This window comes from Humulus lupulus, chromosome 8, assembly GCF_963169125.1.
Source record: "Humulus lupulus chromosome 8, drHumLupu1.1, whole genome shotgun sequence".
Classification (NCBI taxonomy): domain Eukaryota; kingdom Viridiplantae; phylum Streptophyta; class Magnoliopsida; order Rosales; family Cannabaceae; genus Humulus; species Humulus lupulus.
The window spans coordinates 11,478,503-11,540,997 of record NC_084800.1 but is presented as its reverse complement, the minus strand read 5'-3'; the positions used below and the strand labels follow the sequence as shown (position 1 = coordinate 11,540,997).

Here is a 62,495-nt window from a genome sequence, read left to right as displayed (position 1 = left end):
TGGAAGATCTTTGTAGATGGTTCATCCAACGAAAACAGCTCCGGGGCCGGAATCATTCTGATATCCCCCAAGGGACATAGGTTCCACTCGGCGCTAAGGTTCAGGTTCAAGGCCTCCAACAATGAGGCGGAATACGAAGCTTTGCTGGCCGGCCTAAGGATAGCCAGGGAGTTAAAGGCGAGCTCCGTCCAGTTCTTCAGTGACTCCCAGCTCGTGGTTAACCAGGTCTTGGGCGAATATCAGGCACGAGGACCCAAGATGGCCGCCTATCTGGTGGAGGTAAAAGCCGAGCTGTCCGCATTTGAGCGAGGATCGATCGAACAGATACCTCGAGAGCAGAACGCCAATGCAGATGCTCTTGCCAAGCTCGCTACCTCGAGAGAGACAAAGACCCTGGGGTTGGTGCCAATATAATTCTTGGAAAAACCAAGTATAGAAGGAGATCGGGCAGAGGTCGAGATGATTAACGCTAGGCCGACCTGGATCACCCCCATTCTTGAATATCTCGCCGAGGGCAAGCTGCCTGAGGGACGTAACGACGCGCGGCGAGTCCTATATTAAGCTCCGAGATATACGATAGTCGATGGTGTGTTGTACCAACGTGGGCACTCTTTACTTCTCCTCCGGTGCGTTCTCCCAAGTGAAGCAAAGGCCGTCCTGCAGGAAATTCACGAAGGATTCTGCGGAGACCACACTAGGGGGCAGAGCCTGGCCTTAAAAGTTCTCAGGCAAGGGTATTACTTGCCGACTCTATCCAAAGACTCGATTTCATACGTAAAAAGCTACGACAAGTGCCAGCAATTCGCTGCAGTTGCCCGAGCTCCTTCAGTCGAGCTGAAAATGATCTCGGCCCCTTGGCCGTTAGCCGTTTGGGGGATAGACTTAGTAGGCGCCCTGCCTACCGGAAAGGGCGGGGTCCGTTACGCCGTGGTAGCCATCGACTACTTCACTAAGTGGGCCGAGGCAGAGCCGTTGGCAACAATCACGTCTAAAAGGGTGCTTGACTTCGTGATTAAAAACATCATCTGTCGCTTCGGCCTGCCCAAGAAGATCGTCTCCGATAACGGCACTCAATTCGACAGCGACCTGTTCACGAAGTTCTGTGACAGGCATGGGATTGTGAAAAGTTTCTCCTCTGTAGCCTATCCTCAGGCTAACGGCCAGGTCGAGGCTGTCAACAAGACTCTAAAGGTGAGCCTCAAGAAAAGATTAGACGAAGCAAAGGGGGTCTGGCCAGAACAGCTCCCCCAGGTCCTATGGGCGTACCGGACCTCGCATCGGACTCCTACGGGTCATACTCCCTTTTCTTTAACTTTTGGGAGTGAGGCAGTCCTCCCCGTGGAGATAAAGGTTCTTTCGCATAGAGTCCAATCTTACGACCAAGATCGAAACCTTGAGCTCTTATGCCATTCCCTAGACCTAGTTGATGAAAGGCGGGAGGATTCGCAACTCCAGCTCGCCCACTATCAGCAGAAAATTTCCCGTTACTTCAACTCTAAAGTCAAAAAATGCGCCTTTAGCGTAGGCGACATGGTCCTGAGAAGAGTTTTCCTTGCCGGAAAAGATCCCAAAGACGGAGTTTTGGGACCGAACTGGGAAGGACCATACCAGGTCATCGAAGTCATCAAGGAGGGAACTTATAAGCTGGCTCAACTTGATGGAGGGGCGGTCTCGCGAACTTGGAACGCCATCCACTTAAAGAGATATTACCAGTGATTTACTTGTAAGGCCTGGAAGGCCACTTCTTACGCATTAATGAAAATCAACTTTTTATGCATATTTGCAAGTGTAATCTTAAAGTAACCACGAAAGACCCTTTCCCAGTTACTTGGGGGGCATATGGTACCTGGATATAACCAGGTCTCCTTAACGACTTAGATGTTGATTCTTATCGATTGACCGTGGTTTTCTTAAAAACGCGAGATATTGATAAGGGTTAACACTAACTAAGTCCTATCCTGGTTTTAACCGGGTCATAAAAACTTAGAAGTTGATTTAAATTCGTTGATCATTGTTCTTCTTAAAGAGCTCGAGATATGGATAAAAAATTAACACGAACTAAGTTTTTCAAAGAGCTCTTGGTTTTAACCGGGTCATAAAAACTTAGAAGTTGATTTAAATCCGTTGATCGTTGTTCTTCTTAAAGAGCTCGAGATATGGATAAAAAATTAACACGAACTAAGTTTTTCAAAGAGTTCCTGGTTTTAACCGGGTCATAAAAACTTAGAAGTTGATTTAAATCCGTTGATCGTTGTTCTTCTTAAAGAGCTCGAGATATGGATAAAAAATTAACACGAACTAAGTTTTTCAAAGAGTTCCTGGTTTTAACCGGGTCATAAAAACTTAGAAGTTGATTCAAATCCGTTGATCATTGTTCTTCTTAAAGAGCTCGAGATATGGATAAAAAATTAACACGAACTAAGTTTTCTAAATAAGTTCCTGGTTTTAACTGGGTCATAAAACTTAGAAGTTGATTATCTATTTATCGCTGTTCTTTCCAAAGAGCTCGAGATATAAATAACGGTTAACACGAACTAAGTTTATCAAAAAGATATATATATATTGTAGCCAAAAGCATGAAAAAATATAAGTTAAAGGTGTAAGGCAAATTGTCTCGAGGTGAAAACACCTCATGCAAAGGTTACATAAAATACTTCAAAATATTCAAAGGCAAAAAAAAGAGAAGAGAAAAAGTGCCCTAAGCTCCGTCAGTTGGCCCTTTGGAGGTCGCCGTTTCACCCTGCTCCGCCGCACCAGAGGCTTCCCCAGTCTCCGAAGGCGGCGCCTCTTTGTCGAAGCGAGCTTGGAACTTCACCAGCAAGCACGCCCAGAGACTCGGTGGCATGAAAGAGAAGTCAGCCTCCGGATTGTGGACCCAACAGTGATAGAACAGATCCTGCATGGACTGCTTCGAGGTGGTCCGTTCGTCCTCCAGGGCGGCCTGGATCTCAGTCTTCGCTGCCTCGAGGTCTGCCTGCGAGGTAGCAAGGGAGGTCTCGAGCTCCTGGACCTTCAAGGGGGTCTTCTCCAAGTCGACCTGGGTCTTCTCGAACTCGACCTTCGAGGTCGCCAAGGCATCCTTAGTCGCCTTAACCTCCTGAAGGGTGGCCTGGTGCTCGGTCCTCATGTCATCAAGCTGAGTTCTGGCCCTGATGATGCTCCAGTGAAGGGCGACGACATCCTGCAAGGAATGAAAGATAAATGGGCTCAGAGGAAAAATAAGGCAGAGTATAATGGTAAAATCTTTAAAAGAATAGGGCAGCTTACCGTTAGGGTCATGCTCATTGAAGAGTCCATAACGTCAACCGGGCTCATTGTCTCAATAGTCCGGAGTTCGTTCTCGGTGAACTTATAGATATGGCTAACGGCGTAGCTCACCGATTCGTACACTGTCCCCCGGAAGGCCTCTGGGATCTTCTCCAGGTCCTGAGGGTTTACTGGGATGCGCACATCGGAGGCCGCCACGGCCGGGGTCCCGAGCTCCAATCCTCCGACCTGAGTAGCGGCCGGAGCTCGCTGAGGCGGTGGAGGCATTTGTCCTGCTCCGGCGGCAGGAAGGATCGCCCCCACGACCTAGGCTGCCGGGGTTTTCTCCTTCTCCTTTGCCGGAGATTTGGTGGAGACCCCAGCAGTGCTCTTGGAACCCCGGAGCCTTTTCTGTCTTGGCCAGGCTGAGGGGTTCCCCCCGAAGACCACGCCCCGCAAGCTATCCTCGGGCTGAGACATCTTTTCTGTAAAACAAAAAAACATGGTTATTACAAGTTAGCAATCATACAGAGATAAAGACAGAATGTTAATGCTAAAAAAGTGTACGAATACTAAGGGAACCCTACCCCCCGAGCTGGAAGAGCCTAAGACGATTATTTCCCAAACTGGCGCAAGCTCTGGCTCCGGGTCCGATTCAGGGCTAGATTCTCCTACATATTGCCTAAGCCTCGGAGCATAGCTACCCCTCTGGAGTGAGGGCCATGTGCGTAGGTTTGTCCCATACTCCTGGAAAAAGATCGACCTAAAGGCTAGGGTATTATCTACTACTATGGTACCCCTAGGCCGACTCTCTTAGTGATCCAACATGAGCCGATCGACACAATGGAGCAGAAGTGTGTTCAGGTCCGGATTGCTCCTGTGACGATGGACGAGCTGCCTAGGATTGAACCTAGCCAGCCGGGGATCCGCAGCGGCCCTATCTAGACTCCTAAACAAGTAAGAGTTACCTTGGCCAGAAGGACCCGCGGCTGTTCCGGATTGGATCCTCTCCTCGCTCGTCCTCTGGGCGACCTCCAAAGTCCTTTTCCTGCTCCTCACGAGCGGAACTTCGTCGCCCTCGTCCTCCTCGTCTTCATCTTCCGCGACCTCCTCCACGTTGATAGGTCTGGTTTCCCGAGCTGAAGGCGGCCCCCGGGGCCTCTTTAGGTTCAGTGTTTGGTTCGGAAAGATCAATTTGCAGGCCACCATCGTCTCGTCCGTCACGAGCACGCGATAATCCTTCTCACTTGGGGGCAAGCCCGCCAGTGTTTCATACTGTGCCCCGAGGGTCACAGATTTCTCTGTCCTCGCGAAGATGGCTGCGTAATGAGGTTAAGTCAGAAAGGGGTGCAGGAGGAGCTAAAGTGATAATTAAACACACAGGCTAGGGTCAGGAAGCACTTACGAGGACGATTGAAGTAGTGGTGCTCGCAGTTCCGGAACCCAGTTGACATAAAGAACTGGTCCTTGAAATCATTGGGGTGGCTGGGCAGCTCGATGACCGCCGCCGTGTTGGGAAAACGGGTTAAATAGTAAAACCCGTCGCCTCGCCCCTGCTGGTCCGGGCTGGCTTTGAGACAAAAGAAATATAAAATATCCGCAGGAGTGGGGACCTCCCACTCATGCTTCTGGAATAAGTACCTCAACCCTGCCAGCAGACGGTAGGAGTTGGGAGGGAAGCTGAAATGGGGCCAACCCCACGAAGTTCAAGAAATTAGCAAAGTACTGATCCAGGGGAAGGAAGGCCCCTGCTTTAAAGTGTTCTCCGCTCCAGGCCGCGAACGATTCGTCGAGCGGCGCGCAGCTCCGCTCGCCATCCGAGGCAGGTCGGGCAATAATGGAGGCCTTCCCCAGCGGGATGTTGTGAGTGAGGAAGAGTTTGTTAATCTTCGTCTGATTGGTTATCTTTGAGACGATTCTCTCTGCCTCAAAGAATGCGTCGTGGGCCACCTCAACCTCCTTCTCCACTGCCGGCCCGAAACGGGGGATCGGGGAGCTGGTAATCGCCGCCTTCCCTTTCTCCTGGTGGGAGGCCGAGCTTCCAACGTTCTTCTGAGGGAGATTCCTTTTTGGAGCCATCTGGTCGCCTAACGAACAAAAGAAAACACTTTAGAAAAGGCGACCCAAGCAGGAGGAAGAAGCAATTATTATTCGCACGAGCTGAGGTAAGCCCAGCTCGTGGAGAGTGGAACCACGCGGTTCAGTGAACACTCGCGTATACTCCCAACAGATCCCAGATTACTCGGAATTCGTGTGTCAGGGGATTCAGAATAGAATTTTCCTTGGGGGGGAAAGTTTCAATAGGCAAAAAATTACAAAACTGCTTATGAGGCGTGTTCCCTAAGCTACCCGGTTTTGCACCCAAAATTCCCAAAACTCCTACCCAGAGATTTTCCCCAGAAAAAGTATCCTGAAACCCATACTCTAAAGCGATTTCCTACAGCAAATGTACCCTAACCTAAAAAAGGGTTGTCACCCTCCATATCCACAAAACCCAGAAAACCCTTGCATGCGGCTACAGTAAATTTTTTTACCTAAGCTACAGTAGCATGTTATCAAAGTACACAGGGTCAGGAAACTTACTGTGTATGACTAGGAGGTAGACGAGAGTGTTACGTTGGTAGGGGCTTCGTCGGTGTAGTAGCTTCCAAAGCTTCGGAGAAATCCGTGCGCCTAAGCTTCTTGAACGATGAAAATGGCAGCAACAGTTTCGAATGAGGAAAAGGGTTTCGTTCTTCTGGAATATGGAGAGGAAAGAAAAAAAGAGGTTTGAAAAATTTCGAATGAAAGGGTGGCCCGTGCGTAGGGTGGCCACTCCCTTTTTATATGCGTGAAGGATCACGTGAAGAAGGCCCTTGGATGGCCCTGATGAGGGATCCGAGGCCTTCCACTCGAAATACGAAACGAAGGCTGGGCATAGGCTAGGCCATTAAATGCGGTTCTTGTAAGACGTACCGTCACCACCCACGATGTGCCACGTATCAGGCGCCTGCGTAAAGAGTGGAATGCGAAGAGTTTGTGGGGAAGTCTAAAAGCCCCTGCTATGGTCTTATATACGACGTCATATACCACGAGCAGGAGCTTGGGGGGTAGATGTACGCCCTGATTTTCCCACGGGTTGATTAGCAGGCCGAGCTTCGGACTAATCATGGTTAGTCCATAAGCATTCCCCAGGTCGGAGCTCCTGTCTTGAGGTCGTACCCCCCTTAGCTCGAGGAATCCTCAAGGACTCGCCAAGACTCCCAAGACTGGAGCAAGGAATCGGAAGGCCAAAGGTCGAGTCAGATGCACAGCTCGTGGTACGAACTAGATATGGAGGCTATGACCCCTTGTAAAGTCAACACACGCAAGATAAACATGCATATATCTGACATCACGTGTCCGATATCTCCCTGACTTCTTGGACACGCTGCAGGAACGTGCGTGTTCAGACACCCACGGCTGGGTTGGGCCGTGCGGCCCATTATCTCCTTACCTATCGATTTGACCATACTTATGTGTCAAGTTTAGAAATTAATCATGAATGTCACAGAGTTGATATGACAAATAAGAAGGTCATGGGATGATATCCTTACCAACTTCCAGGTGCCTTCTCCTATAAATATGGAGACCTTGGAAGTTGATAAGGGTTGGAAAAAATAGTCTCTAGAGAGATATACTTTGAAACCAAATACCCAGAATATATCAATAATATTGACTAGTAGAGTAGAAGGATTTTAACCTTTGAACCACTTAAAAACGTGTCTTGAGTCACCTATTTCATCCTCTAAGATCTTATATTTGTTACGGTTCTACATTCAGCACTAATCCCTTCCTCTCTTTCTCTTAATTACCTGTTGGCGAAGAACCGCGTCAACAGATAGTATATATCTTAGGGGTGAAAAGACTATTTTGCCCCTAGGTCAATTAAAGTCTTTTATGGCTCCTAAGGGTAAAACCGTCATTTCCAGCCTATTTTGTTAATCATAATTAACACATTCCAATTGCCATTATTCTCGATATTCTCAAATACCAATAATTCATATCCCATTACCATTTAATTCCCGGCAACGCTCTAATCACCAAATTACCCCGAAACTCACCCCGAGTCCCGAACTTAATCCCGTTATGACTAAACTGCTAATCTATACTCAAAGATCGTCTCTGCCAAATAGCTCGAACAAATCCACATTATAATGTGGCCTCAACAATAGATTACCGACATGCATTCAAATATACAATTACGCCCTTAACGGGCCAAATTACCGAAATACCCCTGTGATGAAATGTGGACCCACATGCATGTATTTAACATCATATTATAATATAATTCACATAAACATGCATATAATAGTTTAATGACATAATAAAACAATTATGGCCCTCCCAGCCTACTAATCCAACCATTAAACCACATTAAGGATTTTGGGGCATTACACGAACTATGCACGTTACTGAAATATGGGACTTCTGTTAGATTTTTTCTTAGGTGGCTAACAAATTGATGATGTGGCATTTTGACTGTTGATGTGGCATTGCCATGTGTAGATAATTAGCAATTTTGCCCCCCAAACTTTGACCACTATCAAATTGTGTCATTTTTACTAAAACTATTTTTTTTTTAAGAAAACCTCATTTTTTCTTCTTAAAAATAATAATTATATCCTGAAAAATAAAATAAAAAATTATTTTACAAGATTAAGAAAATAAACAATACTAAAAGTTTCAAACTAATTAAATAAATTTTTAAATACTCAAAAATTAAAATTCTAATTAATAACAAATAGCCTTTTTTCACTTTTTCTTTTATTTTACAATACAACATAAATATATCTTAAAATAAAAAATAAAAATAAATCTTAAAACAAAGTTTGTTCCCCTTCGTCCTCCTCCTCGTAAATTAATTTTTTTTTTGTTTATTTTAACTATTCGTCATTCGTCATCCTCTTTAATTAAAGATTTTTTCTTTGTTCTAGTATTTATTTTAAATTTTTATTCTATAATATATTTATTTTATATTGTAAAAAAAAAAAAAAAAGTAAAACTAAAAAAGAGTTATTTGTTATTAATTAAAATTTTAATTTTTTAAGGATTTAACTATTAATTTTAGAAAAAAATTAATTTTTTTTAATAAAAGAAGTATTATTTGGTAGCGGTCAAAGTTCGGGGGACAAAATTATTAATTATTCTACACATGGTAGTATCACATCAACAAACAAAATGTCAAATCATCAATTTGTTAGCCACCTAGAAAGAAATTTTACAGAAGTCTCATATTTAAGTAACGTGCATAGTTTGAGGAGAATTTTTAACAATGCGAATTATTCGGGGACACGATATCATAGTTCGAAGGGCAAAAATACAATTTATTCTTATAATTAACCAAAAATAAAAACTATAAAATGAATATTTGAATTAAGTCTTTACACATAAATTGTATTGAAAAAAAATGTATACACATAAATGTCTTTTTCCTATACAATCGAATCCGTGTTTCACATGCACCATCCATGTCAACTTCTCATATGCATGTTTTCCATACTTCATTCCATATGAACAAAAAGATGGCAGCAATATATATAATATATATATATATATATATATATTCTCTCTCGTGCTAAGTAAATGATAATAACAATTCATAAATGGGTTTTGTCTTTATTTATTTGTGAACTTGGCTTGGTATATATGGCAATGTGGCAGTCACTTTCATAAAATCGATACGTGCAATAATTTGACTTAAGAGAAATAAAAATAAATAAAAAAATATCATCTTTTAGGTTTAGCTAGAGGTTTGGCAACGTTTGTTGGTCCATTATTTGGTGTTTTATTTGTTAAATATAATTATATATTATTAGAATAGAAGAAGTTCATAATTTTGACTACGACTGATTTTTGTTTGGTTTTAATATATTTTTTTGGTTGGCAAATATATTTGGATCCTTAAGGAATCGCCAGCAGGGTATATAGTTATATGCTCGTGCTATAGAAAATAATGGGGCTTGTGGGGTCTACGACGAGCATAGACGAGGTTGCGTAATATGCAATATTAGGTAACACATCAAAAACCCAATTATTAAAGGTGTTATAAATTGCCTTGTCGTTTTTGTTTTCAGTCATGTCAATGCTAAATTTTAGTATTTATTAATGGGATCGCAACTCGACATTTTCCTCTTTCTTCCTTTTTCGTTAACAAAATTAACTATTTAGTATACCTTTCACACGCTCTTTTCCTTATCAACACGTATCCACTTATAATAATTATTTATATATGTAAGATTAAAACTTAATTATTAATTAAGCTACATATATATATCGATATTTCTCGACACAAATAAGATTAAAAATTGCATCCAGTCTTAGGGTAAATGTACAATCCTATATAAAACAAAGTCAAATAAATATTACAACAAGTCTGTTAATGATAATTTCATAAATCAAATAATTCGTAAAATTTGATTTAATTATTTTTGGTTAATATGAACACGCATAGATTTTATATAAAAATGTACATGTTGATATAGCATGTATTTATATCTTTTTAAAAACAGAATAATCTTATCTTTTAAGATATAATTTATAGGTAGTTTGTTATCTGTCTGTACAATCATTGTGAAAAGGTTTTATTAAATGTACTATTATTGTCATTAAAAATAGGATGTGATTATTGTCACACATTTTTTTCTCCTTACACACCTTTTCTAATTAAACTACTCTTAAAATTTAAAAATTAAATAATTTTATTTTCACACACATCTTATATTTTTAATAAGTACAATGTTATCCATAAAACTTTCTTCCGGCACCCTTTTATATTATTATTACTAAATAATACAAATATTATTAAAACTATTGTCTCCTAAACAAAATTAAAATTTAAGTCATTGTCACTAAGGTAAAATACTCATAATAATCAATAACTTCATATCATAATCAATGTTATATCTTTTACATCTTATTTTCATGGCTTAATAACCTTTTTTTTTCCTTTTTTTTTTTATTTAGTCTTTTAAATGATATCAATATTGAGTGAGTTGTTGTTATCGTACACAATTTTAAGAATAAAATACAATAAAAAAAATTCATTCATATGATAAAAAAAAAACTCATTTAGAATTAAATTATTTAGCATCTTCACATTCATATTCATATCTATATTTTGTTCATTCATTACTTTTTATTTAGAGTATTGATTTTTTTAAATTGTTAATCTAACATTTTTTTTTTATGCTTATACCTAATATGTTGAGAGGGTGTGTATTAAGAATTATGGTTTATAATTATAATTGTTTGATTGAGGATATTTATGTCAATTTACACGTAATTATATTTGTAAATAACTAATTAATTAGCCATTAATTATAAAAGCGTGAGGGGAGAAAAAAAAATGCCTGTCAATAGTCACACACCCTTAAAAATATTACACTTATTAACTTGACTAGAACAAATTCTACCAGCAATTGTGACCAATGTAACTACTCTATATTTTCTTTTATGAAATTAATCTTTTTACTCAAAAATAAAAATATAAATAAGAATTGTGTCCTAACTATGCGGCGAAGAAAAATGAATGATAAATACGAAAAACCTTTATATAATCTATATATATATATATATAAGAATGAGAGTTTATATATATATTTAAAGGAGTGCTCCAAGGAGATTATATGACACTTTAAAATCTCTTCAAATCACTTTTTCTATTTTCTCATTTAATCTAAATTTTTTATTTATTTTTTATTTTCTAAAATATCTTAACAATTGAAATGTGACACTCTAAAATCTCTTCAAATCACTTTCTATTTTCTCATTTAATCTAATTTTTTTATTCATTTTCTATTTTCTAAAATATCTTAACAATTGAAAATATCAATATATATATCTTAACTACTTATTTATTGAAAAATACTAAAAAAATTAATTAAAAATTACGTAATAATTTTTTATTATCTATATATCTATTTTTCGTATTATATTATAATTATGTTTTTTTATTCCAAAAGTGAATAGTTTTACAAAATATTTATATCTATATCTATATATAAATAAGAGTTTAAGAGTGATGATGTGATATCCTATATTTTTTACAATCTATTTTTACTATTTTGTGAGAATTTTATAATTATGTTTTTTTATTCCTAAAGTGAATAGTTTTACAAAACATTTATATCTATATATCTATATATATATAAAGGAGAGCTTCAAGCAGATGATGTGGCACTCTAAAATTACTCCAAACTATTTTTTCTATTTTCTCCTTTAATCTAATTTTTTTATTCATTTTTATTAATAAGGAGGTGATGTGTCATTCTAAAATTACTTCAAACTATTTTTTCTATTTTCTCCTTTAATCTAATTTTTTTATTCATTTTTATTAATAATTATTTAAACTTTATCTTTTTAGATATTTAAATAAGATATTTTTTGAATTAAATACCTAATAAACTAACAAAAAATAAAATAAAACAAAAACTACATTAAACGTTATTTTTTTAGATATTTTTTGAATTAAATACCTAATGAACTAACAAAAAATAAAATAATAAAAAAAACTACAAATATATACTACATAATATACTAATAAAATAACATCTTTGAAGCGGTATATAAAAGATTATCCAAACGAGTAATCAACATTTTGATAAAATATAAGGTCCATGAGTTATATATATATATATATATATAAAGGAGAGCTTCAAGGAGATGATGTGGTACTCTAAAATTACTCCAAATTATTTTTTCTATTTTCTCCTTTAATCTAATTTTTTATTCATTTTTATTAATAAGGAGATAATGTGTCATTCTAAAATTACTCCAAACTATTTTTTCTATTTTCTCCTTTAATCTAATTTTTTTATTCATTTTTATTAATAAATATTTAAACTTTTATTTTTTAGATATTTAAATAAGATATTTTTTGAATTAAATACTTAATAAACTAACAAAAAATAAAATAAAACAAAAACTACATTAAACGTTATTTTTTTAGATATTTAAATAAGATATTTTTTGAATTAAATACCTAATGAACTAACAAAACATAAAATAATAAAAAAAACTACAAATATATACTACATAATATACTAATAAAATAACATCTTTGAAGCAGTATATAAAAGATTATTCAAACGAGTAATCAACATTTTGATAAAACATAAGGTCCATGAGTAAATTTTAAAAAATAAAAGGTTCAAACGGGTAATCGGCTAAAATATAAAGTTCAAAATAGTGTGTATATTGTTGTGTAAAATCGATACGCAAGTGCACGTAATCGTAACAAGTAATAAAGAGTAAGTGAGATCGTTCCCACGAGGACTGTATACTAAGTACCAAAACTTAATTCCTATTTCTATTTGGCTAACAATAATTGAGTCACAAGAATTAACTAAAATTGTAAAACAAAAATCTAAAATTAACTTCAATAACTGAAAACAAATAACGTTACGAAAATTCAATGGATTAAAAACTAGGGCAATTAATTTCATCAACCATCCTCTTTAATTCTCCTTAACACAAATCTTACTATTTAATTCTTCTCTTGTGATAGCAGGTCAACAATAATAACTTATATTCGTACTAGGATATATAAGTCTCAATCTTATGCAAATTTTCTACATCTCTGTGATAAATAAACATAAGATAGGCATTAAGATTAACAACCCTAAAACTACACAGACCACACAGGTACTCTCGTCCTAATATGAAATCTATGTTTATTCAATTATAGTATATTCAATTCTCACTTCTCAGATTTCGAATCAAAATCATATATTTCATGTTAATGGTGATCAATCATTCACAAGCATTAGGTTCGAATTGAATAAATCACAAGATAAAATTGAAATCATAAAACTTGCATTAATTTAAAATAAAGGTTCAGGAGAATCCATTAACACCCTAGAAAATTAGTTTAGTTCATGATCAAATCCATAATAACCATAGAAGAAATAAAAAGCATCCAAAATACAAAAATTCAAAGTAGAAAAGAAGAAAACTGTGATGAATTCTTCAATTCCGCTTGCAATCCTCTACAATGTGCCTTCAGCCGTCTCCTTAGGTTAATCTCCCCTCTAAAAACGTCATTAAGAAAGCTTTTATAATCCCTAATTAATTATGTGCGAAAGGACAAAATTGCCCTTGAAAAATGCCCTAACTTCGGCTTCCGTACGGACTGGCGCCGCGGCTCCACTTGATAGAGCCGCAGCTCTAGTGCATTTCTCAACCCGGATTTCCTCTCTGACTTCATGTAGTGCCGCAGCTCTACTTGATAGAGCCGCAGCTCTAATTCAGATTTTAATAGAGCCTCAGCTCTATCTGATAGAGCCTCAGCTCTATCTGATAGAGCCTCAGCTCTATCTGATAGAGCCTCAGCTCTAATGCTGACAGATTTGTTTTTCCTTCTCTGTAACTCATAGGGCCGCGGCTCTACACCATAGAGCCGCGGCTCTAATTCCAACTTTTCACCAAATCATCAATTTAACCCCCGGTTTCGCCTAGTTTCCATTCCTTAGCCTGTTTAACACCGTTTCTTCAAAAATTAAGCGCTTTTCTTTCAATTTCAAACTATTTCCTTCATAACCACACTTAATCCTGAAAACACAATAAACACCGGCATAATATCGCACAAAACCAAATAAAAGATTAAAATTGCCTCTTAAAACACGCCATATAAATATACCAAAACTAGTCCTAACAAATTCCCCCAAACTTATCTTTTACTCGCCCTCGAGTAAAGAACACAACTAAGACTCTATAAACCTAAACAAACCAAATTGACAACCATTAAAATAGCCTCAAAAATCATGAATACCATATGCATATAATTCTAAAGAAAAGTAACGTGCCACTTCAAAAATTAATCCAGAATTTCAATCAAAATACTTCACCAATTCACTGTAATTCATCGATATTCATGCTCATTCACCCATAACCAATAAATGTAAAGAATTGAACCAATCTATGCATGCCGAATTCTCTCCATCAATCCACTCAACACGATTATTCCATATGCTTGCTATACTTACTATTCTCCACTAATGTAAACAAATACACACTTAAAAATCAATAGGACTTTACAAAGCTTGTAATAGATGGCTTAGGTAAAGGTGGATGAGAAGACATTTTAGGCTCAAGTATACCATAAGCATTCAAACCAAGCAATCTATCCCTTTAACTCAACTTCACATCCCATTGTTACTCTTTTTTTTTTTTTTTTCAAGATTAAGAAGAGTTGACTATTTATTCATCACACATTTTTTTTTTCTTTCAAACTACATTCCCCCAAACTTAGATTTTTCAGTAAATAACTTAAGGAATGTAGTTTATGCTAAATTTATAATTTCTTTTCTCCTTTTGTTTCTTTTTTTTTTTTCTTCTTCAATCTCTTTTTTTTTTTATATATGCACTGAGTAACCACATATTTCTCCATATGTCCCTTAAACATTCACTCCCTCTTCCAATCAAAAGATATGTTTTATGCTCATGGTATAGGACAAAGGGAATAATGAATATACGAATACAAGTATGGGCTCAAAACATGTGTTAAGCAATGAAAAAGATCAATTGTAAGGCTCAAATAGGGTAACTAGGGATAAAAATATATCAGGGTTAGCTTGAAAGGCTCAAACGTTCCAAATATGGCCTATATCCTCTTCTTAAGTGTGTATTGTTTAGGATTTCGTCTCAAATAACAAGCAAGCAAGTTCTAGAAAAATTTCAACTTGTACAATCCACAATCCAAAATTCAACATGCATAACCAGAGTTCAATTCGCACATTTACAAATATGAGCAATAGTTCAAACAAATATCCAATTAACCACAGTGAAATGACAAAGTATTTCAATCAAGCACACAGATTTTTTTATATGCACAACTCTTCCTTCGGATTATACAACACAGCAATCATTCAATCTCATTGGCAAACAATTATCAAATTGGTTTACACTCTAACAACCCCGTGAAAACTAGACTCAAACACAATAACAACTAATACTAAACTTGAAAAACAACAAATAGCAGCAAAGCTAAAAAAAAATAAATCCCTTCCCCCAAACTTAAGACTAACATTGTCCCCAATGTTAAACTCAAATAAAAAGAGAGACTTACCTGGAATGGGAGTCGTGCTAAAAAAAATTCTGATGGAAACACTTAAATTGCGTTTCTAGGCCCAATTGACGTCGCGGCGCTAGTGTGTAGAGCTGCGGCTCCAATTCAAATTTTCTGGCACTTCCCTTTCTGATCACATTAGAGTTGCAGCTCTAATTCAACTTTTGTGCTATTTTGCTGCTTTTTTTTCACGTTTTTCACGGTTCTAATTACATAAAACATTTTAAAAAAAACTAAACAAAAATAAAATAAAATAGAATTGTTCAACTAAAAAAAAAGAATAAAAATAAAAATAAAAACGAAAACGAAAACATAAACTTGAGATGCCTCTCAAGGGCGCTGTCGTTAACGTCATTTAGCCGGACGCTGACCACTTTCTTAAATTCAACTCGGATCCAAACCACCCCTCATGTCCTTAAGAGCCATAATATCATGAGAAGACGCTCGTTTCTTGATATTGCACATTTTTGGAACTTTCCATCGCTCATGAAACAATCGAGCTTTCTCACTAAAGATCTTTTTCATTTTATGACGAATTGTTCGCTTGCCACCTTCAACCATAGATTTCTTCTTAGTAAATTTCAGCTTATCACCCTTACTTTCCACCACATCAACTCTACAACAAGTTGGAACCTCCATTGCTGCAAAAACATTAAATGTTACCTCTTCTTTTTGCACTCGCAACTTCAACTCGCCTTTTTGCACATCTATTAAGGCCCTACCAGTTGCTAAAAATGGCCTTCCAAGAATAATTGGAATATTTTCATCTTCGTCCATATCAAGAATAATAAAATCTGCAGGAAAGATGAATCTATCGACCTTTACTAACACATCTTCTATGATCCCCCTCGGATGAGCCAGTGATCGATCCGCCATTTGCAAAGACACAGTAGTAGGTCGAGCTTCTCCCAATTTTAACTTTCGAAAAATAGATAGAGGCATTAGATTTATACTAGCCCCTAAATCACATAAAGCCTTTGTCACCATTGAACCCCCTATAGAGCATGGAATGTTGAAACTACCCGGATCTTTAAGCTTGGGAGGTAGCTTCTTTTGAAGTATCGCACTGCACTCCTCAGTAAGTGCCACTGTCTCATAATCCTCTAGCTTCCTTTTCTTAGTCAAAATTTCTTTCATAAACTTCACATAACTCGGCATCTGTTCAAGTGCTTCGGCAAAAGGAATGTTGATGTGTAGCTTTCGAAAGATATCCAAAAATTTAGAAAATTGCTTGTCAAGCTTATTCTTTTGAAGCCTCTGAGGATATGGGATCTTTATATGGTGATCTATGCTTATTTCTGGCTGCTTTGTCTCAAGGTTCTCATTAACTTCTTCAACTTTACCCCTTTTCTGCTTGTTCTCTGTGATAGGTGCCTGTTGATCCTGCTTCTGCTCAACTTTCTTCTCTATACTTGGTCCCTCATACACTGTTCCGCTCCTCAAGGTAATAGCTTGACACTGTTCATTAAGATTTCCCTTCGGATTCACTTCAGTAGTGCTTGGCAAGTTCCCTTGAGCTCGGTTTGCCATAAGCGTGGCCAACTGTCCAATCTGAGTTTCCAAGCTTCGAATAGATGCCCTCGTTTCTGTCATAAATTGAGTTAACACATCAGCCTGACCGTCTTGCTTTGCTTGCATCTGTTGCTGTGCAGGTCTTACTGGTTGCTGCTGATAAAACCCAGGAGGAGGTCGAGGATACTGTAGTTGATTTTGTTGAAACTGTTGCTGACTGCCCTGCCCAGTTGTCCACGAAAAGTTTGGGTGATTCCGCCACCCTGGATTGTAATTCATGGAATATGGGTTGTTGGAAGGTCTTGTGTAAAATCGATACGCAAGTGCACGTAATCGTAACAAGTAATAAAGAGTAAGTGAGATCGTTCCCACGAGGACTGTATACTAAGTACCAAAACTTAATTCCTATTTCTATTTGGCTAACAATAATTGAGTCGCAAGAATTTACTAAAATTGTAAAACAAAAATCTAAAATTAACTTCAATAACTGAAAATAAATAACGTTACGAAAATTCAATGGATTAAAAACTAGGGCAATTAATTTCATCAACCATCCTCTTTAATTTTCCTTAACACAAAGCTTACTATTCAATTCTTCTCTTGTGATAGCAGGTCAACAATAATAACTTATATTCGTACTAGGATATATAAGTCTCAATCTTATGCAAATTTTCTACATCTCTGTGATAAATAAACATAAGATAGGCATTAAGATTAACAACCCTAAAACTACACAGACCACACAGGTACTCTCGTCCTAATATGAAATCTATGTTTATTCAATTATAGTATATTCAATTCTCACTTCTCAGATTTCGAATCAAAATCATATATTTCATGTTAATGGTGATCAATCATTCACAAGCATTAGGTTCGAATTGAATAAATCACAAGATAAAATTGAAATCATAAAACTTGCATTAATTTAAAATAAAGGTTCAGGAGAATCCATTAACACCCTAGAAAATTAGTTTAGTTCATGATCAAATCCATAATAACCATAGAAGAAATAAAAAGCATCCAAAATACAGAAATTCAAAGTAGAAAAGAAGAAAACTGTGATGAATTCTTCAATTCCGCTTGCAATCCTCTACAATGTGCCTTCAGCCGTCTCCTTAGGTTAATCTCCCCTCTAAAAACGTCATTAAGAAAGCTTTTATAATCCCTAATTAATTATGTGCGAAAGGACAAAATTGCCCTTGAAAAATGCCCTAACTTCGGCTTCCGTACGGACTGGCGCCGCGGCTCCACTTGATAGAGCCGCAGCTCTAGTGCATTTCTCAACCCGGATTTCCTCTCTGACTTCATGTAGCGCCGCAGCTCTACTTGATAGAGCCGCAGCTCTAATTCAGATTTTAATAGAGCCTCAGCTCTATCTGATAGAGCCTCAGCTCTAATGCTGACAGATTTGTTTTTCCTTCTCTGTAACTCATAGGGCCGCGGCTCTACACCATAGAGCCGCGGCTCTAATTCCAACTTTTCACCAAATCATCAATTTAACCCCCGGTTTCGCCTAGTTTCCATTCCTTAGCCTGTTTAACACCGTTTCTTCAAAAATTAAGCGCTTTTCTTTCAATTTCAAACTATTTCCTTCATAACCACACTTAATCCTGAAAACACAATAAACACCGGCATAATATCGCACAAAACCAAATAAAAGATTAAAATTGCCTCTTAAAACACGCCATATAAATATACCAAAACTAGTCCTAACAAAAAGAGATGATGAATGCCATGTTATTAAGTTCTGGATTACCGCAGAACATGTGGGGTGAAGCTATTTTGTCAGCTAATTATCTTTTAAATAAGATTCCCCGAAAGAAAGATCAAAAGACACCATATGAATTATGGAAAGGTAGACAACCTTCATACAAATACTTAAAAGTGTGGGGGTGTCTGGCTAAGGTGATTGCACCATTGCCAAAAAGAATGAAAATAGGTCCAAAAACAGTAGATTGTATTTTCATTGGTTATGCACAAAATAGCAATGCATATCGATTTCTTGTACATGAGTCTAAAAACCCGGACATTCACAAGAATACGATAATGGAATCAAAGAATGCATCATTCTTTGAACATGTATTTCCTTACAAAGATAATGGGGTTGGACCAAGCTCTTCTAAGCGAACATCTGAAACGATGGATGATCGAGAACAAGAAGAGGAAACTGATGAAGTCCAAGTAGAGCCAAGGCGAAGCAAAAGGGCAAGGATAGGAAATTCTTTTGGACCAGATTTTCTAATTTATATGATAGAGGCAGAACCTCGAACATATAAAGAAGCTGTGAGCTCTATTGAAGGTCCCTTTTGGAAGGAAGCCATAAGGAGTGAAATTGATTCCATCTTGCAAAATCATACTTGGGAACTAGTTGACCTTCCTCCTGGATGTAAACCTTTAGGTTCCAAGTGGATTTTCAAAAGGAAAATGAAAACAGATGGAACAATTGATAAGTACAAGGCCCGATTAGTAATAAAAGGTTACAAACAACAAGAAGGCTATGACTACTTTGATACTTATTCTCCGGTGACGAGAATAAATTCTATCAGGATGATTTTGGCAATTGCTGCATTGCGAAATCTAGAAGTCCATCAAATGGATGTAAAAACTGCCTTTCTAAATGGAGATCTTGATGAAGAAATATACATGGAACAACTCGAGGGTTTTGTAGTTCCAGGGAAAGAAAGGAAAGTTTACAAACTTGTTAAGTCACTGTATGGACTTAAGCAAGCACCAAAGCTGTGGCACGAAAAATTTGATAGTGTCATGATGACAAATGGATTTAAAATCAATGAGTGTGACAAATGTGTGTATATCAAAACCACAAACGAGGGATACATCATTCTATTTTTGTATGTAGATGACATACTCATTGTTGGAAGCAACCAACGAATGTTTAAATCCACCAAAACAATGTTAAACTCAAGGTTTGACCTGAAGGATATGGGACTGGCTGATGTAATTTTAGGGATAAAAATTATAAGGACGCCAGATGGACTCAGTTTGAGTCAGTCACACTATGTGGACAAGATACTTGACAAATTCGGTAAAGATGATTCTGGAATTTCCAGAACACCAATTGATACAAGTCAGCATCTATCCAAGAATAATGGTGAAAGTGTGTCCCAAGTAGAATATGCTAGAGTAATAGGAAGTCTAATGTACTTGATGAGTTGTACTAGACCAGACATTGCCTATACTATAAGTACTTTGAGTCGATTCACGAGTAATCCAGGTGTTGAACACTGGAAAGCAATTGCAAGGGTACTTAGGTACTTAAGGTATACTCGTGACTATGGGCTAAACTACACCAGAGATCCAGCTGTGCTTGAAGGATACACTGATGCAAGTTGGATATCTGATATTCATAACTCAAAAGGTATTAGTGGATATGTCTTCACTCTAGGTGGTGCAGCGATTTCATGGAAATCTTCGAAACAAACTGTAATCACTAGATCTACAATTGAATCTGAGTTTGTTGCTCTGGATAAATGTAGTGAAGAGGCAGAATGGCTACGTAATTTCCTAGAGGATATTCCAGATTGGCCTAAACCTGTGCCTACAATATGTATATATTGTGATAATCAAGCAACAATTGGCAGAGAAAAGAATGTTCTATATAACGGTAAGTCAAGACATATACGTCGACGACATAATACCATTAGACAATTGATCTCAACTGGAGTTATCTCAATTGACTATGTGAAGTCAAAAGATAATATTGCGGATCCGCTAACCAAAGGGTTAAATAGAGATCAAGTTGAAAAGACATCAGAAGGAATGGGACTTAAGCCCAGAAGAAATAAGGTAGATATAAAGGAAAACCCAACCTAGTTGACCAGAGATCCCATGATCTAGGTTCAATGGGACAACCTAATTATATAAACCTTGTAAGATCACTGTGGGGACTAACCCTACCCATTCTGTTGATGAAACAGTTATTCTCGTTGAAAAAAGGATAAGCATTAAGCTTTTAATGACCCTTATGCGTCGGAAGTCCGAACGGGGCAATGCGAGATTGTTCTTAATTAAGAGGTCACCTATGTGAGAGAGAAGTGGGGCCGCTTCAAAGGAGAATTGTGGGGGCTAAATTCTCTAAAACCTCTCGCAGAACCAGGTGGATGTTCATGGCCAAAATGAACATAATCATGAGAACCGATATGATGCCAGGAAGATATCTGTGTGAGATATATCATCATTTACATCAACAACAGACAGTTCAAAGACATCGCGTCCACTGATCAGCTAGTAAGGTAAATATATTTTCACAAGGGAAGGTTCAAAGGTTAACACCCACCTATCCTATACAGGTATCTACCGTAGAATTCTATCACCGTGTTGAGTCGAGTCGAGTCTTGTCAATTCATTGTGAGTCTTTTCTCTGTGTATTCCTTATCGTTGATCAATTTCATTCATGTGGGGGATTGTTGGAAAAACTATATTTTATATATAATAAATAGCCAATTTAGGCTAATGTGTGAATGGAAAATTGATGCCTTAAATGTAGTCCATTGATAGCTGCTAATAAATGCAGATTTGGTCAAGGATGTAATCACCGTAAAAATGGTGAATATTCTGATCGATATCAGAAATTATGGTAAAGATTGTGATTGATCAATATCACTAATTTTGTGGGATTTTTGGCATTAATTCTCTTGTGTCCACACTTGGTATTCCACCCCATATGAAGCCTATAAAAGGAGGCTTCACCTTTCATTCTAGACACCAACAAAAAGAGTCACTCACTAAAAAGCTCTCTTGTCTTCTTCTTCTCTGTTTTTCGTAAGTCTTAAGGTGATAGAGTGAATGTATTAATTCGAGTTCGCTGGAGTAGTGAAAGTGGTGTATTCCTCTACTCGTTAGTCGTTGTATCCTGGGAAGTGGTTGTTCACGTATCCTCTAACACCAATCAGGTAGAGGGGGCAAATCTGCTTTAAGGAAAGCGTGTTTTACGTGCCTCGGCTTTCTTTTCACTTATCAGTTTTATAATTTATTATTTTGTATTTATTTTTTCTGTTCTTCAATTAAATATATTACTATATATTTTGTTCTTCTTCACTATATGATTTCTAACAAAAATCTCTTCAAATCACTCTTTCTATTTTCTCCTTTAATCTAATTTTTTTATTAATTTTCTATTTTCTAAAATATCTTAACAATTAAAAATATTAATATATATATATACATATTAATTTAAGTAAAAATTTAATTTGCTTATATATCTTAACTACTTAATCATTGAAAAATACTAAAAAATTTTAATTAAAAATTACATAATAGTTTTCGGTTCTCTATATATCTATTTTTCTCATTTTTATTTTAATAAAAATATCTACATATAATAATAATAATAATAATAATAATAATAATAATAATAAAATCTATCTATTTATATTTTAACTTTTTGACAAAATAAGGATCCAAATATTAACTTTTAACAATAAAATATTCAAACGGGTAATTAACGAAATTATACGTAGTTCAAATAATCTATCTTTACATTCCTATTTTTGAATTTTTGACAAAACACAAGGTCCACAAGTTAATTTAAAAAAAATTAATGGTCAAAATAGGTAAACAACTAAAATACAAGGTGAAAATTATAGTCAAGATGTTTTCACGTGTCTATATAAAAAACATGTTATACGAGTATGGTGAAAATGAATCACCATCCCACAATCTCCCAAAAAATATTTTAAAATATATATGTTTTAATAATTACAAAAAACTACGCGGAGCGCGGTTATATTTTCTAGTTAGTCATAAATAATATACTTATAATCAATTTACCATTTATATTTCACCACATAATAACATTTCACGACATTTTATTCCGCCGAAGGCAGTGTAAATACGTATATTTATATTTAAAATACGAGATACGAAACAATGGAAGTGGTCCTTACACGTTTATGCTATACACGTGGAGTTGGTGGATTGGTTGGAAATTACCAATAAAAACTGAAAAGAAAAAAAAAACTCCAAAACAGCAAATACACGATAATGCTTAGTTGGCAATCCACTAATCAACGGCCAGAATTCACTGACAGCAAGGGTTGCTGACGTGGAATATACTTGCTCCACCCTTAAAGCCTCAATCATTGGGACTCTTTGTCCAGAAATTCTCTCTCTAAAAACTCTATTTTCTCTCTCTAAATATTGATTCATATAGTCTTGAGTTGGCAGATTTTGTGTAGAGGAGAAACAAAAAAGAAATCTCTTGTTTTCGATTTGGGTTTCTTGGAAAATCATCAAACAAGAGAAAGCCAAGGATTTTCTTTACAGTAATAAAGTAATTAAAGAGATCGTTCTCTCTCAGACCCGATAAAGAACAAAAAGGGCTTGTTTGGAAAATAAGTTTATTTGAAATGGTTTTGATGTGCGAGATTTCGATTGTCACAGAAGACAAGGTTGAAGAAGGCGAGTGGGAGAAGGAGAGATAACACAGACCCATACAAAGCCAAGTTCGCAGAAAGAAGTAGACACAAAAAATAAAAAACCAAAAATAAAAGAAAAAGAAGGATTGGGGTTCATTTTTTGTTCTTCTTATTATCTGCTTCTGCTGGTAACAACTCCTCTCACATATAGCTTTTATTTTTTTTCCTATAACAAATCTTTTGAGGTTCTTCATTTTTTCTGATTTGGGTCGTTTTCAAAAATTCGATTCTTGTTTTCAGAAACGAAGAAAAGTTTCATTTTTAGATGCTTTTTCTCTTAATATCTACATAGCATAAAGAAAAAGCTAAAGCTTTGGTATTGTTCTTTGCAGGGTTATTGGCAATGTCAACAACAATAGTAAGCGATCCAATGGTGATATCAGCCCCAGAAAGCCAAGCATCGGCGGCCGCAAAACTGGTTGTTCAAACCGAAATCGAGTTCGCCAAATGCGACTGCTGTGGATTAATAGAAGAGTGTACACCAGCCTACATAGAGCGCATCCGTGAGCGATTTCATGGCCACTGGATTTGTGGACTATGCTCCGAGGCTATCAAATATGAGATTGTTAGGTCCAAGAGGCTACTTAGCACTGAAGAGGCAATGGCTAAGCACATGAACTTCTTCAAGAAATTTAAGGCCTCTGGCTCTACTCCTCCGCCTGATCCTACGGTCCACCTAATTTCGGCCATGAGACAACTTCTACGTCGGAGTTTGGATTCTCCGAGGGGTTTGAGATCAACCCCAAGCAGCCCCATGTCCAAAATCGACTCGGAAATTTGTGGTCCGGGCCTAACTAGATCGGAGAGTTGCTTTTCTACTTTGACTGGTTGATGTGGAGTTAGGGTGGTGTAGGAATAAGAATAAAAGTGATAAAAAGTTCTTTGTGGACTTGGAAATTCCATTGGAAAAAGCCCAGAAAACTTTATTGAAAAAAAACACTAGATTTCTGATCATATGTAGTTTGTACTAGTAGTGATCAATACCAAAAATCTTTTTTTTTTTATCTTGAAATATTGCTATTTTTTTGTTTCTTTCATATATTTCTCTGCTTTTGTTTAGCGTCGAGCTAAAGTTAGATTTGAAAAAAAAGGAAGGAAAGTGAAGAATTGGGTTGAAGCGATGGATCTGATCTGATCTTATCTTATCTTTGATTAGTATTATTAGCTTATACATTTATGCAAGGAGCAGCTATCTTTGGCTAATTGTAATGAGATTTTCTAAATTAGGAATAGGAGACATGTAACGGGAGCATATATTTAGCTAGAGATTTTTTAATTTTTTGTCAAATATATCTGACTAACAATGGAGCTGTCTTGTAGTTTTTTATGATAAGTTTTCAATATATCAAAAGCCTGCACTGTATTGTTTTTATATATATGGTATAATTACCAATAAGTTTAATGTTTTATATGGAATTTTAGTCAAGAGTTTTTATATTTCTTCATATAGCCCATGATAGATCGATCAAATGAGTCACTAATTGAGTGTCACACTTAATAGATTTATAGCCACGTTTGAAGGAATATGTATGGCCAAATGTGTAGCTAAAATTTCCTCCACCAATTATGCTGATCGTAGTGAAATCTGGAAATGGGAGTATTTGTCTTGACATAAAAAGAAAAAAAGGAAAAAGGATACGCTGGAGTAGACTGGAAATGATTGCTAGGATAGTAGTGCGAAACAGTGAAAAAATAATAAATAAATAAATGAAGAAGAGAGAGCGAAGAGAACAAAATGGAGTGTTTTGACTTTTGTACAAGTGAAAAAGGAAATGTATGATAATAATTATGGCTTATGCTGGAAACAACGAAGAAGTAATAAAGGAAAAAAATGACAACTAAGATAATAAGAGCATCAAAATCTGGGCTACAGTCAGAAGAGTACATAGCACTGTTACTGTGATTTAGGTGAGGATGCAGTAATAATATAATAATGACACTTAATAATCCTACATTGAATTCTGACAACATACTTGTACAAAGCACCTCTTTTTTCTGATCTGATACTAAAAAAACGAACACCAAATTAAATTTCCTTAATTTATTTATTTATCTGGCAGTGATAGAGACATATTCTCCAAGAAATCGTTGACGAGCAAAAATGAATAATAACAAGACGCGAGTCACGTACCAAACAAAAGAGCAGCTTCAGTTAGAATCTGGGGTAGATTTTGGTTTTGGTTTTAATAAACAAATACTTAAAGAGTTGTAAAGTTTTCATTGGATGGAGAGTGAAATTTTCTTGAGTCATTATTACTATAATTCACTGTTCTGTGTCCCCACCACCACTCTTTCCTCGATTCTTAGTCTTACATACATAGAAGGCTCATTCAATCTTTCGAGAAAAAAAACCTCAGCTAAGCACAGTATTACAGTACTAAAACGTCCAATGGAATAATTAATTCTAAAGAAGCGGTTTCAAAGATTGTGACCTCAATTAAATTTTTATTTGTTAGTATTTTTTATTGGTTTTGTAGGCCTATGGTCCACAAAGAGTTATAAATAAATTATAGAGAAATAAAAATAGTCAGGTCAGCAGTAACAGGAGAGAGTTCCTTTAAAGCTTAACCAATAATGTTACATTATTATATTCTATGGAGTACCGATCGAGTACTATCTATTCGGATTTAGGTTCCTAACTTAGTTTCACGTGTATGTAGTTTCACGTGAAAACTTATCATAAGGGCTAATAAGTTGTAGTATAGTAGTAGAAGTAATGGTTTTGTCTAGTAAATCTCTCTAAATTAAGCTTATCCTTCAAAATTGCCCACAAGTGGATATTGTCAACAATTAGATGAATCATGAAAATGAGACGTTAATTAACATTTGAGGTCATTTTCCTTGACGTTGGTGATATATTTTCTTGGCTGTTTAACAAGAACCACTAACACCATCTACACATTTCCACTAATTATATTATAAACGCTTTTGTTTTCATTTTCCACTTCATTATTAATTGTTAACCTAACCCCTGACTGAATCCATTTATTTCGAATTTGTCTTCTTCCAATCATGAAATCTATTATTTTATTTATAGATCAGAAGAATCACACCACAATATGTAATTGATAATTCTCATGCTTCATTTTTTTTCTTCTTTGAGAGATTCTTCAATATATTTACATTGAAATTGAACTTTTTGTGGAGGTGGATAAGTTCACATTTTATGCTTTTTCTTTCAATAATAATAGAGTTATTTCACACCATGATGTGAAACTTATTTTTATTTATATTACAGACTAATAAAGACCTTGTCTGATCAATTATGATCCATCTCTGTAGGTTATTAATGAAGTAGTCCCTACCATCCTTTGTGGGTCTTTATGGTTAGTTACACTTATTTGATGTGAAACTGTTCTTTGTTGAATTAGGCGTAATTATTGGAGTATTAGCTCGGCAAGTAGGCGTCTTGATTAATTAAGTAGCTTTACAATTTTCTTCTTCATTGTTTTATTTTATGTAACGTTTAATTAAGATTGATTAGATTAAAAAATATAAGAAAAATGGGTTGATTATTTGCAAGTACTAATTAAAAAAAAAAAAAAAACAAGTTGGATATAAAGTTATAATTTGTTTTTTCTTACCATAAATATTACATGAAGATGTGAATTGGATAAAATATATTTATTCCAAATTTTTTAACGGGATTAAGTTGTTCTTAGTAAGATTATTTAGATTGTTGAATTAACTTTTTTTTTTAATATTCTCTCCAATTGTATAATAACAACCTTAGAGTATTTGTTAGGAATAATAGTATGAATCCCTAAAGACAGGTCCTACAATATTAAATTATCACATCAGATCCACAAATGAATTAGTTGTTAAAGAAATGTTCGAGATCTTCAACGGAAATCTTTTGTTTTACTTCATCTCAATTTTCAATCAACTCGTTTAATGATAAGTACAATTTCATTGCCTTAAAATGATATTTTATTTTTTAATAAAAAAAATGATATTTTGTTTCACTGTTGTCGTGTTTGAGTAAATTGTATAGATCACGTTTAATTTGGTTTGTTATGTATTTTAACTTTACTACATTTACTTTAAATGAGTTTGTGATATTCTTTGGTACTAGTTCACTATGCTCTACATGTGAATTTCTTAGTTACTATTTGGTTTGAATATAATGGAAGATTTAACACAACACGTATCTTATTAGTAAAAAATAAAATAATAGTGTAAATTACTAATCAATTATTTTTAAAAAGTAATATTTATCAATAATTTTAAATTTCATGGTAAGATTCATTATTTAAGAAAATAAAGTAGCATTTATAAAAACTTACCCTTTTTACTGATGTTTACATTTGGGCTGGGAGTGCTGCGAGATTTGGATCGTGGGTTTCGCAAATATGATTCATGGTTTGTTAGCCAGAATATAAAAGGGAAAATTACATTAATTTAAAAAAAAAATGGTTTTATACAGAAAATGATAAAAATTACAAAATTACTGCCTTTTTCCATGTACGAAATATTTTGTTCTCCTTAGTTGATAGTCTTCTGTGCACTATACCTATAACTTTAAGTCAACATTTTGCTTTAATCAAATTAACATTTTATACATATATATATAAATATATTTATTGTCAAATTGCCTAATATTCTACATTTATTCATTTAATATTTTTTGTCAAATCATTCTTTTTATTGAAAAAAGTGAAATCAATATAAAAGTTTCAAAATTATTTCCAACTTTATTTAATATATATATTTTCGTTATACATTTACAACATTAATTAGACACATCATCTTATATTAATAAAGACAAAATTTTAAGATATGCCTTCAATTGTAAAAAATAAAATGGTTTTGTGCTTATTTGATTTGATGATGCCATGAACTTTTGTAACATATACTAACAGTAGCAAAAGAAATAGTAATAAATATTATATATTTATTAAAATCATAGCTAGTCAAATCTCAACACACAATGTTAAACAAAAATCAGAATCTAGTCCAAGTTTTAAGCTTTGTTAGAAAAATATTTTTAAAGTTAAGAAATTAGTTTTGTAAATCTTTGTAACAATCATGTTAAATAAATTTATATATTTTTTTGTAAATGTTAGTTACAAAAATAAACTTTTTGGTTATGAAATTAATATTGTAAACTGTTGTTACAAAAATGTAAAACTTATTTTAAAAAAATATTGTATTTCACCATCTGTAACCGCATTTTTCATATAAATATATATTTAATAAAGTGTTTTATAAATAATGAATATCTTAAATTTGTATTTTTAAGTTGTATAGCATAAATATGATGGTTCATGTAATTTTTTGATACAATATTATAACAATATTGAAAAGTATAATATTTTTATGTATATTTTGTTTATGATTTCTTAACTATAAAATATTTTCGTAAATGTTAGTGACAGAAATATCTTTCCTAGTTGTAAAACTAGATTTGTAAACTATTGTTACAAAAATAAAAAATTTAGTTATGTATTTGTTTGTAAGTTTTATTTAAAAAAAACAAAAAAATCTATAATTCTATAACTGATTTTGTAAATATTATTTACAAACACGTAACAGATATTTACTAGTTTGTAAACATTGATCACAAAAAATTGTATTTTACAGCTTTTATTTATGATTTTGCCATTCTATATTTATAATTTTGCCATTCCGTGTTTTTATCAAAAAATTCTGTATTTTTGTAATGCACCGTATTTTTCAGATTTTTTTTAACTTTTAGTGTATTTTTGTAGATTTTTTGGATCGTGGGTTTGGCAAACATGATTCATGGTTTGTTAGCCAGAATATAAAACGATGGTCTCAGTGTTTACTATATTCATTCTTATCACTCCTACAAATATAAGCTTTCTCTGCGCTTTTTTTTCTAGCATTAAATTAAAAACGCAGAGAAAAAGTTCAAATGATTCTGAAACACGAAGAGGGAAAAAAATAGACTTTTCTCCGCGGTTCCATAATGAAAACCGCAGAGAAAAGAGTACCTTTCTCTGTGGTTTTCTTTATGGAACCACGGACAAAAGTGGTACACTTTTATCACTTTTCTCTGCGGTTTTCTTTATGGAACCGCGGAGAAAGCCTTTACCCTACATAAAACCTTCGACTCACAACATTTACTCATTCTTCTAATTTCTTCCACTTTGGCAAACCCGAGAGGAACGGCGCAAACCCTTCTTCCCCAGCCACGGTTAGTGCTCTTTTCACATTTTTTTTAGTTTTTTTTTTTTTTTCATTTTCTTCCATATTTAGGCTACAACTCATGTAAATATACATATATATTGATTTGTTTTGAAGTTTTAGGGAAAAAATGAAGATATATTGATTGAGTATAATGTGTTTTGAATGTATGTTTATAGGGTGATTTTCAAGCTTTTTTCCAACGTTTGTGAATGATTAAAAGACATTTTTATTGTTTAAATCAGGTATTGATCACTAAAACTTAACTTTTTTTGTTTTTTTTTTAATTATTTCACTTTTTTATTATTTTTATATTATTTATCTAGTTTATATATATTTTGATTATGTTAATATTAATTATGTTTACTCCTTAAAATGTATTGTATTTGACATAATTTTTTATATTTTTTATGAAATGTATATATATAATATTGAAAAATATTTATTAAATTAGGTTATAATATTGAAAATATATATAATCAGAATTTGAAATAATTATATATAATCGAAATTGAAAAATATTTTTTTTTTATTAAAATGGCTTTCTTTGTGGTTGTATGAACAAAACCGCAGAGAAATGTACCATTTTCTCTGCGATTGTGTTGAATAAACCGCGGAGAAAAGGGTACCTTACTCCGCGTTTTTTTCAACACAACCGCAGAGAAAAGTGTGGTTTTTCTCCGCGGTTTTCATGCCACTTTTCTCTGCGGCCGAATACACTGCGCTTTTCAATACTCTCGAAAACCGCAGTGTATTAAGTAAAAATACCGCAGAGAAAGACATTTTTTGTAGTAGTGTATGTTTATATATACTCTTAGAGTAAATTACAGATTTTATAGCTTTTCATTAAATTTTGGCAAAAATATAGTTTTTTTTTTTAAAAAAGTTATCCAGTTATAAGTTTAATTTTCTCATGTTTTTGTACAAAAATTAGTTTAAGTCATAGTTTTACTATTAATAAAGTTTTGTTAGTTGCAAGAGTTTTCCCATAAATTTTTAAGTTTTTTTTTATTTTAATTTTGCCATAAAATTTAGGAAAAGTATAATCCCATATTTTTGCAAACTTTGGGAGTAATAGTTATAAAACTGAAAAATCCCCATATGTCTAAAATTGAAAACCTTGATTGAAATTAAAATTTGAGGAAATTACACAATATATGAGATTTTTTTTTTAAACTTCGAAAAATGTGAGTTTTTTTTTTCTTAAGTTTCTTATGACATATTTTTTTTGTTTACATTTTTATGGGATTTTTTTCCCCTTATATTTGTAATATTTTATTTATATACTATAATTTATTTTTATATAGTTTTAATACGTTTTGAGATTATTTTTATAATTTTAATATATTTGTAATATTTTTTACCATTCATATTTTATAAAATGATTTTTTACATTATTTTTTGAAAAAAAAAATGAGACCTTCTTCACCACGCTTTTTATTCCCATTAATTCTTCTTATTATTTTCTTCTATTCTTTAAGTTTTACAACATTTTCTCCGTAGTAACCGGTTACCACTATCAAAACAATTTAGAATTTTTTTATATGGTAGTATATGCCAATGTCAATTTTTTTAGTGAAGTGTGGTAATTGGTTATCACTATCAAAATCAATTTTATTTTTTAAGTGTCGTGGTGTTAACTAGGTACAATTATAAAAAAAAATGAATTTTTTTTTGTAATGTACGATTATCAAAATACCAACTGAATTTAATTGGTTTCTTAGTGAGATTTGGAAAAAAAAAAACTGATGTGAAAAAAATAAACTAAATTAATTGTGAAGGTAACTGGTTACAACTAGGTCTGAAAAAAATTGATTTGAAAAAAAAACCAGTTGTGATGATAACCAGTTACTTAGCCAGACCTAGAAAAAAAAGTAGGATCCAAACAAAAAATGTAAACTGATCATAATCGTAACTAGTTACAACTAGGTTTGAAAAAAAATAATTCAGATCTTAAAAAGAAAAGAACTAGTCACTATGGTACCTAGTTACTTAGTCAGGTCTGAAAACAAAATCAAATCTAAACAAAAAAAATCTAAACTGATCGTTATTGTAACTGGTTACAGCTAGGTCTAAAAAAATCATATATGAATAAAAAGAATTAATCACCATAGTACCTGGTTACTTAAATAGCTCGAAAAAAAATCAGATTTGAGCAAAAATCCTGAACAAATCATGATGGTAACTGGTTACAGTTAATGCGGGAATAAGAAAAAAATCATATCTAAAGTGCAAAATCAGATTTGAAAAAGAACAAGACGGACAAAAAGAATAACATTAAAACGAGCCGAAGAAGAAGAAGAAGATGAGATCATTTGGTGGTGGTGTATCCGACGATTGGACCTTCTAGGTTGAATATTCTTGAACGTGAACTTCTGTGTTATGTGATTGTTGGTACTATGCAATTCGTTTTTGAGATACAGCTTTTTTGGCATGATTTTTTGAAGTTTTTTATGGTTTCCTTAATTTGTGGACATTCCATATTTCAGTTTTTTTTAGGTCAATGACTATATTTTGAGCAATTACTTTTTTTACACATAAATATAGAGAGTATCTTTGCATTTCCCATCTTTATGTAAAATTCTCTTAAATTTTTCATATTTATAATTTTTGAATTATAAAGCATGCCAATTCATCGAACCCACTATTTTCCTTGTGCATTTTGGGTAGCAAGAAGCATTTTCAATTTTCATTAACCATTATTTTACTCATTAGTAACCAATTTTCATTCTTTGTGTGATGTTATCGATAATTATTTATTAAATTTCTGAAACAAAACTTTTGAATATTAAAGTGATGAATTTGTAAATTAGTTACTTATTGTTTATGTGAGATTTGGTCAACTAGAAATTTAGAGGACTAGATTGTGATTAAAACAAATATTTTTACATAATTCAGGAGCTAATGAAGTTTAGTTTATGAGTCAATGTATCATCAAGGGCTTGCAAAACTCAAGCTCTCTTTGAGTTTATAATTTGACAGCATTTTGACTTACTCAAATATTTATGTGTTTACAAATGACTCCCACAACCTTATTTATAGGCCGCAATGGGCAATTAGCAAGGCTAAACAAGTGTTATCCTTGATTACAAGTAAACAAAATGATTACATTAGTTGGTACGTTGCGCCACCTTAAAACTCCTAAAAATAGATAAAGTATTCTACACTCAAGATTAGTCATTGTCGTGAAGCATTCCAAAGAAGGATAATGGGGATATAACGATGCATGTGGAAGTGAAAGGGATGTCATATGTCTTCATACACTTCCTATGTATAAACTTGGGTTTGACCGTACGAGTTATTGTTGGTGCAAAATTGACACCCACTACCTATTGGTAGCTGCCATTGGGTGTCAAGGGTAAGTGGGCACGCACACTATTTTAGCTTGCGAGCCCCACCCATTCTTGTAACATTTATAGCATGCTTCTCAATCTTGAGTAGCTATGTGGCGAGTGGTTGGTCATAAGTGCGACTAGCTCTTGTTGTTGGTGATGGATTGAAAAGACGACTAGGCCCCTCGGGGATCTTGAATTGAGTGTCCTCGATCAAGACACTTGTCATCAGGCAAGTACATGTTTGACCAACATCTCACTTGACGCTTTTTGTCAAACGCACGTGCAAATACTATTGTATATGATTTTTGTTGAGTAATATTATACAAAATTTAAATAAATAGTATTTTGCCCTTTAAACTATGACCAACATATGATTGTGTCTTTTGAATGATTCGCGATGTTAAAAATTCCTCTTGAACAATACACGTTATTGAAATATAAGATTTCTATTAGGTTTCATCCTAGGTGGCTAACAAATTGATGATATGACATTTTGTCGGTTGATTGGGTAGTGCCACATGTAGAATAATTAATAATTTTGCCTCCGAAACTTTGACCACTACCAAATTGTGTCATTTTTATTAAAATTAATTGAAATTTTTTCTTAAAAATAATAATTAAATAAATTTTCAAATATTCAAAAATTAAAAACCTAATTAATACGAAATAACTTTTTTTTATACCTTTTCTTTTCTTTTACAATAGAAAATAATATATCTTAAAATAAAAATTAAAAATAAATCCTAAAACAAAGTTTTTCCCTTTTCGTCCTCCTCTTTTTAAATTAAAAGTTTTTTATTTGTTTAAGTTAATCGTCATTCTTTTTAATTAATTTTTTTCTTTATTTTAGTATTTATTTTAAATTTTCATTCTAAAAAAGATTTATTTTATATGGTAAAAAAGAAAAAAAGTAAAATGTGTAATTTCTAACTAATTATATTTTTAATTTTTTTATAGATTTAAGTAATATTTTTAAGAACAAAATTAGAGTTTTTTTTTTTAATAAAAATGACATAATTTGATAGTGGTCAAAATTCAACACTGCTACAAAATATTATTTACAGGTCACATTTTAGTATAATGTAAGACCTAAAAAATATCCGTGGAGTTTTTAGAACTCTCAATCCTTAAAAAAAAATATTTTTAGACTAGCAATAGATGCTCTAATATTCTAAAAAAACGTGAAGAGTAAATTTAAGTTGGTATTCTAATGATTCACTTTGGGTGCCCTAAAGATTATTAAGAACACTCAAAATGTGCTCTTAAAAATGTTAAGTAAGAAAGGGATAAAACTCATTGGAGGTTTCGAATTAGGATTTAGGGTTCGCTCTCACTCCCCCTCTCATCTCAAACACAGTTTCCCTCTCATCTCCTATTTCTCAAATCACTTTGGTCTCACTCATACAGCCCTCCCTCTCTCCTCCATTACGGTATGTCTATATATATTGTTAAATTTTATCCTGTTTTTTTGTTTTATTCATTTTTTTGGTGAAAAGGTTCTCTCTCACTGTGCTCTATGCTATTCGGATCTCTCTCTCGTGCTCTCTATTTTTAATTATTCTATTTTTTGTTTTAATTATTATACATCATTGCAAACCATAGTTTAAGTTAGACATTCTATGTATTATTCTTCCATTTTTGTATATGAATTTTTGGTTGTGGCGCCCACTCAAGGCTTAGACTGTTGAGTTTTTGTACTACTTTTAACGTGATATTTAAAATGTTTTTCAAGTTTTTTAATTGGAAAAAGGCCCGGTGAGATACAAATTTTGATCATATTGGTAAGTATCACAATTTTACCATGATTATGTTTCTTTATTATAGTGATTTGAAATTGGCGGTCCATTGTAAATAGTCATTGCTCAGCATCCTTAAGTTTTTTTTTTTTGGAAATTTTTAAAAAATATGGCTTTTATACTATCAATGTGCAAAAATATGAGAATTATACTTTTCTTAATTTTTATGGGAAAATTTATTAAAGAAAAAATTAAAGTATGGAAAACACAATTAGTAGCTAACTAAAATATGAAAATACCACATTTTTTATTATAATTATGTTTTTTTTATTATGAAGGTAATTTTATTTAATTTTTTTATTTTTTCCTTCATTTTTTTATTATTTTTTCTTTTTTTTTTCTTTTTTTTTCCTTACTTATTTTTTCTTTCATTTTTTCCTTTTTCTTTTTTTTTTCTACCAATTTTTTCTTTCATCCTTTTTTTTCTTTCAATTTTTCCATTCTTCTTCTTATTTTCATTTTTATGCATTTAATAATTTTTTTCCTTTCATTTATATTATTTTGTTTTTTTTCATATTTTTTTCAGTTTTTTTTTCATTCTATTTTTTCTTCATTTTTGTATTTATTATTTTCCCCTTCTATTTTTTTTTTCTTTTTTATTTTTTTCTTTCTTTTTTTCTTCTTCCATTTTTTTTCAAATTTTATACCAATTTTTTCATTCATTTTTTTCTTCACATTTTTCTATTATTTTTCTTCTTCTTTTCATTCTTATTTATTCATCTATTTTTTTATTCATCATTTCTTTTGTTTTTTTTTCTTTCATTTTTGTACTTATTCTTTTCTCATTCCATTTTTTTCACACATATATTTTAACATTAAATAATTATTTTACTATTTTTTTATTATTATCTTTTATTATTGTAATTTTTTTATTGTTTTTTCCACTATATGTAAAAAAAATTCAAATCAATTTTTTCAGCATTTTCTTTTTACTGTAACACTTATAAGAATACCAAAATTTGGAAAGAAAACTAATAAAAATATGAAAACGTGAATGGGTAACTGGTTACCTTCATGTTCTTTGTGTGTATATTTCTGGGGGTAACTGGTTACCTTCACATTCTGATGTGTGTATATTTATGGTTTCTTTATGGTAACTGGTTACATATGTTACTAAAATCATAGTTACTTCTTCTTCCTTTTTTAATGAAGTGTTTTTCCACTTTTTCTTTCAAATTTGATGTTTATTTTCATATTTAATATGAGTAACTCGTCACCCTTCTTAGGTAACTGGTTACCCATCTTATGGTAGAAAGTTACTCATCTCAGGATAACTGGTAACCACTGGTTACCCCTCCTGATGCATGCTATTTAACCTAGCTCTAAGATTTTTTTTACATAACTGTCAAAGATTAATAAAGTAACTGGTTACCTTACCCAGAATTTGAAAAAAAAAAACATACAATCTAAAAAAACGTGTTTATAATAAATAGAAAATAATTTTAAAAACAATTCATATTACAAAAAAAAAATTGCAAAACAACCAAAGAAAAATTTAATATAAAAACAATATAAAAAACAAATAAGTTAAAAAAATAATAATCAAATTTCAAACATACACTTCTAAATTAATAAAACTTGATTAAGAGTAAAACTATGGCATAAACCAACTTTTATACAAAAATATGGGAAAATAAACCCATAAAAGTGAAAATTATTAAAAAAAAAGTCATAGATTAACTTTTTTTGAAAAAAAGTCATAATTTTGCACTCTAATAAAAATCTCATATAAAATGTAATTTCCTCTTCTTTTTTTTGTTCTGTCTTGTTTTTTTACTTTCTATTTTTGTTTTTTTATTCAAGAACTTTATTGTTGCTAAGACACTCATTATTGATGACTTTTCTCAAATATTTTTCTATTATTTCATACTAGAATAGTACAGTATCAGTCTACATTTCTTTGGTTATCTATCTGCACACTAGGGAGAGAGGTGCACTATCCTTCTTTTGGTTGTTGATCCCTTTTACCATTTATTTTCCGTACAGGAACCTCATGTTGGAAATAAATTTGTGTACAAGTATAAACAACTATAGTATTGTAAAACAATCTCATTTGGTAATGGTATTATTGGAGACCATAATAGAATATTTTTATTTTTCTAATATAAATAAATGGTCTTATTGGACAAACTCTATTAAATTATGTGAGGTCACATACACTCTATTTGATTCAAAGTCAAGCCCAATGACCCAAAATGTATATTAGAGAAAATGAATAATATTAATTTTTCTAACCCTTATTATCTGACACAGAAACTAACATTGAATGGTCATTGAGGAAAAATGATACTTTTGCATAGTGAGAGAAATTGCTCCAAAAGAGACTATCTCTCAATTCATATTCTAATTCCTATATCTGATTTTACAGGTGGAAGAAGATTACAAAGCAGCAACAATGGTGGAGGTGAGTTGTTCTAACTCATCTTTTTTATTTGGTATACTTTAGAATTCAAATGTATATTGTTTGATGCTCATCTGGAATTCAACACCTCATTCTTCAGACGGGGTTATATAAGATGGTACAAGAATTATTGTTTTTTATGCAATTCTAGTTACCTCAAGTGAAGAGTAAACCTCCGTCAGAAACCCAGCTTTCGATTTTCTCACGCAATTTATCTAAGTTTAGCTTGATCCCTTTCCTACAAAATCAGTTGGAGAAAACATAAAACACCTACCACAATGCAGAAAAGGGTTAATTTGAACATAACTTCAGTTTCATAAGCATAGAAGATTAGGAAGTTTTGAACAAATCTAGAAAACAGAAATAAGGCTGCTCGCTAACGAACACAATGAAACACGTTCACATACAATTAAATCTCTTTTACTAACTAAATGATCGAGTAATAGTGAAACAAAATACTCACCTTATTTCAGTGGATCTAGATTTAATTGCACTTGTTAGAATTTCTAATGTACTCAACTAACATGAACAAACAATAATCTCCAATACATAATCTAAAATCATGTCACTATAAATGCATTTATAAGAAATCCTAAATCATAATTCTATAAATCATTTGCTAAATTAAAGAAGAAGATTAACACAAGAGCGGAAACACTAATCTAAGGTCATTGTTGGAGATTGTATAGAGGATTTAGATCTTCCTATATATTATGTATCTCTATTAGAGAAGACTCTCGCTTTTCTTGTTTGTTAATGAGATGATAGACAGAATAGAATGACATAGGGACCACAATCCTAATTTATAATTGGTGATTTCCAATTTTGCCCATTATAAAACTTTCATGTTTCTACACATTAAATCCATGACATTTTAATACCCTATGATATTTATAACATAATTGGTCACTTAATTTTATATCACACTTTATAATAGCATTATACATTATACAAATGTGCCCATAAAATAGGATTTTAATCCAACAATCTCCCACTTAGGCAACATATGTGTTGACCGCGTTTTTGGCCAACGACGTGTAGACGTCAAAACAACAAAAATCTTCAAGAGAAATATACGACACAAACAATTCTTATAGTGGTTCAGCTCCAATGTGTTGGTCATAGCCTAATCCACTTAGAGTTATGATTATAGATCTACACTCAAGATCAAATGAATCTGAGTCAACTGAGTTTCTTCAGTGCAGATTATAAGAATACAAGAGTTCTCTCAAGATACAATTACTCTCTCTCTGGAAAATTGAAATCAGAACCCCTTTTATGGTGTCATGAGCCTTGTATTTATAGGCTCAGGATCGTACAAATAATGTCCCCCATAATCGGGATATTTTATTATTCTCACTATATTTAATTAACAATAATATTCAAAATACAACGATACACTATATTTATGGGATAATCTGAGAGATTCCCGCGCAGGTAAGACCGATTCTTGTTGAAGCCATTTTTAGGGTCTTTTGCGTAGCCCTGCTCTGTCTAGTCGATCCATATCACACTCAGGAGGAAAACTGAAGGGCCAAAATTCCTCACTGGTCGGCCAAACCTTCACTTGTCGGACAAACACCTTGCTGGGCAGACCTGTACCTGACTGGGCGGACATGCACTAGGATTGGGCGGACATGCACCTGTCCGGTCGGCCAAGGTCATGCCTAGGCAGACAAGCATGTGACCGGTCGGCCAAGTTCATAATTGGTCGGCCAAGGTCATGCCTGGGCGGACAAGCATGTGACTGGTCGGTCATGACAGTTGACTGGCCAGTCAAAAATCTTCACTCGTCTACCGGGTCACTCCTAAGCGATTACCCAACCATTCCTTGCCCTTTGTTACTTCTATTGCCACGTCATCGTTTTCAAATTTTGGGGATAACATTTGCCCCCCAAGTTTATTATATGATGTTCCCACATAATAAACTTTTTTCTCCACTGCTGACGGCATAATAAAAAAAATCCAACTGTTAATTTTCCCGCCCATGCAACAGACCACGACTCCATAGCAGACCACGATCACTAGAATTAACTGCTCACAATCGTGGGGAGAAAAAATACTCAAGGAATTCCAAGGGTCTAAAAATAAGTGGCAATTTCCACTTTTTTTTCTTTAAATAGACCCATATGTGCTCATATTCTCATAAGCAAAAAAGAGCAAAAAAAATTCCTCTCTTCTTTCACCTTTTTCCCTCTTTGGCCGAATACCCCATAGCTCTCTTTCTTGGCCGAAAGTTCAAGGACTTCAAGGAAAAGCTCTCATTTCTTCAAGCAAATCCAAGGGTTCTTCAAGATTGGGTAAGTCCTTCTTCTCCATCTCCACTTATGTTGTTGTTTTTTTTTTTCTTTTCAAAGCTTTAGGAAAAAAAAATAGGTGTTGGCCGAAACTTCATAGGAAACTTTCCCCTTGAATTTGTGTATGAATCTTTGAAATACAATGTGTCTTGTGGCTGTTTTGATGTTGTTTAGGTTATGGGTAACTCAATCTTGTCTTCAATTTCATGGAAATTTGAAGAAAAATGAATTTTTCAACATAAATTGCATGTATGTGTTTATGGGTATTTGATGATATATAGGGTCTCTTAGAACATTTGAAACCTTTCAAATCATCCCTTTTGATCTTGTTATTGTGTATTTTGGGTGAGGAAATGTGTTTGTGCTAGATGGGATTTAGGGCTTTTTTTTTTCGAAATGGGTTTAGGGAGATTCGGTCATATTCTTTGAACTGTTTGGACACTTTGTCACGCCTCAAACCGCTCGGATGCAAGGGCACCATTACTCGGCCATGCCCTTGGTTGCTCGGGCATGGACGCCACCCGAGCGATTGCTCCTACACCCACTCGGACGCCGTGCTAATCGACCGGACCTTATGCCATTCGCTCGGACATGGCGCGCATCAGCTCCTCGGACTGGCACGGCACACCCCTCGGACCCCCAGCATCCGCTCGGATGCCTATGCACTGGCCCCTCGGACGCTTGATGATTTCCCTCGGACACGCACACGGCTGCTCGGATGCCTCGGCGATGGCCCTCGAACGCGTGCTGGCAGGTCGGATGTCTTGGCAAATCCCCTCGGATACCTCAACATCCGCTCGGACATACGCATGCCCGCTCGGACACCACTCCGATCCGCTCGGACTCCCCACACTTTAGGCACCAAATTTTTGCCTATCATTTTTTTTCCTCATACATGCTCATTCTAGGGAATAGAAAATATTTTTACTACCCAATAAAATATTTCCTGAGTAGTAAATAAATATTTTTCCTGAATCAATTGACTTATACTCGTTTGGTTACTCACCTCCCCTTATTTATTTTTTGTAGATGAATCGCTTCGACTACAGGGAAGGTGACAACCATACAAACTCTGACACTTCCATCCCGCAATCGAGCGATACTCCTCAAAGCAGCGACTCTTCGTCGAAGTCTCCTAGCAGTGGCACTCCTGAGGATCGCCTTCGCCATTTTAAAAAGATCATCCCCCGATCAGCTTTATATTTCCTTCATGAAGAGCAGTTCCTCCATCAACAGGCTGAACAGTCAGAAATGAGGGTAAAGAAATCTAACAGACTTCCACAGGACCAGGATCCTCAGGTAGCTCGCAGAGCGGTACAAAAAGTGGTGGAACGCAGTGAGGTCCGAACTATAGCTTCTTCAAGACCACCCTGCCAGACGCAAAAACCCAATAAGCCTCAGAGAAAAATTACTCAGAAATTTACTACTGCGATCTAGCTTTTGGCTGTTCAAAAACCAAGAAAAGAAGGAGAAGAAACACCTTCTTGGTTTACAGCCAAACCTTCGAAACTTAACCTTAGGATGTTCGACAAACACATCCAAGCCTTGGGCCTGAGAGGGGTTAACGTGATATGTCCGCGCCCTCATCAGAGAGCTAATAGGCCTGGCGGACCTTACTGTGCCTGGTCTAGGCACCATGTATACGCAGGAGCTACCATCCCACTACACTCCTTCTTCCGGTCAGTAGCAGACTATTTCAACGTCTCTCCCTTCCAGATTGCTCCTAATGGGATTCAGAAGTTGTCCGCTCTATACATCCTTTACTTCTTGCAAGGCTGGGGTCCACCCACTCCTCATGAAATACACTACCTATTCCACTTCAGAACCAACCCGAGCCACAAGAACACAGGTTTTTTCCACCTTTTCCATAGGCATAAAGGGATTAAATACCTCCATGGTATTGCTCACAAGTCGAATCCTGGAAAATACTATACAAAGTATTTTCTCACTTCAAACATCAAGGCCAACAACTTGGCCTTTACACACGCGAGTCCATTTCACCAGCCCCTGCCTACCAAGGAAATGTGTGCCCGAGCAGAGGAGTTGGCTAATATGTGCACCGAGGAGAAGGATGTGAAAGAGTTGGTTACTGTGGATTATCTTCAGATGGTGGGACTGTTACCAAGTAACCAGAACATCATGGTAGAGAGTACTACTAAGGAGGCGAACGCAACCGACCAGTCCAACGCCGATACTGAGGTAGTGACAGATCAATTCTCTCCTGGACCATCTCCCCACTCTCGCAAACCAGGTGACGTCATCATTAAGGAACCCCAGCCAGAGGACCAACGCAGATGTGTTATTCCCACACAGCCTGGGAAAGGAAAGACCATCCAGCTTCATGGAGACTCAAGCTCATCATCTGTTGAAGAGGATGACTTCCTTGACCAAATCCTAAACTCAGGTCTAGTAGTCATAGTGAAATGTTTGGTTTTAAATAACTTGGTTATATGGGATTTATAGAACTGTTTGGTAGTTGTAAAGTATTTATCCACATATTGCTTTATTTTTTACTAACAAATCTTGTGCTTTCTCTTTTGCAGATTCAGAGATGTTTAGGCAATTTAACACCTCTCTCGCCCCAAAGAGGAAATCTGGGGAAGGAAGTGGCTCCACCCCCCCGAGCAAAGTTCCAAGGACAACTTCGACTAGTGAAGGGAGACAACCCAAGGAGTCGATCGCAACCCCGTAGTTGACCCCTTCCTCGCTTCCTCCCTCTGCGAGCCTAACCCCCACTCGCCTGACTGGCTTGAGTGAGGCCCTTCGCACTATTGGTAACATTGGGAAGGAACTGCTTGACCAGACTCTCCGCGATGCTTCAACTATTCAAAGCTTTGAATCCTTACCTCGGCTTAGTGTTGAAGTTGTCTTACAAAGAGGGCTCACTCAGTTGATGAATGTAAGTATTCTATCACAAGACAATTTGTTATTAATACTTTTACTTGTAGTAACCTCCTGTTTTCCATGCAGTCGCTCACTAACATCAGTCACGCTCAGCACCGAGCAGTAGACTATAAGGAGTTGATCAAGGTCCTAAATGATCAACTAGTGGATGCTTAAGCTAGAGTGGAGACTTTAACTTCTTCGGAAAAGGATCTCAAATCCAAGGTGGAGCAGGCAGAGAAGACCATGGCTGAGCGGGATGAGTCTCTTAGGGAGTTGTCTGATGAGAATAAAAAACAAATTCAAATCAACAAGTCATTGACAGATCAGCTGGAGAAACTGACTCGTGAGAACAAGGAATTGACTCGTGAGAATGAGGAGCTAAAGCGAGAGAAAGAAGCCGATCTTGCTCGCTACGAGGAAATCTGTTTCAACTGCTTTTACCAAGTGTGGAAGCTGAACAAGCCTCTCAACCTAGACTTTCTCACAGAGGAGGCCAAGGCAGAAGAGCTTGCGAAATGTGAGGCAAAGGCTGCTGAGGAAGCAGCTAATCCTGTTGGCACTACACCCTTTTTCCCCACGCTATCATTCCGATCGGAAGAAGCAGCTGATGCTGAGGAAGGCGTTGATCAACCTGCCATAGCCGACCAGTGAGCTCCCATCCGACCAGAGAGGCTGTCATCCGACCAGTTGACTAGTAGACCTTTATTTTGTATTTTGCTACTGCACTTTTGCTTGTATGGCCGAGCTATGAACACTTTACTTTTATAGACTTAATCATTTAAAAGTTTTATTACATAGATGCATTATATTTTCATGCGAGTACTTAGTTTTCTAACTTAGAAATTCTAGACATTTCATAAGTCCATACTAAGTATACTTTCTCACACTCTTATTGCTCTAACATTTTATGAGCATAATGTTTATTATCACACGAAATCTGCTTCTAACTTAAAATTTTGAAAAAATTCCAAGTTAATTAAGCTTTGTAAAACAAGTTAGCTTAACGACCCTTTCGACTTCAAAAACTTACAAGTCAGCCTGAAAACAAATATATTTGCTCGTGTTCTTATTGCTTGTGTTGAAGTGTATACCAGTATACCCTATGTGCCCCCCAAGTGATTGAGGGTTGAAAAATCCTTGATCACTTGCTACTTGAGCGAATTTGTCCAAGTAGTTAGCACTCGTGAAACACATTGAATATACAAAAGATATTTCAGCAGTTAATCACTGCAAAAACATGCAACTATTTAAACGTTGGTCATTCATCCGATGGATACCGACCAGTTGAACACTGCCCGGTATTTCTTTTAGAAAAACTTTTTTTGTTTTAAGTTGTAATGACAGTTGAACACTGCCAAAGCAAGAATAATCAACACATATGCAAAATTTGTAGCAATATTCGACCGCACTGCGCGTGATCTCTTTTATTACTCGTAAAAAAAAAGGACAAAACGTGTCTAATTACGAGTCTCAAACAAAATAACATGTCTGGTTAGCAAATAGCCAGTTCACAAACAAACTTAAATAACAAGTTAAACACTTGATACAAAGCTACTACTCTGTAAGCAGTATTTATTGATAATATTTCCTCAAGTGCTCGCCATTCAAATAATTCCTGATCAGCTCTTCATTTAATCGAGCAAGTTTGTAAGTGCCGGGTGGCAAGACTTACTCAATTTGATACGGTCCCTCCTAGTTTGGTCCTAGTACTCCAGCCGCGGGGTCTCTGATGAACACCTTCCTGAGGACCAAATTTCCGACCTGGAACTTTCGATCTCTGACTTTGGAATTAAAATAGCGGGCCACCTTTTGCTGATGAGCAGCAACTCTCAAGCTTGCTTTTTCTCGTCTCTCCTAAAGGAAATCTAAAGATTCAGCTAGCAACTGGTGATTCTCCTTCTGGTCGTACATGGTTCTTCGATGAGATGGTGGGTCTACTTCCACAGGTAACATGGCCTCATACCCATATGCCAAGGAAAAGGGGGTATGACCAGTTGCTGTCCCGGCAGTAGTCCTGTATGACCAAAGGACTTCTGGTAATTCTTCCACCCAAGCACCCTTAGCTCGCTCTAGACGCTTTTTTAGAGTATCCTTCAAAGTTTTGTTTACGGCTTCAACTTTCCCATTGGCTTGTGGATGGGCTACCGAGGAGAAAATTTTTGTGATGCCATGCTGAGTGCAGAAATCGGTAAATATGTCACTGTCGAACTGAGTGCCGTTGTCAGATACTATCTTCTTGGGCAGACCATAGCAACATATTATATTCTCAACCACAAAGTCTAACACTTTCTTCGAGGTGATCGTGGCTAGTGGTTCAGCTTCGGTCCACTTGGTGAAATAATCCACAGCTACCACTGCAAATTGTACTCCTTATTTCCCTTTGGGTAATTTCCCGATCAGATCAATGCCCCATACTGCAAAAGGCCATGGGCTCTGCATTTGCTTCAAGACATTCGGAGGTGCCCTGGGTACTTTAGAAAATCTCTGGCATTTATCACATTTCTTCACGTATTCCATGGAATCTTCATTCATTGTAGGCTAGAAAAATCCTTGCCGCAAAATCTTTTTAGATAGACTTTGCCCCCCAGCATGATCTCCACAGAACCCCTCGTGCACTTTAGCTAATAAGTTTTTTGACTAGTCGGGTGCTTTGCACCTGAGTAAAGGCAAAGAGTACCCTCTTCTATACAGCACCCCATCCATCATAATGTACCTAGCAACTTGCCTCATAATCTTCTTTGCTTCATTACAATCATCTGGGAGGATTCCTTGCTCAAGGTAAGCAATGATGGGTGTAATCCAAGTGTCAGCTATTGTGATGGGCATGGCTTCTTGTTCATTAATGCTCGGCTCTGCCAACTATTCCACTGGTACTATATTCAGAGTTTTAGTATCTTTTGCACTAGCTAGTTTTGCTAGAGCATCTGCTTTAGAGTTCTGCTCCCGTGGTACCAACTTAACAGTATACTCCTTGAATTGTGCTAGCAGATCCTTGGTTTTATTCAAGTACGCCATCATGCATAGGCCATGTAACACCCCAAGTTGCTAATAAGGTTTAGGACCTTGATTAGTGTGCCTGGAGGGCAATAAGTGAATTAACATGATAATATATGAATTCAAATGAGTATATGATTAGAATGCATGTTTAGGTGGTATAGATATGCATGTGGACCCCGTTTGCATGATAGGGGTAAATTGGTAATTTTAGCCCACTGAGGGCATAAATGTGATAATTGTATTATGTGATTTGCACCACGTGAGTGTGGTGATATTAATGTGATGCACGTGCCGAGACAGTCCTAGAGAGCTAGTAACTTAAAAGTCACAACGGGATTTTATATCTGGCTCGGGAGGAGCCTAGGGGTACTTTGGGAATCTTGTAAATTTGAGAATTAGTGGTTAATGGTTATTGGTGATTGAGTAACTGCTGAGAGTAACAAGTTCAGATGGAAAAATGGTAGAATTGTAATATAGGTGAAAGGACAAGAGTGCCCTTGAGGTTTAGTTAGGAGAGAATTTCTAGGGAAGGGTAGAATGGTCAATTGGCTAAGGATAGATAAGTTTGAGCTAAAGGGAAGGATGGTTCATGTATAACACTTGGTCATATATTGGTTTAAGCTGAAAATTGGAAGAAAAGGCTAGAAAGAAAGGGAAGCAAGAAGGAGGGCTGGAACTTGAAACCTAGGAGGAAATTCAAAGGAGTTTGAGGCAACCAAAACCAGATTTAAGCTGGGATTGTTCAAATGTAAGAATTGTGCTCTGTTTTTTGTTAAACTTAAGTCTAAATTTTCAGAGATTGAGTGTGGGAACCTAAAGGAAATATGGCTGGTTTTGCTTGAAAATTCAGTTAGGATAATCAAGAGGAAGGAGGTTGGAGGCTGGAATTGAGAAGAGTTCAAGCCAGATTCTTGATTGAGGTAAGAGTTCTAACATGTTTAAATTTTCGTATCTGATGTGGTTTAAGAATTTAGAGGCATGATCTATAGTTTTCAAGCTCTGGTTTAAGTCTTGGAAGCCATGGTTTAAGTTTCAAGAATTTGAAACTCAAGAGTGGATTTTAAGTGTGATGGTGTAATTGAGTTTGTTTTTTATGTTTATAGGTTGTTAAAGGGTTCAATTGGGGTTTTAAATTGATTTTGGGGCTTAGGTACTTGTTTGGGTTGAGTTGGAGTTGTTTTGGCTCGGGAAAAGTGCAGGAGAAAACCCAGAAATCTGGGCTCGCGTAGGGGCGCCGCGGCTCAGGCATGCATCAGGATTAAGGGGAAGCCTCTGGGCGCTGCGGCCCTTGATGGGAGTGCCACGGCCCTAGGCCATTTTTGACAGCCAAATATTGTATTTTTAGAGCTTTTGCCCGGGGACTCGGGGGATGGCTCCAATGCATTGTTTTAGGGAATTAGAGGTCCCGAGAGTACGGGACTGGTCCCGGGAAGTGGTTTTAGGTTTGGTTAGTATTAAAAGTGTTTTATATGTGTTGTGACTAGGATTTTGGAGAGGCTCGTGATAGAGGATCGTGCTTGTGACCTTGGTGCATTGGAAAGCTCGGGATACTGGTAAGAAAACTGTAGCACCCATAGAGCAGGGCTTGGGCCCATAGTATTGTTGCAGGGCGCGACCCTAAGATGTATCATTGCTAGGATGTAGCTTTAAATGAATTTTTGTATGTTTGATTGTTGTAGGAGAATGCTAAATGTGGTTATAGCAGAATGAACGGCAAAGGAGTCGGGAACGGTGAAGGGCCGAGAACGGCGAATGCCGAAAACGGCAGTGGGGCTGGGAATACCACTTAGACATGGAGTGCTTGTGGTTAGGGTGAGACCCCAATGGATACATGGGATATCCTTACGGTGTAGACCGAGATCCCAGGCTTTGGTAACGCTTCTGGGATGGCATGGCCGTATATGTGTGTTTAAATCTTATGGATTGTTTGATTAGATATGAGTTATCTGCTATAATGATTGTATGATATGCATATGTTATGTGCTGTATGAGCTTTCTTGCCGGGCTTCGGCTCACGGGTGCTTTGTGTTGCAGGTAAGGGCAAAGAGAAAGTCAACCAGCCATGAGTACGGAGAGCGTGGGGGCGGCAGGTACATGTTTGGCTTGCCCGACTGCTTTGGTTGGGGGCATTTTGAGAAATGACTGTATTAAACTATGTTTTTGATAATTAGTCATCTGTAAACCTATTTTAAATTGTAAATATTTTACAAACCTCGTTTTGGGATCCCAAATGTTAAACTCTTGTATTTTAATGAAATTGAGTACTTTTAAAGATTACAGCCTTGACTTCCTATTTAATCACACTTTTGTTCTAAAAACCTCGCTTAGCGAGTTGATTGCACTTTATATACTCACTTAGTAACGACTCTAAGGTAGTAGGGCGTTACAGGCCACTTGCTTGATATTCCCCTAAGACTTGGTAGACCACCAATTAGGAATCACTGTTCACTTCAACCGACCGGGCACGAACATCCCTAGCCAAGCGCAAGCCTGCTAGGAGGGCTTCATACTCCGCCTCATTATTAGAAGCGTTGAATCATAATCTTAATGCGCAATGAATTCGGTGCTTCTCTGGCGTGACTAATATAATTCCTGCTCCCGAATGATGTTCGTTTGACGACCCATCAACAAAAAGTTGCCAAGCAAGTAGATCCTCTCTCTGCCCAGTTACACGCTCTTGCTGGTCGGGAATATCAGCGATCCCAATACATTCAGCAATGAAATTTGCCAAAGCCTGACCCTTGATAGCAGAACTTGGTTGATACTTGATTTCGAATTGGCCCAATTCAACCGCCCATTTAAGTAGCCGACCAGATGACTCCGACTTCTGCAAGACTTGACGTTGGGGTTGGTCGGTAAGGACTTTAATGGGGTGTGCCTGGAAGTACGGTCGCAACTTACGGGATGCAAGTACCAAGCAATAGGCCAACTTCTCGATCATGGGATATTGGGATTCTGCTCCTATTAATCGCTTGCTAACGTAGTACACCGAATGCTGCACTTTATCTTCTTCTCATACTAGAGCAGCACTAACAACGTGTTCTGTGACTGCTAGGTAAATAAATAGGTCTTCCCCGTCAACTGGCTTTGAAAGAACAGGAGGTTGAGCCAAGTGTTCCTTTATGGATTAAAAGGCTTGTTCACATTCTTCCGTCCATTCAAACTTCTTGCTTCCTCTAAGCAGGTTAAAAAATAAAACACACTTGTCCGTAGATTTAGAGATGAACCTGCTTAGAGCAGCAATCTCCCCAGTCAAGCTTTGCACATCCTTAATTCTGGCCGGAGACTTCATTTCTGCGAGCGCCTTTATCTTTTCTGGATTTGCCTCTATTCCTCGGGAGTTCACAATAAACCCAAGAAATTTTCCAGAACTTACTCCAAACGAGCATTTGAGGGGATTCAACTTCATGTTGTACTTTCTCAGTACTACAAAGCATTCCTCCAAATCTCGTACATGTCCTTCAGCTTCCTTCAACTTCACTAGCATGTCGTCTACGTACACCTCCATGCTCTTACCGATTAAGTCACGGAACATGCCATTCACCAAACGCTGGTAGGTGGCTCCCTCGTTTTTCAAGCCGAATGGCATGACCTATAACAGTATAGCCCTATGTCTGTTCGGAAACTGGTATGCTCTTCGTCGGGAGAATGCATGCTAATTTGGTTATACCCCGAGTAAACATCCATGAAGGACAATGTTTCATGACCAGAGGTCGCGTCCACCAACTGGTCTATTCTTGGTAAAGGAAAATAGTCATTTGGACATGCTTTGTTCAAGTCGGTGAAATCCACACAAGTCCTCCACTTTCCATTGGACTTGGGCACTAACACTGGGTTTGAAACCCAAGCAGGGTAATATGCCTCCCTTATAAACCTGTTTTCCTTTAGCCTTTCCACCTTTTCCTTGAGAGCCTTTGCTCGATCTTTGTCAAGCAATCTCCTCTTCTGCTGCACTGATGGATAGCTTTCATCCACGTTGAGCACGTGACTGATCACAGTTGGTGAGATACCCACCATATCCTTGTGAGACCAGGCGAAGACATCTTGATTCCTTCGCAAAAATTCTATCAGCTGTGGTTTTAATTCTGCTTTCATCTTTTTTCCAACTTTGATGGTCGGGTCATTCTCATATATTGAAACCTCCTCTAACTCCTCGGACGGTCCCACCTCTCTTTCATAATCCCCAAAGCGAGGATCAAAGTCCCTTCCCTCACTTTGGGCAACGCCTTATTTGGTGACTTCATCTATTGAAACCTTGTTCTCCCTTTACCAGTTGTAGGCCAGGGCTTTGCCTTGGGGCATACCAGATGCTTCTCTCTCCCGGACATCGCTCGTCAGGAGTGGGACCAGTCTTGGGCTTGGTCCTTTTTACTTTATACCCCTGAACATCGCTCGTCCGGGGTGGGACCAGCCTTGGGCTTGATCCTCTTTAATGTATACCCCCGGACATCACTCGTCCGGGGTGGGTCCAGCCTTGGGCTCGGTCCTCTTTACCTTATACCCCCGGACATCGCTTGTCCAGGGTGGGACCAGCCTTGGGCTTGGTCCTCTTTACTTTATACCCCCGGACATCGCTCGTCCGGGGTGGGACCAGCCTTAGGCTTGGTTCCTTTAATTTATACCTGCCGTACATCGTTCCTCCAGGGTGGGACCGGCTTTAGGCTTGGTCCGCATTGATTTATACCCCGGGACATCGTTCGTTTGGAGTGGGACCGACCTTAGGCTCGGTCCGCATTGATTTCTACCCCTGGACATCGTTCGTCCAGGGTGGGACTAGCCTTAGGCTCGGTCCGCATTGGTTTATACCCCCGGACATCGTTCGTCCGGTGTAATGCCCCGAATTCTCCGATGTGTTTAACGGCATGAATAGTAGGCCGGGAGGGCCATACTTGCTTAATTATGTTATTAATTGATAATATGCATGTACATGTTGATTATATTATAATATGATGTGAAATGCATGCATGTGAGTCCATATTTCTAATTATAGGGGTGTGATGATAATTTGGCTCGTTGAGGGTAATTTGTGTATTTGGGTGCATGATGTGATTTGTGAATGAGATTCCATTATTATGGAGATATATTCGAGCTATTCGGCATGAGACGGTCATTTTTAGTGGATTAGCAGTTTTTTCATAACGAGGTCAATTTTGGGGTAATAGAAATGTTCATTTGATGATAAATTGGGAATATTTGAGATCAGGGTGAAATTCTGGAGGTTTTGACTATAATGTCCCCGAGGGTGTTTTCGGGACCCCAAGCATTAGGTTTTATTTGAGGTTACTTAAGCTTGAAGTAGCATATCAGATAGAGCATACGATAGAAAACCTCTCGTTCCCCTTCGTTAGTTCGTTTTCGCCACCCAAAGCATATTTGACGAAATCTTGAGTTCTAGGAGTCGGAATCGAGTGAGGATCGAGGCATAGCGATCCTAGGAAAGATTAGAAGCTTCTTGACCAAAGTATTTGACGGAAAACAACCCAATTGAAGGTAATCGAAGTTTAAGTTTTGAGTTTTTTCTGAGTTTCTAAGCTTTGAATTGATTTTGTGAATTGTTGAGTTTTCAATTCGTTTGAACCTTGGGTTTTGAGGGTTTTGATGCATGGGGAAGCTTGAGAACTGTGTTTTTATGATTGGGGAATGTTTAGGTATGATTTTGGAGGCTTTGGAGTGTTAAAAACGCGGTTGGCAATGGCCCAGGGTGAAGGGCTGCGGCCCTACCTTGAAGAAGCAGGTGGAGAATTTGTGCTTGTTGGGCGCCACGGCCCTTGATGGAGGGCGCCATGGCCCTTGCCTTAGAAAACCTTGGGGGCCGCGGCCCAAGGTCCTAGGGCCGCAGCCCTTGCCCTGTTTTTGCCCCGTTTGCTCGTTTTGACCCCGGGAACCTAGTTTTAGGCCTCATGAGTGTCCTTACTACTTGGATTAGTTTGGATTGATCTCTTGGAGGCTAGATAATGGTTTGAGAACCCTTCATTATCATGATTATTGATGGTATTCTATATGTGTTGTGATTAGGTGACCGCTAAAGGACTAAAAGCTAAACCGTTCTCAAGGGTCGTTCTTTTGTTCATTCTAGCTCGAATCAAATGTAAGAAAACTGCACCCCAAGTGTGACATGCATGGATACTCGTGAGGCATGTTGGTTATGTAAATATGGACATGGACTGAATGTAGAATGCTTGGCATACGTTGCTCATTTGTGCATGGTACAGACTCATTAGTCAGATTTGGCAAAGGTGCTAGTATCAACTGCGAAGCTATGACTTATTAGTCAGGTTCGGCAGTGGTACTGGGCACTGGTCACATTGAGCTGACTCATTAGTCAGGATGGCCTTAGCGTGTTAACGCAAGCCAATAAAGATTAGATCTAGTCGACTATCAGCATTGAATGACTCAAAGAGCATTAATGCCAGACCGACCCCGAGGGTCGATGAATGAAATAAGCGCTTGGAGGCTAGTGGCTTACCTACCAGTCACACTCCCACTTGAAAAAGTGACATGCTTGTCAGTCACTTAGTATGGTTTACCATAACCTGTTGGAGGCTAGTGGCTTACCTAGCAGCCACTCTCCCATTTGGATTAGTGACCTGCTTGTCAGTCACTCAGTATGGTTTATCAGGACCTCATGTGATGTTCACTCATTTGTTTGAAAGCTTTATGCTCAGTGTGATTATAATGATAATCATTTGATAATGTTCATGTAAAGTGTTATGTTTTCTTGCTGGGCTTTGGATCATGGGTGCTATGTGGTGCAGGTAAAGGAAAAGAAAAGCTCACCTAGCCTTGAGTGGAGAGCTTAGGTGGTGATGTGTACATATGCGGCCGCTTGACCGCCACAGCCAAGGTGTTCTCAGAGGAACTAGGGGGTTTACCCTATTTTTGCCGCTTAGGTCGGCAGGATTATAAATTTAAAACAGTAATGACCATTTTGTACTGAGAACAACTTGTAAACGTTTTGTTTAGCTCTGCAGAGCAGTTTGTAATGAAAATATCAATTTCCCTTCTTATTGGTTTTATAACTTAGCCTGATAATTACACTTAGAGCACATTTTTTACCAAAGGACTCGGGTACCGAGTCAAATTTCCGTTCCACCGTTCACCGTAACTGTTCTAGGGTAACCAGGGCGTTACAACTTGGTATCAGAGCAATGCCAAGGTTAAGGTTCCTGTAGACTGGCTGGGCATGTACACACATCACTGAAGTCAAGCTCGACTCATGGTTTGGTAACTATTTATGTAGTTATGTGCATAACTGCCTAAATGTGGTGCAAATGCTTACCTGTATGCATGAGACACTGTATTGGCCTTGTGCCCCTGAAATATTATGAACTGTTATGTGATACATGCTGAGTGCTGAGTGCCATAAACATGTATCTGTTTGTGAATATTGAATGACTGTGGAATATGATAATTGTCTGCTTGTTCTTGGACCATGAGGCGACAAGAGGTTTAGTTATTACTACCTGACTGGCCGTATTGATCAATGTTTCAGCAAGGTATCAGTGACAGAATGAACCCAGAATAGACAGACACTACAGCTGGCCAGAGTGGTCAGGGTCAGAATAATGACAACAGTCAGGGTCAAGAAAATGACCAATCCCAGATTCCACAGCCAGCATCTGCAAATTGGTAGCAGTTGTTTAATGATTTGCAGGCTACAGTGCTGAAACAGGGAGAGGAGCTTCGTCTCCTGAGACAGCAACAAGTGTTTGCAGTGGTTAGTGTATCAGAGGCACCTTCTGTGTCAGTGCCAGTTACTAGGCAGCTGCCTGGGGTTGAAAACAGATTGGAACCTCTTTATGAGCGGTTCAGGAAGCAACAACCTCATGTGTTTGAAGGCAGTGCCGATCCTATCAAAGCTGAGCAATGGATGAGCATGATTACCACTATTCTTGACTTTATGAGGGTAGTTGGTAGTGAGAGGGTGGCCTGTGCTGCCTATATGTTTCGGGATGATGCCCGGATTTGGTGGGAAGTGGTTGGCCAGACCAAGAATGTTAATCTCCTGAGCTGGGAGGAGTTTCAGACCTTGTTCAATGAGAAGTACTATAATGACGCTATTAGAGCGGTGAAAGATGATGAATTTATGAGGCTATTTCAGGGAAGCTTATCAGTTACTGAGTATGCCTTAAAGTTTGACCGTTTGGCAAAGTTTCCCAAAGAGCTAGTGCCCACTGATGGGACCAGGAGAGAGAGATTCCTCCAGGGGCTACAGCCCAGGTTAGCCCGTGACGTTCGCATCACCACTGTGGCATGAGTCACTACTTATGCACAGGTGGTGGAGAAGGCACTCACAGCAGAGAGTGCAGAGACTAAGATCTGGCGTGACAGTGCAGCCAGAAAGGATTTCAGGAGGACAGTTCCTCCATTTGTTGGTTCTGGTAGGGGTGTTGGCCCCAATGATCAGAAGAGGAAGGTTCCTGATACCTTCCCAGTTCTAGGTCCTGACAGGAGACCCCGTGGTATTACAATGGGTCGTCCTGGGGGCATTGAAGCCTGGAAGACTCGTCCTGAATGCCCTAGGTGCAAGAGGCGCCATTTGGGAGAGTGTAGGGCAAAGGCCTGCTACTTGTGTGGAGCGGTGGGTTATCTTAAGAAAGATTGCCCTCAGATAGGGAAAGAATAACCCAAAAAGGTGGACAGCTCGGCCCCAACTCGAGTGTTCACGTTGACTCAAGCAGAAGCTGAGGCTTCCCCCTCAGTTGTTACAGGTCAGCTTCTTAGTGCAGGAATCACTTATCATGTGTTAATTGATTCTGGTGCTACACATTCCTTTGTTGCTAGTAGCATTATTGATAGGTTGTGTAGACCTTGTGATTTCTATGCTGTGGGATTTGGTACTTTGTTACCCACTAGAGAGTTAGTGGTATCCAGAAGATGGGTCAGATCTTTGCCGGTGACAGTAGAGGGCAGAGAGTTGTCAGTGGACTTGATAGAGTTAGTTATGACTGACTTTGATATGATACTGGGTATGGATTGGTTGGCAAAGTATGGGGCAACTATTGACTGCAGAAGGAAGATGGTCACCTTTGAGCCTGAAGGTGAGGATCCTTTTGTGTTTGGTGGTACTGTGTGTGGACCTCGCATTCCTATGATTTCTATGTTGAGGGCCAGGGATCTACTGCAGAGAGGTTGCATTGGATTCTTAGCCAGTGTGGTTGACACCACTCAAGTCATGCCAGTGAGACCAGAGGATACTAGACTTGTATGTGAGTTTCTGGATGTGTTTCCAGAAAATTTGCCAGGATTTCCACCACACAGGGAAATTGAGTTCGTTATAGAATTGGCACCAGGGACGGAGCCAGTGTCTAGAGCACCATACAGAATGGCCCCTGCTGAGTTGAAAGAATTGAAAGTGCAGTTGCAAGAGCTGCTAGATATGGGTTTCATCAGACCTAGTTTCTCACCCTGGGGTGCGCCAGTTCTTTTTGTAAAGAAGAAAGATGGTTCTCTGAGGATGTGTATAGACTACAAGGAACTGAATAAGTTGACAATTAATAATAAGTATCCTTTGCCAAGGATAGATGACCTGTTCTATCAGCTGCAAGGTAAGAAGGTATTCTCTAAGATCGACCTTCGTTCTGGTTATCATCAGTTAAGGGTCAAGGAGGGAGACATACCGAAGACTGCTTTCCGTACCAGGTATGGGCATTATGAGTTTCTAGTTATGTTATTTGGATTGACTAATGCCCCTGCTGCTTTCATGGATATGATGAACAGAGTGTTCAAGGATTACTTAGACCAGTTTGTGATCGTCTTCATCGATGATATTCTGGTATATTCTCAGACTGAGACAGAGCATGAGCAGCATCTGAGGTTGGTTCCACAGAGATTGAGGGAACACAGATTGTTTGCAAAGTTTAAGAAGTGTGAATTCTGGTTGTCTCAGGTATCCTTTCTTGGGCATATTGTAAGTAAGGAGGGGATTAAGGTAGATCCAGCAAAGATCGATGCAGTCAGAGATTGGCCAAGGCCAAAGAATGCTTCTGAGGTTAGAAGTTTCCTTGGATTGGCAGGTTATTACAGGCGGTTCGTGGAAGGGTTCTCGAAGATTGCTAGTGCTTTGACTGAGCTGACACGCAAGAACCAGAATTTTGTGTGGTCAGATAAGTGTGAGAACAACTTCCAGGAATTGAAGCAGAGATTGATTACAAGTCCGGTTTTGAGTCTTCCGACAGATCAGGAGAAGTTTGTGATTTACTGTGATGCTTCTCATCAGGGTTTGGGCTGTGTCTTGATGCAATCAGAGAAGGTTATTGCCTATGCTTCTCGTCAGTTGAAGGAGTGTGAGAAGAGGTATCCTACTCATGATTTGGAGTTGGCGGCTGTGGTTTTTGCTTTGAAGATATGGAGGCATTATCTCTATGGAGAGAAATGTGAGATTTATACAGACCACAAGAGCCTGAAGTACTTCTTCACCCAGAAAGACTTGAATATGAGGCAGAGACGTTGGCTGGAGTTAGTGAAAGACTATGATTGTGAGATTTTGTATCATCCAGGGAAAGCCAACGTGGTAGATGATGCTTTAAGCCGGAAGGGTCCAGGACAGATTCATGGTATGAGGCTGATAGCCAGAGAGTTAGCAGATGATATGACCAGAGCTGGTATAGAGTTGCTGGTGGGCCAGTTGGCTAACATTACGCTACAGTCTACACTGTTGGAGAGAATCAAAGAGGGTCAGTTGAGTGATCCCCAATTGATTAAGATCAGGGGGGATGTTCTGGCTGGAGCATCCAGAGATTATACAGTGTCTGAGGTAGGCTTGTTGAGATACAAGGGGCGAATATGTGTTCCGTTAGACACTGCATTGAGGCGAGAGATTCTGGATGAATCTCATACTACACCTTACTCTTTGCATCCAGGCACCACAAAGATGTACCAGGATGTGAGATCGTTATATTGGTGGCCGGGGATGAAGAGAGATGTAGTAGAGTATGTGGCTAAGTGCTTGACATGTCAACAGGTCAAGGCTAAGCATCAGAGGCCGGCAGGGTCACTGCAGCCTCTAGATATCCCAGAATGGAAGTGGGAAGACATCACGATGGATTTTGTGGTAGGCTTACCCAGGACTACTGGTCAGCATGACTCCATTTGGGTGATAGTGGATCGTTACACCAAGTCAGCTCACTTTCTGCCAGTAAGGATTACATATACAGCTGATCAGTATGCAGATCTCTATGTGGGAGAGATCGTGCAACTCCATGGTGCACCTAGGTCGATCGTGTCAGATCGGGACCTCACTTTTACTTCCAAGTTCTGGGGGAGTTTGCAGAAAGCCATGGGAACAAAGTTGAAGTTCAGTACAGCTTATCATCCTTAGATAGATGGGCAATCTGAGAGGACGATTCAGATTCTAGAAGACATGCTGAGAGCATGTGTGCTGGACTTCGGTGGATCTTGGAGTAAGTATCTGCCTTTGATAGAATTCTCCTACAACAACAGTTACCAATCTACCATTGGAGTAGCACCTTATGAGATGTTGTATGGTAGGAAGTGTAGATCTCCCATCCATTGGGATAAGACAGGAGAAAGGAGATACTTAGGTCTTGATGCAGTTCAGAGGATCGGTGAGGCTATTGAGAAGATTAGAGCTAGAATGCTTGCTTCTCAGAGTAGACAGAAGAGCTATGCAGATCCCAAGCGCAGGAACGTGGAGTTCCAGGTAGGAGACTATGTTTTCCTCAGAGTCTCACCATGGAAAGGGGTGAGAAGGTTTGGGAAGAAAGGCAAACTGAGTCCTAGGTTTGTAGGTCCATTTGAGATCCTGGAAAGGATTGGTCAGGTGGCTTACAGATTGGCTTTGCCTCCGGCGTTGTCTGCCGTGCATAATGTATTTCATGTATCAGCTTTTCGGAGGTATGTATCTGATGTGGGCCATATTCTGAGTTATGAAGATCTGGAGCTTGAGCCAGTTCAGATACTTGACAAAAAGGACAAGGTCCTCAAGAATAAGACAATACCTTTGGTTAAGGTATTGTGGAGGAACAGCAAGGTCGAGGAGGCAACCTGGGAGCTGGAGTCAGATATGCAGGGTTAGTATCCCGAGCTGTTCAGGTAAATTTCGAGGATGAAATTTCAGTAAGGAGGGGATAGTTGTAATGCCCCGAATTCTCCGATATGTTTAACGGCATGAATAGTAGGCCGGGAGGGCCATACTTGCTTAATTATGTTATTAATTGATAATATGCATGTACATGTTGATTATATTATAATATGGTGTGAAATGCATGCATGTGAGTCCATATTTCTAATTACAGGGGTGTGATGATAATTTGGCCCGTTGAGGGTAATTTGTGTATTTGGGTGCATGATGTGATTTGTGAATGAGATTCCATTATTATGGAGATATATTCGAGCTATTCGGCATGAGACGGTCATTTTTAGTGGATTAGCAGTTTTTTCATAACGAGGTCAATTTTGGGGTAATAGAAATGTTCATTTGATGATAAATTTGGAATATTTGATATCAGGGTGAAATTCTGGAGGTTTTGACTATAATGTCTCCGGGGGTGTTTTCGGGACCCCGAGCATTAGGTTTTATTTGAGGTTACTTAAGCTTGAAGTAGCTTATCAGATAGAGCATACGATAGAAAACCTCTCGTTCCCCTTCGTTAGTTCGTTTTCGCCACCCGGAGCATATTTGATGAAATCTTGAGTTCTAGGAGTCGGAATCGAGTGAGGATCGAGGCATAGCGATCCTAGGAAAGATTAAAAGCTTCTTGACCGAAGGATTTGACGGAAAACAACCCAATTAAAGGTAATCGAAGTTTAAGTTTTGAGTTCTTTCCGAGTTTCTAAGCTTTGAATTGATTTTGTGAATTGTTGGGTTTTCGATTCGTTTGAACCTTGGGTTTTGATGCATGGGGAAGCTTGGGAACTTTGTTTTGATGATTGGGGAATGTTTAGGTATGATTTTGGAGGCTTTGGAGTGTTAAAAACGCGGTTGGGAATGGCACAGGGTGAAGGGCCGCGGCCCTGTTCTTGGGGTGTCGCGGCCCTACCTTGAAGAAGCAGGTGGAGAATTTGTGCTTGTTGGGTGCTGCGGCCCTTGATGGAGGGCGCCGCGGTCCTTGCCTCAGAAAACCCTGGGGGCCGCGGCACAAGGTGCTAGGGCCGCAGCCCTTGCCCTGTTTTTTCCCCGTTTGCTCGTTTTGACCCCGGGAACCTAGTTTTAGGCCTCGGGAGTGTCCTTACTACTTGGATTAGTTTGGATTGATCTCTTGGAGGCTAGATAATGGTTTGAGAACCCTTCATTATCATGATTATTGATGGTATTCTATATGTGTTGTGATTAGGTGACCGCTAAAGGACTAAAAGCTAAACCGTTCTCAAGGGTCGTTCTTTTGTTCATTCTAGCTCGAATCAAAGGTAAGAAAACTGCACCCCAAGTGTGACATGCATGGATACTCGTGAGGCATGTTGGTTGTGTAAATATGGACATGGACTGAGTGTAGAATGCTTGGCATACGTTGCTCATTTGTGCATGGTACAGACTCATTAGTCAGATTTGGCAAAGGTGCTAGTATCAACTGCGAAGCTGTGACTTATTAGTCAGGTTCGGCAGTGGTACTGGGCACTGGTCACATTGAGCTGACTCATTAGTCAGGATGGCCTTAGCGTGTTAACGCAAGCTAATAAAGATTAGATCTAGTCGACTATCAGCATTGAATGACTCAAAGAGCATTAATGCCAGACCGACCCCGAGGGTCGATGAATGAAATAAGCGCTTGGAGGCTAGTGGCTTACCTACCAGTCACACTCCCACTTGAAAAAGTGACATGCTTGTCAGTCACTCAGTATGGTTTACCATAACCTGTTGGAGGCTAGTGGCTTACCTAGCAGCCACTCTCCCATTTGGATTAGTGACCTGCTTGTCAGTCACTTAGTATGGTTTATCAGGACCTCATGTGATGTTCACTCATTTGTTTGAAAGCTTTATGCTCAGTGTGATTATAATGATAATCATTTGATAATGTTCATGTAAAGTGTTATGTTTTCTTGCTGGGCTTTGGATCATGGGTGCTATGTGGTGCAGGTAAAGGAAAAGAAAAGCTCACCTAGCCTTGAGTGGAGAGCTTAGGTGGTGATGTGTACATATGCGGTCGCTTGACCGCCACGACCAAGGTGTTCTCAGAGGAACTAGGGGGCTTACCCTATTTTTGCCGCTTAGGTCGGTGGGATTGTAAATTTAAAACAGTAATGACCATTTTGTACTGAGAACAACTTGTAAATGTTTTGTTTAGCTCTGCAGAGCAGTTTGTAATGAAAATATCAATTTCCCTTCTTATTGGTTTTATACCTTAGCCCGTTAATTACACTTAGAGAGCACATTTTTGACCAAAGGACTCAGGTAGCGAGTCAAATTTCTGGTCCACCGTAACTGTTCTGGGGTAACCAGGGTGTTACATCCGGGGTGGGACCAGCCTTAGGCTCGATTCCTTTAATTTACACCCCCCGGACATCGTTCGTCCGGGGTGGGACCGACTTTAGGCTCGGTTCCTTTAATTTATACCCCCCGGACATCGTTCGTTCGAGGTGGGACCGGCCTTAGGCTCGGTTCGCATTGATTTATACCCCTGGACATCGTTCGTCCGGGGTGGGACCGGCCTTAGGCTCGGTCCGCATTGATTTATACCCTCGGACATCATTCGTCCGGGGTGGGACCGGCCTTAGGCTCGATCTTCTTTAATTTATATCCCCGGACATCTCTCGTTCGGGGTGGGACCAGCCTTGGGCTTGGTCCTCTTTAATGTATACCCCCGGACATCGCTCGTTCGGGGTGGAACCAGCCTTGGGGTCGGTTCTCTTTACTTTATACCCCTGGACATCGCTCGTCAGGGGTGGGACCAGCCTTGGGCTCGGTCCTCTTTGATTTATACCCCCGGACATCGCTCGTCCGGGGTGGGATTGGTCCCACGGGGTTTGTATCACCCAGACATCGTTGGTCCGAGCCGGGACTAGCCTGAGCTTACGCCCCGCCAGGTATTTGCTCATACCTGGGATACCCCCCGCAATAAGCAGAGATTGGTCTGGGGTCACTTGAGGAAGATTCTCATTGTTCGACAATATTTCTTTATGACGTTTTGTACACGCCATTTTTATTATTCGAAGGGGGTCGCCCTGAGGCGTACATTATTTACAATGAAAATAAAAAATTGGAACACGTTCTCCTGACTACTGATAGTATTGACGGAGATGTTCTGCATTCTAGGCTCGCTGGACTTCCGAGCCATCGAGCCGCTTTAAGCGGTATGTCTCGGGGCACACTTCATGCTGGATTTCGTACGACCCTTCCCAATTCGGGCCCAGAACCCCCACTCCCGGATCTTGAGTAGCAGGGAAGACTCTTCGCAAGACCAAGTCACCGGTTCCAAACTTTCAGCTTTTTACTTTGGAGTTGAAATGTCGTGCGATCTTGCCTTGGTACATCTTCAGCTGCACTTGCGACTCCTTCTGGATCTCCTCGATGATATCTAGCGATTCCTGGAGTAAGGCGTGGTTCTGGGCGGGGTCATACGTGTCTCTTTGGTGAGACGGGATGGCCATTTCGATGGGGATGACGGCTTCGCATCCATAGACCATGGAGCAAGGAGTGTGGCCGGTTGATGTCCTCTCGGTCGTCTGGTAAGCCCACAGCACGCGAGGCAGTTCTTCGGGCCATTTGCTCTTGCAGGCCTGGAGCTTTTTCTTCAGCGTCCCTTTTAGGATTTTGTTCACGGCTTCTGCCTGCCCGTTTGCTTGGGGCCTGGTGACCACGGAGAAGCTCTTGACGATACCATGTCTCTCACAAAAATCCGTGAAGTGGGTGCTGTCGAACTGCTTCCCGTTATCAGATACAATTTTGTAGGGGAGGCCGTACCAACACACTATGTTTTTGATGACGAAATCCAAGGCCTTCTTCGAAGTGATTGTGTTCATGGGCTCCACCTCAACCCACTTGGTGTAGTAGTCCACGGCCACGATGGCATACTTCACTCCTCCTTTCTCGGTTGGGAGCGATCCTACCAGATCGATCCCCCACACCGCGAAGGGCCAGGGGCTAGTCATCAAGGTTATTTCTGTCAGGGGGGCCTATGGGACCTTTGCGTATCTTTGGCACTGCTCGCACTTGCGAACGTAATCGATACAATCTTTTTTCATGGTCGGCCAGAAGTATCCTTGGCGCAGGATCTTTTTGGATAGACTGGGCCCGAGTGTATGATCTCCTTAAAAGCCTTCGTGCACTTCATGCATGATGGCGCTTAGCTCGGTCCCGGACACACACCTGAGGTAAGGCATGGACAACCCCCGGTGATGGACCCAAAACGGGTATGTTTTAAATATTTAAGCTTGCAAGCGCACGAATTTTATATGGAATATAGTGTTCGTGTAAGCACAAGATCGAACCCAAAGGAGTTGTCTAAAATCGAAAAGAAAACTATTTTAAACCAAAATTAATAAATTCTAACCTAGTTCCAAAGATTGATGGGATTTTTGTATAATAAAAATAAAATAAAAGATAATAATAAAGAAATTAAAGACAATATATAAAAATAAATTAAAAATAGAAATCAAGATAGTAAAAGAAAGATTATTTAGATAATGGAATCCACAAAATATAAGTTCAATAATATTTATAAATACATTGATTCCCAAGTTTTAGTAATAGTTAAAATAAATCAAACTATCATTTTTTAAATAGATGTATAATTTTAAGCACAAATTACTTCTAAAATGATAGGATTTTTCTTCACTTTTCAAAATTATAATTTCAAAGTATTTAGTATAAATCAATCTAATGAAATAACAAATAAATCAATGAACATTATTTATAAAGCAAAACATAATATTTGTGTTCTAAGCATGGATGTGTACAATTTAATGATACATCTTACACAAAGAATATTATGTTTTTGCACTAATGAAGAACAAAGTGTAAATATGTGCTAACAATCCAAAATACATGATATTTAAGATGAAAGAAGATATTTGAAGAAGAAAAAATCCATAAACTTTGTTGCACAAAATGAGAAATCAATATACAAAATAAACACTATCTAGTTACATATTGTTTTATCATCACCTTAATAATCTTAAAAAGATTAGAAACTCATAACTAAAATAGAAATTACAAACAAAAAAATTACAAACATAAATAGGAAAATTTGGAGGAGAAACCCCCAAATATTTCCTCTAAAAATACATAGAAAATAACCAAAAAGAAGAAGAAGATGAAGAGAATAGAGAGGTTTTGAAATATGTAGAATTTTTGGTATGGTAACCTCCTTTCTAAAATTGACACCAAACTCCCTTATTTATAGCCAAAAAATGGGAATTAAAATAATCAATTTAAATTAATTAAATTGATTAAATTAAT

At 37.4% G+C, this 62,495-nt stretch overlaps 1 protein-coding gene across 1 annotated transcript; it reads left to right on the top strand.

The window, feature by feature from the left end:
* Positions 1-22,958: 22,958 nt before the first annotated feature.
* LOC133794557 (uncharacterized) lies at positions 22,959-24,281 on the top strand. The gene is made up of 2 exons (XM_062231849.1): positions 22,959-23,405; positions 23,610-24,281. Exon 2 carries the CDS (start codon positions 23,621-23,623, stop codon positions 24,107-24,109), a length of 489 nt encoding a protein of 162 aa, XP_062087833.1. The 5' UTR covers positions 22,959-23,405; positions 23,610-23,620; the 3' UTR covers positions 24,110-24,281.
* Positions 24,282-62,495: the final 38,214 nt, after the last annotated feature.

What these genes read in the sequence shown, in the direction of transcription:
- LOC133794557 (XM_062231849.1), top strand. Translation starts at nt 23,621, where the DNA reads ATGTCAACAACAATAGTAAGCGATCCAATGGTGATATCAGCCCCAGAA.